This window comes from Gymnoscopelus microlampas (genome assembly GCF_963454915.1).
Source record: "Gymnoscopelus microlampas genome assembly, chromosome: 24".
NCBI classification, from domain to species: Eukaryota; Metazoa; Chordata; class Actinopteri; order Myctophiformes; family Myctophidae; genus Gymnoscopelus; species Gymnoscopelus microlampas.
In genome coordinates, this window is record NC_139961.1 from 16,544,500 (window position 1) to 16,610,268 (window position 65,769).

The window sequence follows — 65,769 nt, forward strand, 5'->3', positions numbered from 1 at the left end:
GTGTCATGTTTAGAAAGTGAAAACGCAGTGATAACAATACTCTCCTGGCGGAGAGTAATAATAACCCATGGAAGATAATGACAACAATGAAATTAAATGAAATAACAATGTGTGAATCTCACATCTAACAAAGCCTACCTGGTAGTATATAAACACAGACACAGTGGTCAGCAGTGCAGCAGCAGCATACAGTGTACAAATCTGTGTAACAAAGATTTGAAATGATTAATATAAAAACCCAAAATGTATATTTATTGATGCACCGGAGCATTCGTGCCCCTTACCTGCAGCATGGAAACATTTCCTCTGCTGAGGCAAACTACGGTGCGCGAAAAGGGACACTGTGACTGCACGCATCTGCGCTGCCACCAGGTGGCTTTAGAACACAATACAGTGAAAGGCAAGTGTCTAGATTTTGTAGAAATTAATACACAGGTATTTCTAACTCTGTTACATGTACAAATGGAAGCATTTGTACAGTTTTACTAGTTTATCCAATGTATTAGGTCCAGAGCTGCAGGTGCGACAATAATGTTAACTCTATCCACTTTGACATGACTGGAACTATGAAATGAGTGCAATAAAAATAGACAGATTACGGACCAAAGCTCGGGTGATTTTATTATTATTACTAGACCATACCCGTAGGGGAATATGAGCACCCAAAGTGTGCAGTTTGGCTTAAATAGACAGGGATTAACAGGACACAGGTGAACTCAACTGACAATCAACACTGGGATAGGCTCGGGGACTAGGAGGACACAGGTGGAAACACTGACAAAATCACAAGACTGGTTAGACAAGGCAGGTAAAAGTAACTAGGCAGACAGGAAACACTGGGAGCAATACAACAAAATAAGGGTGACAAATGAGTTGACCTTTAAATTCACCTCAAGCAACTAACCTTTCTATCTTTGCATACAGAATACTATTTTATGTTAGGCTAATAGAGCTGATTTATTTTTGGTTCATTATGAAAATGTGATGGGATGAACTGGACACCATATTCTCAGTAGCCTACCCTATTTAATGGGAAACCGCAAATCAGCAACTGCTGTTTACACACAAACATTGACTTTATTGACCTCAGAGATTACTTCTGTGTACTTATACTGTATATTATTCAACTCATCATGAGCAGAGCTTTCATTTGAGCCTAATATGAAGGCCCTGTGACGATTTTGAAAAAACTCCCTTTTGGAGCTCATAATTGGCAGCCATCTTGCATTTGAAGGTCGACAATAGGTCAAATCATTATATAAACACCATATATGTATTCCTTGACCCAAATAAGCTCTGAAACCATGTATTGTGCATCATTGTAGGTCAAACCATTAAAAAGTTCATTTTCACGGCAGCCATTTTGGATTTTGGTCTCCCACAAATTTTCCCCGCCGTTTAAAAAAATACACCCCGGCTAAATTTGTTTAATAACCCTCCTAGATGACAAATCCATTGAGAAACGGACCTTCGCTCTCCATGGTCACGGAAGTGCCATAAATGACCCAACTAGTGGGCACTATGCGAAATGTCCCATTTCACAAGTTTTCAAATATGTAAAATGTCTAAAAATCTTTTCGTGTTAGGAAAACGTTTATGGGCCCTTGTGGATGTAGCTTTGTCAGCCCCACCCACACTTCTAATTACCCCCCCAAAGGTCCATTTGGTTACAATTTCTCACTCTCAAATAGACCCTTGTATTGGTACACTGGTCTAAAAGGAACCAAATGGACCCAACCCTAACGGGTCCATTTGGTTCCAGGTCAGAGTTGATGTTAATGTTAAAGTTTAAGAACCATTGGTTTAGATGACACCATGAGCCATTGGAACAGAGTGTAGATTGAAAGAGTTTCCTTCACTCTGTTAAATATAATGCCTCATTTTGTCCATTTCAATGTCATTAATTCACAGACTAGTTCCCCAAACTCAATGATTTTAAACAAAGCTGTTAAATGTAGGTGGTTAATAACAATGTTTAGTTACCTGCTTGCAAGTGTGGAGAGCTGGAGTTTCATCTGAACTGAACCAAACCTACACCTAGAGCCTGTCTCACACCTGAGCTCTATCTATACCTAATTAGTCACTGCTCACCACGCCTAGAGCACGCACACACATTTTTTTACCTTGAGCTCAAAGCCGAAAAATAGCAGATCCACAAGCTCACAACAAGCTTACAGATCTAAGTGTAAATCATGCTGTTTAACTCTAATTCCCATACCTACACCTAACCTCTAAAAGTCTGATCCTAATCCTAACAGGAATGTTTACAGGGTGAAAAGAAAGTCTGGTCACTTCCTGTAGCACATCAGCTGCTCAACAACGAAACTTCAACAATGAAACGAAACTTGATCATACGATAGATGATACTGATATTGAGAATGAAAACTACAAACTTTTCAGAAAAGATAGGAACAGAAACGGGGGCGGTGTATGCATGTATGTACATAAAGACAATGTCTGCATCCTTCGCGAAGACCTGAATGATGCAGACATTGAAGCTGTGTGGGTCGAGATCATTTTTGAAAATGCTAAACCTGTGCTAGTCGGTACCATATACAGACCTCCTAACCAGACTGATTTCTATGATAGACTTGATGAATGTTTAGCTAAAGTGGACAATGAGGAGACAGTACTTCTTGGTGACTTTAACACTGACATGCTCCGTAAGGAAGCGTCAGTGTTTAAGTCATTCAGGGGGTTTTGTAATCGGCACTCACTCCACCAGCTGATCACTCAGCCCACAAGGCTGTGTGTTTCCACTCAAACTATCATAGATCTCATTCTAACAACGGACAAGGACAAAATCCTCAATAGTGGTGTTTCTACCTGTGGCATATCTGATCATAACATGATCTTCTGCACCAGAAAGAAACGTAAACCTAAGACCGGTTACCACCAAACAGTCACGATCAGAGACCTCAAAAACTACAAGAGTGAGGACTTAGATCACAGACTGGAGGAACAGGATTGGTCCGACGTACTAAACAGCACACAGGTAGACGAATCTTGGCTTGGTTTCAAAACCAAATTCATTCAAATTTTGGACAGTGTGGCTCCCATGAAAACCATCAGGGTCAAAACCCGCTCGGTTCCATGGATGAATTCGGATATCCTTACTACCATGAAAGTCAGAGACAAAAAGTGTTCTGACTATCATAAAAGTAGGATCAAACTTGCCAAAAGCTTCAATAAAGGTCTCGAATCCCACGTAGCGAAACTCAAAAAAGAGAAAAACATGCTAAGAAACAAGGTCAATGGCATGCTGTTGTTAGCAGAAAAAAGCTACCTCGATGGCAAAATTGAGGAAAATCAAAACAAACCACGTGAGCTCTGGAAGCTATTCAACAACCTACTAGGCTGCAGCAAGAAATTGAAAACCAGGTTTACAAACATAAACCTCAAGGTGAATGACACTCTCATTTCATCCAAACGGGAAGTGAGTAAAATCCTCAACATATTCTTCACGACCGTGGCCTCAGAGTTAGTTGAAAAACTACCCCCTCACTCTGGGAGTCATGGTGGAGAGTATGTTGATTCATTTTACGATAAACAGGGTGTACGCAAAGATGATTTTAAACTCTCCCCTGTGTCAACAGATGAGGTGTTTAAAAAATTGATTGCACTCCAACAACACAGAGCCACAGGTCCCGACAACATCCCCGCTAAATTTCTAAAAGACTCAGCCGCCTCCATTGCCCCAATCATTACCCACATAATAAACCTCTCCATCATACAGGGACGGGTCCCTAACGACTTCAAAAAAGCAAGAGTGACCCCTCTGTACAAAAAAGGAAACCAATTAGACCCTGGCAACTACCGCCCTATTTCTATTCTTAGCTCCATCTCGAAAGTCATGGAAAAAATAGTCTATGAACAGGTTGATAAGTACCTTGCCGAAAAAAATCTAATTTACGAATTCCAATCTGGTTTCAGAACAAACCACTCCACTGACACATGCCTTCTCTATTTGAACGACTCTATCAAACAAGATGTCGACAAGGGCAAATATTGCGGCATGGTCATGCTGGACCTCCAGAAGGCTTTTGACACCGTTAATCACCCAATTATGATCAATAAGCTCAAAGCAATAGGCTTTGATGACACGTCGGTGAACTGGATGAGATCCTACCTGGAAGGGAGGGAGCAAGTGGTGGAAGTAAACGGCACCCAGTCCCCTCCCCTCCCAGTGACTTGTGGTGTTCCTCAAGGAAGCATACTAGGACCACTACTGTTCCTGATATATGTGAATGATATGTCTTCAGCTTGCGACTGCAAACTGTTCCTGTTCGCAGATGACTCGGCTCTGCTGGTCTCGGACAGGGACAGGCTGCAGGTTGAGAAAACTCTCAGCACTGAACTCAACAAGATCTGCATCTGGCTCTCCGACAACAAACTCTCATTACACCTGGGTAAAACCGAATCCATCCTCTTTGGGTCCAACCCTAACCTTAGAAAGGCTGAGAGTTTCACGATCAAAGTGGGTGAAAATGTTATCACAAGAAAGGAGGAAATTACCTACCTGGGTTCCATCTTGGAGGCAAACCTCTCAGGTGACAAAAACGCTGAAAAGACGATCAAAAAGGTCCACAAAATAACACGGAGGATGTGGAGACTTGTTCGTAAAGTCAGTAAGAATACTCTGAAGATTCTTGTAGGGGCCCTCATACAAGGTCATTATGATTATGCATGTACTTCATGGTATCACAACACCTCCAAGGCCCTAAAAACAAGGCTCCAAACATCCCAAAACAAACTTGTAAGGCTACTTCTTGGCCTCAATTACAAAACCCATCTAACCCCTGATCATTTTACTAGGCTTGGATGGCTTAGGGTTGAGGACAGAGTACAGCAACTTGCTATGGGCCTGGTCTTCAAGATACACCACAACATTGGGATCCCCCTGTATTTGTCAAAATACTTCCAAAATGTTAATCAAGTCCATGATCATAACACCAGAGGCAGCTCCACAAACCATGTTCAACCCAGATTTGGCACAACAAAGGGAATGAACTCTTTCTCATGCTATTCATCTAAAATGTGGAATGCCCTACCAAAAAGAGTAAAGGAGTGTAAAACCCTACTCACTTTCAAAAATGCCCTAAAGATACACCTTCAGGAGGCTGCAATTAAAAAATGGCCCCTGTCCAAGTCCTAACTTACCCCATGTCCTAACCTAACCTACCCCCCCCCCCCTCTCTTTCTTTTTTGTACATATTTTTCACCCTTCATACCAGTAACCTGTAAACTGATTGTATGACATTCTGTATAGTAGTGTGTATATCTGTCTGTCTCTTATATGTCAACATGATTTGTGTGCATGGGGATCTCATCTTAAACAAGCGTGCTTAATGAGCTATCCAGTTTAGTAGACCTTGTATTGCGAATTTGTACTTCCATGTACTGTTATGTACTGTCATGTACTGTTCTCATGTCTTACTAAATAAAGTACATCAATCAATCAATCAACAACATAAACAGCGCCCCCTGGAGACAGGGAGGTACTAAATTAAAGATAAAGGAGGAACCATGCCTCCTTTTTTTTAAATAAATTTACAAAAAAAAAGTCACTACAAAGTACTACCAATCAACTCTAAATTGCCTGAAACGTACTCCTAACAGGTTTTTGGGGGGACGATTTTGGCCTCCACACTTGGTGATTTTTTCGGATTTAACGTTCGTTTCGGTAGTGACCAACTTTCGTTTCGGTAGTGACCACGCAATGGTGAAAAAAATAAATTTACTAAGTCCAGAGCTCGATGAATGTTAGGGACCAAAAAAAGTCACTACAAAGTACTACCAATCAACTCTAAATTGCCTGAAACGTACTCCTAACAGGTTTTTGGGGGGACGATTTTGGCCTCCACACTTAGTGATTTTTTCGGATTTAACTTTCGTTTCGGTAGTGACAAACTTTCGTTTCGGTAGTGACACAATGGTGATTTTTTTTTTTACTAAGTCCAGAGCTCGATGAATGTTAGGGACCAAAAAAAGTCACTACAAAGTACTACCAATCAACTCTAAAAAAAAACTTTAGTTTCGGTAGTGACACAATGGTGAAAAAATACATTTACTAAGTCCAGAGCTCGATGAATGTTAGGGACCAAAAAAAGTCACTACAAAGTACTACCAATCAACTCTATAAAGATTTTTTCGGATTTAACTTTCGTTTCGGTAGTGACAAACTTTCGTTTCGGTAGTGACACAATGGTAAAAAAATAAATTTACTAAGTCCAGAGCTCGATGAATGTTAGGGACCAAAAAATGTCACTACAAAGTACTACCAATCAACTCTAAATTGCCTGAAACGTACTCCTAACAGGTTTTTGGGGGGACGATTTTGGCCTCCACACTTAGTGATTTTTTCGGATTTAACTTTCGTTTCGGTAGTGACACAATGGTGAAAAAATAAATTTACTAAGTCCAGAGCTCGATGAATGTTAGGGACCAAAAAAAGTCACTACAAAGGGGGGGCCGCCAAATATTTGTGTGAAACAACCCTTTTTGTCTTTCTTTTTTACATTAACCACTTCAAACCTAGCATCCCTACTCTGAGGGAACATTAGCCGAAAATAGCCAATCTACAAGCTCACAACTCCTCGCAGCAGTTGTGAGCTTGTAGATCGGCTATTTTCAGCAAAGAGTTTGGGATGTAGAGGGGGGAAAAGTGCCACAGTCATTTTAACTTCATCGATATTTTATACGTTGGCTATTCAAAAATAGCAGAGGTAGGAGAAACTTAGCGACATAATACTGACCATGATACTGACATGATGACCATGATACTGCTGACATGACACTGACAGGATACCGACCAACATTATACTGTCTTGATACTGACCATGATATTGGTGCTTATTTTGATTATTACAAAACATGCATTAACCACTTCAGCCCTATGCATACTTGGGCTATTTGAAAATAGCCATTCTACAAGCTTGAGAGCTTGTAGATCGGCTATTTTCGGCACACTGCTCCACTAGTCCCTCGCTGATATTCAATTTGTATTTTATTTGTTGATGAATTGTTCAGTATATTTAGTCATAGTCATCAGTGGCGCCGGAGCCTGTTTAATTAAAGGACACTGTGTCCCCCCACTATTCAGTCCAGCCAAAAAGAAAAAAAAAGAAAAAGTTATATATATATTTTTTTAATAAATAATAAAATCTGTCCAGTCCCCCACACCTCGCGACCACCGCGAGCGCGAGGCGAACCGAATTAACCGCATTATCCCCCCCAAAAATCAACAAACCCACCCGAAATAACCACGTGCGCGCTTCGCGTTATTTATTTTTCGTCATAGTTTCAGTCGACAAAATGAACACTGCACACAGAGACAAGTTTGATATAAAACCCTTTTTTTATTTTATTATCATTGATCATATCATTCAAACAAACCTCTCAGCAATGCAATCACGCTTGTCGAAAAAACAGACACTCCATTGGACACACAACAGTAGCATACCAAATATAAAGACAAGAAACAATTAAGGCAGATCCTTTTACATAAAAAAGACTGTTCCACAGATATAACTCTGATGGACAAAATGAAAAAGGCACAAGGTATATAAAAAAGATTTCCCATGCAGGCACATTAGGGCGGAACGGGGGGGGGGGGGGGGGGGGGGGGGAGGTGCGGGTTGGTCTCAAATCGGTCAGAGTGGCTCCCTTATCTACAGCAGTGGTTCTCAACCTTTGGGTCGGGCCCCCAGGAGGGTCCTGACATGATTATTATTATTTTATTTTTTTGGGGGGGTGGGGGGGTCCCCAGATGACATTGAAGTGACAATTTAGGGACTTTTAAGACCTTTTTAATACCTCAAAAAAGAGGAAAAAAAGACAAGAAAGAAGACCATTACTGCATCAAAAGTAATCAACAAACTATACTATAAAAACTGGTCAAACATTGGCCAAATTGTCAAATAATATAAGAAAGAGGCAACATTTTTGAAAATAGCCGATCTGCAAGCTCACAACGCCTCGCGAGCTTGTAGATTGGCTATTTTCACAACATTTATCTGTGGAACCGAGTCAAACTAAATTGAATGCCTCAACTCTTACATTACAAGTGCTTGTCAGGGTGGGGGGTGGGGGGGGGGGGGGGGGGGTCCAGTTCAAATATGATTATTTTGGTGAGGATCACAGCCTGAAAAGGTTGAGAACCACCGACCACTGTACAGAAAACATTGCATTAGGCTCAGTGTTGAGATATGTACTGCATTGTGTGTGTGTGTGTGTGTGTGTGTGTGTGTGTGTGTGTGTGTGTGTGTGTGTGTGTGTGTGTGTGTGTGTGTGTGTGTGTGTGTGTGAAGTGAACACAGCTTGGGGGAATGCTAATAGATGTAAAGAAAAACAACAACAACAAACAAAAACAAAAAAAACGGCATATTGTATTAGTCAATATAGCGTTTTACATACATTTGCAGGGTTGTTGATTTGTAAAACAAAGAAACAAAAAAACGGGGGGAGGGGTTCTTTTACTATTAACTATTATTCTTCTTTGTACGCGGAATTGTGAAAGTAGACAATCTACAAAGTCACAACGCAACTCACGATGCGACGCATTCACTTTGCCGGTTGTCTATTTTCTTTTTTGATTCATTTTGACAAATTGACACATTTTTTAAATGTACCCCAAAATACCAGGGTTAACATGATTAACATATGTTTTTTTCCCCTTTACTTAAACAGTTAAATTGTGATATTATCAAACATAAATAAACATATCAGACGGTCCACATTTCCCAAGAGGAAATGCATGTATTTAATGTAAGTCTGATCAGAAGCAGGGATAAAAACATATTCCCCAACCGGACATAAAAAAAAAAAGAAAAAAAAAGAAAAGAAAGAGCAGAGGGTAGGGATATCAAAAGCAGAGGCATAAATCCTGCCCCCAATAACCCCCAGCAAATCAAACCCTGCATATTTACAATACATTGTGCAGCCCTACAAAATACTGTCAGATTGCTTATCATTGATGTCGGGCAGAAACCTTGTACCTCCAGATTTCAACTTTAATATGTTTTTTTGTGTAAATTAATGCCCTTCTTCGTCATGCTACTGTGTCACCCAAAAGTAGCAAAAATAGCCGATTTACAAGCTATTTTTGAAAATCATTTGAATTGAAAGTGGTGAAGTGTGTCTGTGAGTTTTATAAATATCGAACCAATTATTCTTATTATTATCAAGAGCTTGTGACTAAATAATAACTACATTGGATCCATGGAACACAGGTTCCAATTTGATGGTTTTCATTTCCTGAACGGTAACAGTTATGGACATACAAGGTTTCCACCAAACAGCGACATCACAATGAGGTAAATGACACTTGTATACTGACTGGCAAGAAGTGGGAACGACTGCATAATTGAGATTGAGATGTTGTTCCCTATGGCTTTTAAGTCAATGATGAAAATCGCGTTCCCTCGAGTCTCTAGTGTAATACTGTAGGTAAAGAATTTCCTCGATAAAAAAAGAAACAGTCTTTGGTAAAGGAACACGTAGGTAGTTCATAATTTTGGCCTGCAGAGGGGGTAAATAAAATGGACACGGGAAGAGTGGGCACCTGGTCTCGCGAGCCAATCTGTTGCCTCCCACAATTTTCAAAATAATTCCGTCATACAGTCTCACGGAATCTCTGTATAGCATACAGAGATTGTGGAATAATAGTCTGGCTATGCAAGACTATTGGGCACCTAAACATTGTGGGCATCTCAATGTTTAATTGTCCATTTCCCCCCCGAAATGTAACAAAATTAAGAACTTGGAAAATGGTGTGAGGTAATGTAAATTATACATGATTTGAACATGCTTACATTTCTACAAATTGTAATACATTGCTACAAAACCTGTGGCTAGCCAGTTATTTTGGGCATAAACAATAAGTTGAAGGGAAAATGTAACTCTGATAATGATGTACCGTGCGTGTTCAAATCATGTATACAGTACTTTCCATGACTTCAGAACATTTTCGAAATTCTTAATATTTTTACATTTAGGAAAACATTGCCAATTTAACAATGAGGTGGCCAGACTTCCCCACTGGGCCCAGACTCAGGCCACTCAGGCCACCCACTCTTCCGGTCACCAATAAAATAAATCTCCAGTCACCACCAGCTCATAGGCTCTATGCACAGCAGCCATATTATCACTTCCTTCCCAGGTGTTACCAATGATACTAATGAAGGCTCTGTTCCATTTAGTGTAGCACAGTGGTTTCCACGACCCCCATAACTCTGAGAGTGTACAAATGGAACCATTTGTACACTCTCAGAGTTACACACATGTAAGGGGCCATTTGGAAGCCCATGAGGGTCCCTGGACCCCAACTGTAGACCCACTGGTGTAGCAGAGTGTTTCCAGTGAGCCAACATGCACAATACCAGCACCCTGACTCTGTTTGACCAGAATGGAACAGAGCCTTCATTAGTATCATTGGTAACACCTGTGAATGTCTTCATAATATGGCTGCTGTGAATAGAGCCTATTGAGGGGGAAAAAAAACCACACACACTTTCGTTTGAACACTAGGTGGAGGCACTGTGCCATGTAAGTGTAGTAAACCTCATAGGCCCACTTCAAGGACAACAAGATAGCCACACATCAACACAACAGGATAAATTGTTTAAAAAAAAAGCCTTGCTAACGTGTTTGTCCCTCGTCGCTACCCGTCCACAAGAGTGTTTCTCAAAAGTTGGGGTCCGGAGACCCCCTCAGTGTTCCTTGAGGGCATTCCAAATGGACCCTTACAGGTCTGTAACTCTGAGAGTGTACACATGGAACCAAATGGACCCTTACGGGTCTGTAACTCTTGAGAGTGCACACATCGAACCAAATGGACCCTTACAGGTCTGTAACTCTGAGAGTGTACAAATGGACCCTTACAGGTCTGTAACTCTGAGAGTGTACAAATGGACCCTTACAGGTCTGTAACTCTTGAGAGTGTACACATGAACCCTTACAGGTCTGTAACTCTTGAGAGTGTACAAATGGAACCAAATGGAGCCTTATGGGCCCATTTGGTTCAGTTTGCACGCTCTCAGAGTTATGGGGGTACTTGAAATAATAATAAAAAAGTTTTGTAGTTAAAAGATTGAGAACAGAATCGTGTCTGCGAGGCGAAGAGCTCCTTCTTTTGAGTCCAAAAATAGAAAAATAAAAGTGAATAAAAATAAATCCAGTGTTGGCACATTAAAGCAAAAAAAAAAAAAAAAAAAAAGGGGGGGGGGGGGGGTGTATTTACTAAGAAGACCTGCTTCTCACAGCATGAACGATTGGGTGTGTTTGAAGTCCTGGGGCTGTGGAGAGAGAGAGAGAGAGAGAGAGAGAGAGAGAGAGAGAGAGAGAGAGAGAGAGAGAGAGAGAGAGAGAGAGAGAGAGAATATTAGATTGCAATGTGTGTTTAATTGTATTTGCGCTGCAAAAATGTTTGACTCACTTCTACAGAACAACAGCTAATGGTCTTAGCAATTCATTACGGAGCAAAAATGCTTGGGTAAAGGTGGCCATGATAGCGCCACCGTCGGGTGAAAACCTTATGTGTGCAAAACCGTTACGTTTCAGGAAATGGATAAAAAAAAGAACCTGTGTTCCACTGGATACAATGCAGTGGTGTAAAGTAACTAAGTACTTTTACTAAAGTACTGTAATTAAGTACAATTTTGAGTTATTTTTACTTTACTGGAATATTTTACATTTTTAGTACTTTTATTCCACTACATCTCAGAGGCAAATAGTGTACTCCACTACAATTATTTGAATATCTGATCAACAAGCTTGTGACGCGTTGTGAGCTTGTAGATCGGCTGGATTCCCTATTTTGGGCATGTCATAATAAAGATTTAAATAGTCAAAATAGCTAATCTACAAGCTCATAACATGTCACAAGCTTGTAGAGCGGCAATTTTTGCTAGTTTTGCATGACACTGTCATGCAACAAAGTATAAAATGGGGCATTAATTTATGAATAACCCATTTAGACCTGAGGCTGTTTGTAAAAATCACACCCTGTGTGAAGGAAGCGGTGCCTTTGGGGCGGGGCTTCACTCATTTCAGTTCGTCCCTATTGGTGGTCTGAGTCCACTTACCAAATTTGTACTTGGTAGCATGCTGCAAACTGGAATAATGGCTGTTTAAAGCCCAGCCAATGGGCAGACAGAGGGGGCGGGGCTTAAGTAATTACAGTTTGTCCCTATTGGTGGTTTTAGTCCATGTCCAAAATGTGTACTCCGTAGCACGCTGCGAACTTGAGTTATGGCTGTTTAAAGGCCAGCCAATGGGAAGACAGAGGGGGCGGGGCCTGAGCAATTCATGCTCGGCCCGTATTGGTGGTCTAAGTCCACATACCAAATTTGGACTTGGTGGCATGCTGCAAACTGGAGTTATAGCTGTTTAAAATCCCGTGCTCATCCCGTGCTCATACGGGCGGACGTCCCTGGGGGTCCCTGGACCCCTCTTTGATAACCGGTGGCACGTGTGGCAAATGAGAGGAGAGATGGCATAGGCAATCTCCAAGTCCGTGTGTGTGTGTGTGTGCGTGTGTTTGTATGTGTTGCTTCTTTGCCGTGCTCATCCCGGGCTCATACGGACACACAGACGGACACACAGACGGACACACAGACGGACACACAGACGGACACACAGACGGACACACAGACGGACACACAGACACACAGACACCGAGTCAAAGCCACGTATAGAGCGGTTGGCACCGCTAAAAACGCCTTCTAAATCTGGCTTCTAAGTTTTCTGAAAAACTAAACCTATTTATGAATTACTAATCAGTTGTATTAATTACAACAAATGGATGTTGCTATATACTGTACATCAACAAGAACCCCAAAAGGGGTTCCCGTCCTGAAAGGTATAGTTACAAATAGGTGTTCCCGCCCAAAATGGTATAAACATTACAAAATGAAACATGGAGATACAAGGCGACGATATACATACGTATGTACACACATTATCAATAATCTTCATCTTTAGAGAGAGAGAGAGAGAGAGAGAGAGAGAGAGATAGAGAGACACACACAAGAAAGAGAGAGAGAAAGAGAGAGAGAGAGAGAGAGAGAGAGAGAGACAGAGAGAGAGACACACAGAGAAAGAGAGAGAAAGACAGACAGACAGACAGACAGACAGACAGACAGACAGACAGACAGAGAGAGAGGGGAGAAAGACAGAGAGAGAGAGAGAGAGAGAGAGAGAGAGAGAGAGAGAGTCAGACAGACAGACCGACCGACCGACCGACCGATAGACAGACAGACAGAGACAAACAAACAGACAGACACAGAGACAAACAGACAGAGACAAACAAACAGACAGACAGACACAGAGACAAACAAACAGATAGATAGAGAGACAGAGATAGAGAGAAAGGGAGAGAGACAGACAGATAGGAGATAGAGAGAGAGACAGAGAGAGAGTACTCACGCTCACTTCTTGCGGTGGAGGAACGTAGTTGACATTGGATCTGTAAAAAAGAAAAAAAAAGAAACACAAAGGCACCAATGAGCACAGCTTGACAACCCCCCCCCCCCCCTTCACGTAGAGGACACGGTGACACGCCGCACAAGGACAGATGTGCCCTGCATCATATCTGTACCCTGTATAATGAACATATATCACACACACACGCGCGCACACACGCACGCACGCACGCACGCACACACACACACACACACACACACACACACACACACACACACACACACACACACACACACACACACACACACACACACACACACACACACACACACACACACACACACACACACACACACTAACACACACACACACCTCCCCACTGGGTGAAGACAAACGACCCTCCCCCAAGCCACAATGGACTGAACAGCATTTAACCACTATGAACTCTATAGCGTTCCTATTTCCGGGGGGGGGGGGATACATTCACCGAAAATAGCCGATCTACAAGCTCACAACCACTCGCAGAGAGAGCCGCTGTGAGCTTGTACATCGGCTATTTTCGAGATTAGGCCTAGAGGGGGGGGGGGGGGGGGGCTTGAATAGACCCCTGGGGAACCCCGGTCAACGGAGTGTAATGGGGTTTAAGTGGTGACACAGTACCGCGACCGAACGGAGTGACATACAGCAGTGCGCGCACATGCAAACACTCGCACACCACACACTCGCACACCACACCACGCACACACACACACACACACACACACACACACACACACACACACACACACACACACACACACACACACACACACACACACACACACACACACACACACACACACACACACACACACACACACACACACACACACACACACACACGTTTGAATGCCTGCGAGGACGTCAGCATTTTATGGTGATATTACGAACGGCCTTTTTATTACTATTCTTTGCCATTTAAATATAGCAGATCTACAAGCTCACAAGGTCATTTTGATTTAGTTTTAGTCATAGTCTTTTGAATAAAATTCCATTTAGTAATTCTAGTCATCTGAAATGCTTTAGTTTTTGTCTAGTTTTAGTTGACTAAATATCATAAGATTTTAGTCAACTAAATCTAGTTAATTTTTTAATTGGCGGTGCCTTGATGGCGTTTTAATGGCTGATTTTACACTTGGTTGCACATTGAAAATAGCCGATCTACAAGCTCACAACGCGTTGCTGTGCGACGCGTTGTGAGCTTGTAGATCTGCTATTTTCAGAGTGCAACACCCGAGCGCAACCAAACATAAAATGACTTGTCTTTTAGTTCTACTGGATCTCTTTTCCACTAATCCCTCCCTAACAAGTTTTTATTTGTTTAGTCTTTGGTTTTAGTCATCGTAGCTTTTTTATTTCGTTTTCGTCAGTGAAAAAAGGTAGTCGACAAACATTTTTCGGCATAGTTTTATTCGACGAAATCAACGCTGACGCACACACGTATTACTATACTTGTGAGGACATCAACACTTTAGGGATGTGATTTTAATAATGCCATTTTGGGGCATTTGCACAGTGCGATGCGTTGTGAGCTTGCAGATCGGTTACTACAATTTAGTATGACTCAGGCATAATTCTAATCCCCTAAAACTACCGTAACCTCTAAATGTCTGGTCCTAACACTAACCCCAACCTGAATCTTTTCCTAATTGTAAACGTATCTCTAAAAAAAACTTTAAAGACGGGGTGCCGTGATTTTCAGTGATTCCCCCCCCCTACAACATAATCATCAGGTATTATGGTTATACTAGGAGGAAGATTCTTTTCAAAAAAGTGTACAGAAATTGTTAAAATTATGTTTTTATGTGGACACGCCTCCAGTTCATTAAGTGGTCTGGTTCTCACCTTAGCACCTCCTCCACCACCTTAGCACCACCCACCTGTCCTAGTCTCTCCTCCTCCTCATGCCCACACCTGTTGTGTTATGATAATGAGGGGGAGGGTATGTTTTTAATATGTCACTAAAGCGCTGTTTTTCTATTGGCACGTTTGACCCTCAAGGTTTCAGCCTCCAGGTAGAAACTCAAAATAGTCAAAACACCATAAAAACACCACCAGGGGGCTTAATGAAGTTCTATAAACCTCATAGACACATGAAAAACAGAAAAAGTGCAAAACCATGGCACCACCTCTTTAACCCAAAAAACAAGCATTTCTCTTGTGAGGACCAGGAAAACAGTCAGACACACACGCGCGCGCGCACACACACACACACACACACACACACACACACACACACACACACACACACACACACACACACACACACACACACACACACACACACACACACACACACACACACACACACACACACACACACACACACACACACACACACACACACACACACACACACACACACACACCTCCCCACTGGGTGAAGACAAAGGACACCCTCCAAGCCACAATGGACTGAACAGCATTTAACCACTTAGTGTTCTTATTTCCAGGGGGGGGGCGAAACATTCACAGAAAATAGCCGATCTACAAGCTCACAAGATCGTCTATTTTCGAGATTTGGCCTAGAGGGGGGGAAAAGGAGGGGGGCCTTGAATAGACCCCTGGGGAACCCCGGTCAACGGAGTGTAATTGGGTTTAAGACGGTGACGTGGTTCTGCGACACACAGCAGTGCACACACGCATACACACGCACGCACACACACACGTTTGTAAACTTGTGAGGACATGAACATTTTAGGAAGGCGATTTTAGGAATTCCGGCATATGGTGCCTGCAGCCTGGTTGTGCTGGTGAAAACAACTTCACGACAGCTCGGCTCTGAAAACTTAACCAGGGGGGCTGGTACATGGATCGTGTTTGTTTATACACACGGCCAGATGATGGATTATTATGGATATACACAAAATAAAACACAAAAATTGCTGGCACTGGGTGAGTATATTATGAAAATACTCTGGCAGTCAAAGAGTTAAGTACAATTTTGAGGTATTTGCACTTGAGTATTCACAATTTCCAACACCTTTACTTCTACTCCACTACATCTCAGAGGAAAATAATGCACTTTTACTCCACTACAATTATTTGAAAACTTTAGTTACTAGTTAATTTGTAGATTTAGATTATTATTACAAAACATCCATTACCCACTTCAGCCCAATATACATTTCGGCCATTTGAAAATAGCCGATCTACAAGCTCACAATGCGTTCGCGATGTGACGCATTGTGAGCTTGTAGATCTGCTATGTTCAAAGATTTGTATTCATTTTATACATTTGAAAACTTGTGAAATGGGACGTGCTGCATAATGACTACTTTCTACTTTTGGTACTTTAAGTACATTTTGATACTAATACGTTTGTACTTTTACTCAAGTACATTTTGTGTTCCGGTCTTTTACTTGTAACAGAGTACTTCTACATTGCAGTATTGATACTTTTACTTAATAAAAAAATGTGAGTACTTTTCCCACCACTGCTTGTGGGGACATTTGGCCCTCACAACTTAAGCATAGCAATACAAGTACACACACACGCACGCAAACTCACACGCACACATTTTTCTCAAGGCAGTACTAATGATTATCTGCTTGTTTGCTTTGTTTTGTCTGCTCGTCCTGTCCTGTCCGCAAACAGCGTTTTCCCAGTGACTTGCAGGCAAGGGGGCAAGTCAAGCTTGCTACAAAAGTAGCAGTAGTAGTAAATTAGCAAACTGGACATTTAGACTGAATGTTTCCTTTATCCTCATCTTGCGCTGATACACGCAACTGTTTCGCCAGGTTTTATTTTTGTTGTTTCCAGTGGTGGAAAGTAACTAAGTACATGTACTCAAGTACTGTACTTAAGTACAATTTTGAGGTATTTGTACTTTACTTGAGTATTTCCAATTTCCAAAACTTTTACTTCTACTCCATCTCAGAGGCAAATATTATACTTTTACTCCACTACAATTATTTGAAAACTTTAATTACTAGTCACTTTTCAGATGTAAATAATTATATTATAAAACATACATTAACCACTTCAGCCCTATATTATACATAGGCCATTAGAAAATAGCCGATCTACAAGCTCACAACACGTCGCATCGTGACGCGTTGTGAGCTTGTAGATCTGCTATTTTCAAATACTTTAGTACTTTTACTTTTGGTACTTTAAGCACATTTTGATGCCAATACTTTTGCACTTTTACTCAAGTCCATTTTTTTTATCTGGACTTTTACTTGTAACAGAGTATTTCTATATTGCAGTATTGGTACTTTTACTTAACCTTTACTTATTTTCTATCAATTACACACCCCATGAAGCCTTGATTTCATGGATTTATTTTTGTTTTTGTGGCATTCCTAAAACAATAATTTGATGACCGTGTGTATTTCTGGTAGGAGACACAAATAATCTACTTCGTGTCTCCTACCGGATACATTAGCCGGTAGGAGACGGGAATCCAATTATTAGCTTAGGAATGCGACAAAATCAAAAAAGAATCCATGGATTCAAGGCTTCATAGGGTGTGCAATTGATAGAAAATAAGTCATCTTTTGGGTGAACTCCTCCTTTAAGTCAAGAATTTGAGTACTTTTTCCACCACTGGTTGTTTCTCATAAGCGTGCATCCGTTGTCCGTCAACGACACAGCCGTCTGTGCCTTGACTTCTGTGCCCTGACTGCATGCGCTCCCCGCCCCCTCGCCCCCTCGCCTGCAAGTCACTGGGAAATGGGAATACGCCGTTCGCGTCCTGTCCTATGTCTCGTCTCGTCCCCCTGTCACTCTTTCACTCACATGTCGTCTGTTCTGGCGGTGGTGTGCAGGCTTTGACTGCTGATGTGGGACACCCCGTGACACTGGGAGATCCAGAAGGACCTGCAATGGTGGGGGTGGTGGTGGTGGTGGTGGGGGGGGTCAGTGGCCAAATAGGCTCTATGCACAGCAGCCATATTGGACAGAAATTGGGCCCCTTCCTTGCTTCCTTCACAGGTGTTACCAATGACACTAATTAAGGCTCTGTTCTATTTAGTGTAGCACAGTGGTTCTCAAACCTTTTAATTTCAAGGACCCCCATAACTCTGAGAGTGTACAATTGGAACCAAATGGACCCTCCCGGGTCCATTTGGTTCCATTTGTACACTCTCAGAGTTACACCCTCTCAAGGAACCATGAGGGTTCCTGGACCACACTGTGAGACCCACTAGTATTTCTAGTGAGCCAACATGCACAATATCAGCACCCTGACTCTGTTTGACCAGAATGGAACAGAGCCTTCATTAGTATCATTGGTAACACCTGTGAAGGAAGTAAGAAGAGGCCCAAAATTGCTGCTGTGCATAGAGCCTATTGGAGGGCTTCAACAAGTCAGAGTTGAATACCGTTGCTGTCGGGCAGAAACCTTGTATTTCAACGTTTTATGTTTTTTTTTTTTTTTTTAATAATGCCCTACTTTGTAATACTACAGTGTCACACAAAAGCAACATAATTAGAAGATCTACAAGCTCACGACGCGTTGATTGGCAATTTCGTTGAAGTGGTTAAAGGGCTAGACCACTTTGGTAGAGGTGTGGGTTGTGTAGTTACTTTGCCATGATGCAACTCCAAAAGTGAACAAGAAATCACAAATAATTGCTCCATTGATTAGAAATTGATCGTTAAAAAAATACCCCAAACCTGGTAATATTTATTTATTTTTAAATGTTTACTTCCAAGTTTCCGACCCTATAAAAAATAGCAAAATCAACAGGAAGTAACATTTTTTCTTTAAAAAAATAAAATAGTACCAGGTTTGGTGATGTTCTATATTGTCAGAATCAGCTTTGTTTACGTTTGTTTACGGGCTAAAAGAGTTCCTCCTTGAGTCTCTTCACTGTGCAATGTAAGTCAATGAGGAGCATAAATTGAATGATCAATTTCTAATCAATGGAGCAATTATTGTTGATTTCTTGCCCACCTTTGGAGTTACATCATGTCAAGGTAAGTGGGTTTTATCAATATTTAACCAATGAAAAGTATTAACCCATTAAGAGCAGATATACAAGCTCATATATAGCCTACGAGCTTGTAGATCTGCTATTTTTGAAAAATCGTGAACATTTCTGCAAATCTTTTAACATATGTATTTTTTTAAGCGAACATTTTGTAACTCAAATCTTATTGCTTCTTATTGCTTTTTTATTTATTTTATTTTTTACTTATGTTGCTAAATATTAGTGGTTCTTAAACTTTTTCATGTCAAGGACCTCCCAAAATGATATGCATTTGGCCTCGGACACCCATCTGAAAATATTCTGTTCCAGGGACCCCCAGAAGCAAAGATTTGAGTTAGAAATGTATATATTCAAAGATTTGCACACATTTTCATGATTTTTCATAGCGCGGCACTCGGTACAGCTTGTATATCTGCTATTTTTGAATAGCCCAAAGAAATCTCAAAATGACAGAGATGCGTTCCCGGTCTTAATGGGTTAACAAGAGCTTGTGACAACACAGGTAAAAAAAAAAGGTCTTCCATTTCCTGAAAAGTAGCCGCTTTGGACGCACAAGGTTTCCACCCGACAGCAACGATATATGGGTGACGTTAGGATTTACACTGCACACCATGCTTTGATTTTAGGGGTGTGTGTGTGTGGGGGGGGGGGGGGGGGTCTTGTCGCTGGTAACTGTGCGTTCACACAGCCAATCAGGATGCTCGGGCGGGGGAGGTCAGTAGTGAGCCAGTCACATGCAGCGGTTAAAGGGACATGAAACCCTAGGCTGGTTTGCAGCGGTGTAAAGTAGCTAAGTACATTTACTCAAGTACCGTACTTAAGTACAATTTGGAGGTACTTTACTGGAGTATTTCCAATTGTCGATACTTTTACTTCTACTCCACTACATCTCGGAGGCAAATATTGTACTTATACTCCACTACAATTATGTGAAAACTTTAGTTACTAGTTACTTTGCAGATATAAATAATTACATTATAAAACATATTAACCATTTCAGCCCTATTTCATACCTAAGCTACTTGAAAATAGCCGATCTACAAGCTCACAACGCGTCGCATCATGGCGCGTTGTGAGCTTGTAGATCGGCTATTTTCAGACTTTTTAGTACTTTTACTTTTGGTACTTTAAGTACATTTTGATACCAATACTTGTGTACTATTACTCAAGTAAAATTTTCTGGTTTGGCAGTTTTATTTTCCAGTTCAGGTTAAAAACTACAGCAGATTCAAAACATGGCAGGCTGTATGAGGCTGACCTTAGAGTACATAGTGATGTAAGCAACACAGCTGCGGCTAATCAAATTAAGGATGTGTCGTGAGCTTGTACAGTAGATTGTCGGCTATTTTTGAAAATAATCGAAGTAGCCTATAAAGGTAGGGCAAGTGATATTCCTTTGTTGAAATAAGTGTTAAAGGAGTAGTTCACCCAAAAAATTACTTATTTTCTATTAATAACATGAATTCATGGAGATTCAAGCCAATAATTTGATGACCGGCGGAAAGATGCTATTGTATCTGGTAGGAGACTCAAGAGTCTCCTACCAGGGAGTTCTCAAATTCTACCCGAACCCGACCGGGCCCGACCCGACCCCACATTTTCGGGCCGAGCCGGGCCTCAAAAGTATGCTAATTGGTCGGGCCGAGCCGAGCCTCGGGCTCCATGAATTTTTTTTTTTTTTTTTTTTTAAATGATTTTTTTAAATAATAATAATAATAGATAATTCTGGCAGCGGTGGCCTAGTGGTTAGAGGGGCGGCCTTGATACCGGAAGGTCCCTAGTTCGATTCCCCAATTCATCACATCAATCATGAATCACCGCTGAATAGCCCTTGAGCAAGGCTTCCATGCAGGGTCCGGCTGGAAACAAGCTTCGTGCTTAGTCCGACACCCTGGGTAAACAACAAACTTTGCTTTATAAATACACATTCAGAACAGAAAAAAAAAATCTTATTTTTCCCCCCCTCGGGTTTTTTCGGGCTTTCGGGCCTAACATGATGATAATAGTCGGGTTCGGGCCAAGCCTCGGGCCGGCCCAGTCGGGCCCAGTTAGGGCCGAGCCTTAATTTTCAGGCCCGTAATTTTCAGGCCCATTGGCTCAGGAATGCGACAAAAACAAATAAATCTCCATGTATTCAAGGCTTCATGGGGTGTGTAATTGATAGAAAATAAGTCATGTTTTGGGTGAACTAATCCTTTAAATAACTACATAATCGGATAGTACTCATGGCTATAGAGTGTTTGTTCAGTAACAGGAGTCTCCATGTCTCTCCAGCTCTTTAATAAACAGAAAATGCATTTCAATTTGTATCCAATCAGGATACAGATTAAACAAGATACATTGTAAGTGATGACACAAAGAAATGAGCAAACTGGAACACCATAACACTATAAACGTGAAGCTGATAAATGGGTACTCTCTCCTGATTGGTTGAAAATGTGCAACCCACCTGAAAGTACAATTTCTGTTGACTAAAGAGCTCGAGAGACAGGGAGACTCCTGTTACCGAACAAACACTATAGCAATGGTTACTATCACAATATAGTGTTATACTCCAAATCTAAACCCTGCTCTTTCTTTGCACCTGCTGGCTTGGCAGTGTTTCTTCTGCAGGTCTCACGCTGTATAAACCTCAAACATCAGATCCCAGGAGAATGATCATGGCCAAACACCACACCATAGCCACGTGATGCTGGATCACACACACACTCGTGGCTCAGCCCCACTGTTGCCAGATGTTGAGAAAGAAATAAGCAACGAGGTCTATGAAAACAAGCCCAAAAGAAGCGACACAAGTCACACGAGCACTTTAAACATACGGTACGTTGGCTATTTGAAAATAGCAGATCTACAAGCTCACAACGTGTCGCGATGCGACACGTTCTGAGCTTGTAGATCTGCTACTTTCAAAAGAAACACAAATCTGGTAGGGGGGTGCCTGGCACAAAATGTTTTCAGATGGGGATACGTGGACAATGACATATTCATTTGACATGAAAGTGTTTTAAACCACTGGTTTAAACAACGTTGGGAAGCAAGCCCAAAATAAGCAACTACACTTTAGAAACAAGCCTAAAAAAACGCAAACCACAATTACCAATTATTTTCAAGCGACTTCATAGAAAACAAGCCCAAAGTTGCTTATAATAAGCAGCAGATATGGCAACAATGCTCAGCACTGGGGGGCCTCTCTCTGTCATTCTCGCCTCTCTGACACGCAGTCTCTCTACTTTGTCTCTTTTTTCACTTGAACTAAAGTTCTCAATGAATTGTAGCGGAGTAAAAAGTGCAATATTTGCCTCTGAGGTGTAGTGGAGTACAGATAAGCTAGGGCTGTCAATTATGGAATTTGACTTGATGATTAATTGTCGCAAATAATTGCGATCACGATTTCATTGCGTTTCTGTCGTTGAACATTGGAACATTATGAATAGAAATTGCATTTCTGTTTGGCTTTTAGGCTTCTCAAACAAAAGGTGCACGGGGCAGAGATGACAAATAACTTACATAATAGGCTCTATGCACAGCAGCCATATTGGAAAGAAATTGGCCCTCTTCTTACTTCCTTCACAGGTGTAACCAATGATACTAATGAAGGCTCTGTTCCATTCTGGTCAGGGTGCTGATATGTGCATGTTGGCTCACTAGAAACACTCCATTTTGGTTCCCAAATGGCCCCTTATGGTGGGTGTGTAACTCTGAGAGTGTACAAATGGAACCAAATGGACCCATAAGGGTCCATTTGGTTCCATTTGTACACTCTCAGAGTTATGGGGGTCCTTGAAAATAAGACAACCACTATGCCACACTAAATGGAACAGAGCCTTAATTAGTATCATTGGTAACACCTGTGAAGGAAGTAAGGCAGGGGCCCAATTCATTCCCAATATGGCAGCTGTGCATAGAGCCTATTATGAATATATTTAGTCACAGTTTTAGTCACCATAGCCTAGTTTTTACTTAGTTTTTTATTTAGTTTTAGTCAGTGAAAAAAGGTGGTCGACGGACATTTTCCGTCATAGTTTTTAGTCGACAAAATTAACACCGGCGCTGTGTGGGGGGGCTCTTCCTGCCTCGGGGTTGAGCTGTGTGTCGTTACCGTTAGTTAGCGCATCAGAATTCATGTCACATCGCCTCACACTCTGTTTCTATAAATAGGAACGTCTACTCTGACAGGTCCGCGTTAGCTCAGCGGGGATGAGCATCATATCCTTACAAGAGACAAAGATGAGGTTAGCACAGCGGGGAGGAGCATCATATCCGTACACGAGACAAAGGCGAGAGTTGCAGAATGGCCGCACATCTGAAGGCACCCAGCTGAGAACTACAGCCCTGATTCAGATCTATTAGTTTTGGCCGATATAATGGGCTATTATTTGCCTTTTTTTTTAAAGACATCGGTATTGGCAATTATGCTGATTTTTAGACTCAATTTTTATGATCGCTGAAAAATAGGCTTCATTTACAGTCCATAGAAACCAATGGCGCAACGTTGTCCATATTTTTTTTACGGCCTAAGTCATACTAACCTCTTTACAGTGTCATGTTGTCCCCTTATCAACAACGACTGACAATAAGAAAGCGTTCTGTCCTTACACTTACCTCTACCCTCTATACTTAAAAAGTAAAACGGACCTCAGTTGCACTGTACTTGGGTGCGTCCTTTTTCCGATCTACACCAAATCTCTTATGGCCCGAAAAAATATGCCGATATATAAGATCTTGTAGATCCGCTATTTTTTTAGCGAACGCCCTCTGTCTTGTACGGTTTGTGTGAGTGTGACTGAAGTGGGTTTAGCAGCACGTCAAAAACTATGCCCACTCTTTGTGCACATGCTGTTGTCTGTCATGATGGATGAGTAGAAAACCCACACATGCACGCACGCACGCACACACGCACACACGCACACACGCACAGACACACAGACAGACACGTTTGTATAACTATAGTTGCGAGGACATCCTGAGCCTCAAGCTTGAGCGTAATAGTGTGCCAGTGTCATGCAAAATAGCAGATCTACAAGCTCACAACAGGTCACACTGCGACGTGTTGTGAGCATGTGGATCTGCTGTTTTGGGGCGGGCAGACACACACACACACACACACACACACACACACACACACACACACACACACACACACACACACACACACAGCTGTCACTGGGCACAATCCTGACTCACTATGCGCGCATGAGCGCACATGCACGCACAGGGGCACACACACACACACTGCAAGACACTCACAGGCACACGCCGTGCAAACCGTTAGTCCCACTAGACCAATGGTTCTCAAAATGTGGCCCGAGGACCCCTAGGGGTTCCGATTGGTCCCAGGCAAAATTAGCTAATACAATGTAACCACTTTAACCCCTATATATACATCATTTATATAGTGAGCTTGTAGAGCTTCTATTTTCAAAAATATCTTAAACAAATTTGGGATATTTTTGGAAACATTTTAACTACACAAATCTTGTATGGGGGTCACTGGCACTGGCTAAATATTTTCAGATGGGGGCCCGTGGCCAGATACATGTTACTTTGGGGGTCCTTGACATGAAAATGTTTGGGAACCTCAATCTTTTCAGGCCACGTTTGAGAACCACTGCACTAGACAGTAAAGACGTCAGTTTTCACACCAATTAATTTAGATACTTAAAAAACAATGTCCTTACCTTCCTCTGTGTCCTGGATGGATGGATGGGTGGATGAAGGGGAGGACGGACGGGAAGGAAGAATAGAAGACAGAAAGAAAAGTCACTTTTTTTTGCAGGACAAAGACATCCGATCCAACAGAATCAATCCACAGAGGTCGTCTGTGAACGAGACCCGCCTACCTGATGAATGAGGCACACATGATGCTACCAAACCATGAAAACTAAAACTACCACACCGCAGAGCAGTGGTGGAAAGTAACTAAGTACATTTACTTAAGTACTGTACTTAAGTACAATTCTGAGGTATTTGTACTTTACTGGAGTCTTTCCAATTTCCAATACTTTCACTTCTACTCCACTACGTCTCAGCAAATATTGTACTTTTACTCCACTACATTTACTTGAAAACTTTAGTTACAGAGTTAGTTTAGTTTCAGATATAATTTATGATATTATAAAACATACAGCTTGTAGATCGGCTATTTTCAAATATTTAGTACTTTTACTTAAGTACATTTTGATGCCAATACTTTTGTACTTTTACTCAAGTACATTTTTTATTCTGGACGTTTACATGTAACAGAGTATTTTTTATATAGCAGTATTGGTACTTTTACTTAGTAAAGAATTTGAGTACTTTTTCCACCACTGCTGCAGAGAGAGAGAGAGAGAGAGAGAGAGAGAGAGAGAGAGAGAGAGAGAGAGAGAGAGAGAGACAGAGAGACAGAGAGACAGAGAGAGACACACGCACGCACGCACGCACGCACGCACGCACGCACGCACGCACGCACGCACGCACGCACGCACGCACGCAGAGAGATCTGCAAAATCTTGAAGTACTACTATTTGTTTCAAAAGCATTATACCAAGCTGTGTACTGTACTGTATATATAACTAAATCTAACAGCAAATGCATATGTGTGGTTCTGTAAGCTAGCTTCTATAAGTTAAAATGTGACACAGCCAGGTTTACACATTTCTTTCTTGCCATTTAATTGCACATACATTTGACTGTTGACATTTGCTTTGGTAAGGCAAACGTATGTTTTCTCATGCCAATAAAGGTACTTTGAATTGAATTGAAAAATTGAGAGACAGACAGACAGACAGACAGACAGACACCACTTTCCATGAAGCCCATGTCTATAATGCATTATAAACATAATTATAATGCATTATAATCTGCTTATAACACTGTATAATCATAGTTGTAAACAATTACTTTAAGTAAAGTGAAAAAGGTGAAAGAAATTGCATTCGTTCTATGAAATAACAGCACACACAGTGAGGAATGGCAGTACTTTACTTTATCCACTATAGTGACTTATAATCACACTTTATTAAAGGGCTTGGTTGAAGGATTGATTCTGATCGGTCTGTTATTTTTCAATAATAACTGCTGCTATCAATGATAGACCGCCCAAGGCAACGCACCTGAATCAACTAATTAATTAGCCAATGCGCGGCGCTGGGTCACACAATGAGTGAATCATTAAATGACTATTGACTACATTTTTGTGGGTCGCGAGTGAATATTCCTAAATTTAGATTTCCACAAAAACAGTTCAGTTGAAAACAAATTAAAAAAAGGATCTCATGAATGCAATAAAAAGAATCAAAGAAATTCCCTAAATTAGAAAACAAATGTTTAAGAAGTACCGAAAATAGCAGATCCACAAGCTCACAACGCGTCGCGAAGCGACGCGTTGTGAGCTTGTGGATCTGCTATTTTCACTCATTTGGGACCTGGGCAAACATCTAATTTCTCTTGTGGGTCTTCTTGAGCTAAAAAGTTTGGGAACCACTGTTATAACGCATTATAATGTTTATAATTACAATTATAATGCTTCAGAGAAAGTGCTACTGACAGATCAAGCAGATATACAGACAGACTTAGATCATATAGAGAGCAGACACTCACGGCTGAAGAATCCATTGCGGTGCAGGATGTAGCCCCCACACCCGCAGATGATCACCACCAAACAGATGACCACTACCACCGCCACCACCGCCGCCACGTTGACGTCCTCTGGAGAGGGGAGGGGGACGAGGATGCAGGGGGGACGGACGGGGTCATAGGACAAGAAGAGGAGACAATTACAATTTAGGCATTTAGCAGACGCTCTCATCCAGAGCGAGTTAGAAAAATCAAGGTAACACACATACATCAAATGCAGAGAGACAGTGTAGCGCCTCAGTAAACTAGGATCCCAGGTAAACCAAGAACCTAGCATCAGTCTAAACCAGTGGTTTTCAACCTTTTTCATGCCAAGGACCCCTAAATTGATACACATTTGGCCGCGGACCCCCATCTGAAAATGTTTTGTGCCAGGGACCCCCCAGAGGCAAAAATTTGAGTTAAAAATGTTCGCTTATATATAAATATATATTCAAAGATATGCACACGTTTTCAAGATAAAAAAAAATAGCAGATCTACAAGCCATGAGCTTGTATATCTGCTATTTTTGAATAGCCAAAGCTAAGTGGTTAAAATGATTGTGACGCTATGTTAATTAATTTAGCTGGGGACCCCCTGGTACCCCCCCCTGGTTGAGAACCACTGGTCTAAACGATATACTATTGCGATAACAATCTTTACATTGAAACTATGAAACTATAGGATACCAGGTAAACAATTAACCTATCATCAGTCTGAATAACATGCTATATAACTTACATTCTTAACATTTGTGGTCAAGAAAACCAAACAAACATGAGAACGACCGACCAAGATATGTCTGCATGGTAGACATATCTTGGTCAGTCACTAGCATCAGCAGAGAGAGAGAGAGGTGGAGAGACTGTAAGTCAGTAATTCCCAACCTTTTTTTAAATTGCAAGTGCCCCCAGTTCAATAGGTATTAGATTACACCACAGACCCTTAATTTGATACCATTGTTTTCTAGGACCCCAATCTTAGGCTGTAAAATATGCTGTGTCAATTTAACTCTGAGAGTGTACACATGGATGTGCACGCTCTCAGAGTTACAGACCCATAAGGTTCCATTTGTGCACTCTCAGAGTTACAGACCCATAAGGTTCCATTTGTACACTCTCAGAGTTACAGACCTGTAAAGGTCCATTTGGTTCCATTTGTACACTCTCAGAGTTACAGACCTGTAAAGGTCCATTTGGTTCCATTTGTACACTCTCAGAGTTACAGACCCGTAAAGGTCCATTTGGTTAACTAACTATCCATCATTATTATTTAGCTGGTGACCCTCTGGAACCCCCTCCAGGGACCCCTGTCCCCACTTTGAGAAACCAACGCTTTGAGTTATCATCCGTGCCACCGAACAGGCAGCAAGACAAATGGCAGAGGAGCGAGCCTTCTCCGCGCCTCATTAGCCTGCATTTGTGCATCGTTTCATGTGTAAATATGACAGAGCACACCGACCCAGCGCGCGGGGGACGGCGAGGATGAAAAGGCAAAAAAAAAAACGTTCCTGCGCGGGGAAAAAAGCAATAACGTTTTCAGGAATAGACTCAAAACATATCGATTGTCACGCAGGTGTCTGAACGTCGTTGGCCACGGTTGGTTGCAGAGGCCGACGATGGATGCTTGTGGTTTTCAAACTTGTTTTTGTGTCCAAGGCACAGCAAAGAGCAACAATCGCCTGTATTCGTTCCGTGCAAAAGCCGGTGTGTCCTGATTTTTAACCTTTTAAATTATTATTATTTAAACTTTTAAATTATTTCAAAAATAGCCAATCTACTTTTTCTCTCTGCTATTTTTGAATGGTTAAAAAAAAGCATTTTATATATTTTTTATATAACTAGAGTTAAATACTCTTTACATATAGTATATTGAAATTATGAAAAGAACGTTTAATACTTAATGATAGGATAACATGATACGTACTTCATTTATGCTGTGTGTAATAGATTTTTCTATTTATCAAAAAGTTTTGTGTTTGTTTTCTTATAATATGTGCTTAAATAGAAACTTTAATGAAACTTTTAGTGTCCAAGGCACAGCAAAGGGCAAGTCAAAGTCACCTGTATTCAAATCCGTAAAATCAGCAAAATGTTTGGGGTATAGAATTTGCCTCTGTATGGGTGAATGAGTACAAGGTACTGATATAGTCAATTTAAAAATAATTCATAGTTTGCATATCATGTATGTTTAAATTACACCAGCGGCAGTGGCTCAGGAGAAAGAGCGGCAGCTTGGAAAATGGAAGGTTCTCTGCGGAAATGGAGGGTTATCGGGTTAGCGTAGAAGTGTCCTTGAGCACGACACTGAGCCTCCTAACTGCTCCCGATAAGCAGGTTGGTGCCTTGTATGGTTTCCTCTGCCATCGGTGTGTGAATGTAATGCACTTCGGATAAAGGCACTATATGAACTCACTTTTTACCATTTTTGTATATTGTATACAGCTGGGGTCTTCAACAGGGGGGCCGCCAAATCTTTGTATGATTGGATATATTTCTTTACATTAACCACTTAAACCCTATTATTCCTATTCTGAAGAGAACATAAGCCATAAATAGCAGATCTACAAGCTCACGACGCCTCGCAGCGCGAGGCGTTGAGAGCTTGTAGATCGGCTATTTTCTGCAAAGTGGTTTGGTGCTGGTCTATATGAAATCTATGAAAATACACTTTTATACGGTACGTAGTGGGGGTCCCTGCTTCATCTCTCTTTCAGCTAGGCCACGTCCTTGGGCTGAAAAACGTTTAAGACCCCTGGTCTACAGTGTATTGCAATAATCATAAAATCCCAAGGCACACCTCGAGCCCAAACACACGTACCCATAACTACTATGTTTAGCCACGCGAGAGAATAGCATTTCGGCCATGTTTGACGCGCTGACATCCTTCCACAGTGGAGGTCACTCACAGTGACAGCTCAGCACGCAGTGCCATTTATTTAAGCATCGCTGCCTTATCAGCCCTAGGGCTGGTAACAGTTATCACCCAGGGGGCCGGGGCAAAAAAAAAAGAATGCTGGGTAATGTGATGAATGGCTCTAACTGGTGCGGTTCTCATAATTCACGTCATGACACGGCTGGGTTTGCTTTAAACGTTTTCCATCAACGTTAGCTGAAAGTGAGGCAATGAGATCAAAGTGTGACACAACTAACAACTGGATCAGAGCTCAAGTCAGAACGCACACAACATTCGGCCCCGCTTTTGCCAATTTGCGAAAGTTCTTCATGGACAACAGAAAACAGCAGCAGACATAGTTGGAGACCCATTGAATTTCAACTCAGTTTCAACGAGTTTAAGCTTCGATTGAGGAAGATACTTCAGTGGCACAGAAGCCGCGCAATATCAGCAATCCAACAGAACATTTAGGACCATGTGAGGATAAAGACTGGGAATGCATAATAAAAAATATTCTTTTGAATAAAATTCCATTTAGTTTTTGTCATATTTTGGTCATCTGAAATGTTTTACTGTTAGTCTAGTTCTAGTCGACTAAATATCATAAGATTTTAGTCGGCTAAATCTACAGTTGTTTTAGTCGACTAAAATGTATGTTGGCGGTGCCTTGATGGCATCCTAATGCCTGATTTTACACTTGGTTGCATGCTGAAAATAGCAGATCTACAAGCTCACAACGCGTCGCAGCGCGACGCGTTGTGAGCTTGTAGATCTGTTATTTTCAGATCCATCACCATCCTATGTCTTCTTCCTCATCCTCTCTCTCCTGCTCCCTTCTCCTCCACTCCCTCTCCATCTCATGCTCTGTCATACTCCCTATGTCCCCATCAATCCATGTCACTAACTCAACGTCTGGGACCTCTTCCCCTGAGTGGTGGTGCTTTCTAGTTGCACAGGTTCTCATGGATCATGATTGTCATCATCACTCTGTAGGGTTAGCTGTTGCCGTAGATCCAGGGTTTCCGTGGAATACAACTATAGACTGTTATAGGCTCTATGCACAGCAGCCCTATTATCACTTCCTTCCCAGGTGTTACCAATGATAGTAATTAAGGCTCTGTTCCATTTAGTGTAGCACAGTGGTTTCCACGACCCCCATAACTCTGAGTGTACAAATGGAACCAAATGGACCCGTAAAGGGTCCATTTGGTTCCATTTGCACACTCTCAGAGTTACACACCTGTAAGGGGCCATTTGGAAGCCCATGAGGGTCCCTAGACCCCAACTGTAGACCCACTGGTGTAGCAGAGTGTTCCCAGTGAGCCAACATGCACAATATCAGCACCCTGACTCTGTTTGACCAGAATGGAACAGAGCCTTCATTAGTATCATTGGTAACACCTGTCTTCATAATATGGCTGCTGTGAATAGAGCCTATTAGGTGTTGTTATTATTATTATGATTATGGTCGTTGCTGTCCAACTTGCTGTCTCAACCTCTCCCTATCTTTCTGTGTGTGTGTATGTGTGTGTCTCTCTCTCTCGTTCTCGTTCTCTCGCTCTCTATCTCTCTCTCTCTGTCAGGGCAGATGGCGGCCCACCCAGAGACTGGTTCTGCTCGCGGTCTCTTCCTGTTAAAGGGGAGTTTTCCCCCTTCACCGTCGCCAGAAGCTTCACAACGTGTTGTGATTTGGCGCGCTAACATAATTGAATTGAACTGACTTGAACTGAATCAAACCAAGTTGAAGCATGCACACGCGAGCACACGTGCGCGCACACACACACACACACACACACACACACACAGGTTTGTATTACAATACATGTGAGGACATCAAACTTTTAGGACGCCGATTTTAGGAATGCCATTTTATTATTCTTTTTTACGGTAAGCCTAAAGCCAAACAATTGCACATCTACAAGCTTATAGATTGGCTATTTTTTGGTGCACGACACTGGCAACTAACTAAGTATAAATCATGTTTAACTCTAATTCCAACCCCTAAACCTAAACTCTGAATGTCTAATCCTAATCCCGACCTGAACAACAACAATTACTCTTGTGAGGACCAGGAAAATGGTCACGCGCACACGCACACGAACACACACACACACACACACACACACACACACACACACACACACACACACACACACACACACACACACACACACACACACACACACACCTATGGTCAGGTGGTTTCCCTCACACATCTTGGGGGGACCCACGTCGTTGGAGGACTGACACCGATACTGACCGCTGTCATCCTTTGACACCGACTTGAACTCCTGAGAGAGAGAGAGAGAGAGAGAGAGAGAGAGAGAGAGAGAGAGAGAGAGAGAGAGAGTGAGAGTGTGAATGGTGATTGAAAGAAGACTTTAAACAAGCGACTGGAAGCATATAGTATTTATGACAATTCTTATTAAGGTAAAATAAAATAAAAAATCAAGTCTAAAGTTTGACAAAAAAACAGCCACTTGAATGGAGAGTTATTTCTTCTGACACCAGCAGGGGTAAAACAGCAAAACGACAGGCCATTCTTATGAACTGTCACTTCCTATATAGACTAAATTTCAGAGGCGGATGCTGGGCCCTTGGTCCAAGACCGTTCCTTTTTTTTAATCATTATTAGCTTTTTTTTTTTAAATAATAGTGAAAACAGCCGATCTACAAGCTCACAACGCGCCACACCGCAGCGCAATGCTATTTTCACTACTTTTGTGCGACTCTCTCGCATGATGAAGTAGCCTACAGCAGTGGTTCTCAAACTTTTTCATGTCAAGGACCCCCACATTGACACTTATTAGCCCGCGGACCCCCATTTGAAAAGATATGCCAGGGACCCCCATAAGAGAGGGTTTTTACGGCTCTAGCAGTGATTCTCGACCGTTTTAATTTCAACGACCCCCACTTTGACATGCATTAGGGCTACAGACCCCCATTTAATGGCATTTCTATCTCTGGGACCCCAATTTAAATAGTAAAATCAATGTTAATTTAACTCTGAGAGGGGTCCATTTGGTTCCATTTGTACACTCTCAGAGTTACAGACCCATAAGGGTCCATTTGGTTCCAATAAATCATTTAGCTGGGGACCCCCTGGAACCCCCTCAAATACCCCTGGGGGTCCCCGGACCCCACTTTGAGAACCAGGGCCTACAGCATTCATTCATGAAAAAAAAGCATAAACGACACGAAATACGGAGATGCAAGCGACGAAGCGTTCCGCCCGAACAGACACGATACAGTGCATGGATGGCAGTGACAGTGACAGTGACGTTGACTCACCAGCACGCCGGTGTGTGCGTTGATGACGTACGTGGCGTTGGGCTGGCCTTGGCGCGGCGGTTTCAGCTGCTTGTTGTCCTTGAACCACACGTACGTGGCAGGGGGCACGCTCTGGCGGTCCCTGCAGCGCAGCTGCACCAGGGAGCCCGTCACCGCGGTGGTGGGGATCTCACACTGCGGGGTGTGAGGGGGCACTGCAGGAGAGAGAGAGAGAGAGAGACTGATTTGTACCTATATGACTGATTTGGCTGATTTTGCACGGACGAAAACAGCCAATCTACAAGCTCAAGGAGCACTTATAGGGGAATTCTGTATTTATAAAACTGTATGTAACTTAAAGGAGCACTTCACCCATTTTCAACCTTATCTTCGTGTAATTTGTCCTCACTAAAGCTCATTATAAGATGGCATCGTTTCCGTCTACATGGTCTGTGTCTCAGTCAGAGGAGGCCTGTGGACAGTACGCGCCTACCAGTGACACCATTGACGGGGAATCCAAGATAATAGAAATGACTTGGAATGATTGTTCTTGCATTAATAATAATACAAATAAAAACAAACATCTTTGAAATCTTGTTTGAAACGACCAAACCTGCCTGTCGATGATGTCACTGGTAGGCGGTACTGTCCACAGCCCTCCTCTGAGACACAGAGTGAGTATAGACAGAAATGCTACATTCTCCAGTTTGTCCTTTTTTCTATACCTTTACTTCTACTCCGCTACTAATTTAATATATATATATATTTTTTTAAGTCCGTTGAGGAATATGTTTTTATCTCTGCTTCTGGTCAGCCTGAATTTAAATACATGCATTTCCTTTTGAGGAAATGTAGACTGTCTGCTATGTTTAATGTTTATGTTTGAGAGTGTAAAAATGGAACCAAATGGACCCTTACAGGTCTGTAACTGTAACCTAAATGTCCTAAGACAGTGGCTCTCAAACCTTGTCATGTCAAGGACCCCCAAAATGATGTTTTTTTTTGGCTGCGGACCCTGTCTCAAAAAATATTTTTGTGCCAGGATTTTTCAAAAATAGCAGATCTACAAGCTCATAGCGCGGCACTCTGTGCCGTGCTATGAACTGTTGTGAATATTATACCTAACTTTTCTTTTCCTAACTCCTCGTATGCAGTTTCACATCACTGACATAATGAAAAAGTAATTGGCTTTCTTTATGTTAGGGGTGCAACCTGTCCTGGATGGAAGTGCTGAGGTGCAGTGCTTCTTAACCTTATTTCCTGTCCCCTTTGTCACCCTAACGTTTCTTGGTAAAATGCTAGCCTAGAACTGTTTACATGTTTGCAGAAATGACAGTTATCTACAGAATACATCTACAAGACTTCCTGTAAATCGGGGAGGCTGTAGCGCCCCGTGCGGGAGGCCATATTGCACCCGTGGTGAAAACCTGCTGATGTTGCTCAACATCGGGTCCCTGTTAGCCACAGCACATCCTCCCATCAGCATCTGTCTGACAATCCAGGATGTGGCAAAGGGGCCCTGCCGATGTCTTCGCTTATCTCACCTGATGAACTTTTGCACTTCACTCACTTACACATATAGGCATAATTTATTTGTGTAATAGCTACGCCCATACGAGACCGCCTCGGTGGGCTGTCCAACACTAATTCTGTTAATGTATATAATGTGACTGCTTGTCTTTCAATAAATTAGAACATGTTAACTTGGACGCTTGTTTGAAACTTAATGTGTTCCCGATGCATCGCTCTTCTTCTATGCTGCTATAACTGAGACAGTTATATGTATTTTCCTATGAACTTCTCTCATCCACATCATCTGACCAGACTTTGAATGACCTAGAGAATAAAATCATTACAAGCTTGTAGATCTGCTATTGGACCCTTACAGGTCTGTAACTCTGAGAGTGTAACAAATGGAACCAAATGGACCCTTACAGGTCCGTAACTCTGAGAGCATACAAATGGAACCAAATGGACCCGTAAGGGTCCATTTGGTTCCATTTGTACGCTCTCAGAGTTAAATTAAGGTGTAGATTGGGGTCCCAGAGATAATAACATTTGTATAAAATGGGGGTCCGTAGCCAAATGCATATCAAACTGGGGGTCCTTGAAAATATGTTTTGGGTTGAAAACCACTGCGCTAGACATTGTCTCCGGGGGTTATAAGACGTACCCAGGACCCTGAGCGTGACGTTGGTCTCCCCCAGGCTGACCGAGTCCAGGGGGGCGCTGATCTCACAGCGGTACTCCCCGGCGTCCTTCTGGGTCACCCTGTGCAGGGTCACCGTGGCCCCTTCGATGGACGCCCGGTCTTCAAAGGAGCCTGAGCGAGGACGGACAAGAGGGTCACAGGTTAGAGAGGGACATAATGTTGTCACTGTAGGGCGGTGGTGGAAAGTAACGGAGTACATTTACTTAAGTACAATTTTGAGGTATTTGTACTTTACTTGAGTATTTCCAATTTCCAATATTTTTACTTCTACTCCACTACATCTCAGAGGCAAATATTGTACTTTTACTCCACTACAATTATTTGAAAACTTTAGTTACTAGTTACTTTTCAGATATAAAGTATTATATTATATAATTTACATTAACCACTTTAACCCTATTTTATACCTAGGCTATTTGAAAATAGCCGATCTACAAGCTCACAACGCGTCGCATTGCGACGCGTTGTGAGCTTGTAGATCTGCTATTTTCAAACATTTTAGTACTTTTACTTTTGGTACTTTAAGTACATTTTAATACTTTTGTACTCAAGTACATTTTGAATTCCGGACTTTTACATGTAACAGAGTACTCCTCCATTGCAGTATCGATACTTTTACTTAAGTAAAACATTTGAGTACTTTTTTCCACCACTGCTGTAGGGTGGAAACCTTGTACTGTATGTCCAAAACCGTTACTTTTCAGGAAATGGAAAAAAGTACCTTGTGTTCCTGTGCCTCTAATGTAGTTATTATTTAGTCACACGTTCGATGCTTTTCATTGGTTCAGAGTTTATAAAACCCACAGACACACTTAGCCTCTTTCAACCTGGCATCCCTATTTAGCTTAAGTTAAAATGTCCTAAATGTCCTAAGACAGTGGCTCTCAAGCCTTTTTCATGTCAAGGACCCCCAAAATGTTGTTTGTTTTGGGCTGCGGACCCCCTGTCTCAAAATATATTTTTGTCCCAGGATTTTTCAAAAAGAGCAGATCTACAAGCTGCTCTCGTGCCGCGCTAGAGCTTGTATATCTGCTGTTTTTCAATAGCCGAAGTATAAAATATGGTTAAAGTGCTTAAAATGTGTGACTCCATATTACGTAGTTTTGCTGAGCCCCCTGGTACGGCCCCCAAGGATCCCTGGGGGTCCCCGGACCCCACTTTGAGAACCAATGTCCTAAGATTTTCTATAATGTTCAAAATGTCGGCAATTGTTCTACGAGCTCACAACACATCACATGGTGATGCTTTCTGAGCTTGTAGATGTGCTATTTTAAGAACTTCTGTGTGACACTGTCATATGAAAAAAGCATAGAATAGGGCATTGATGTATGGAAAAGACATGTCTTTAACATTAAATATAGGGATAGAAAGTTTTCTGTCTACAAGCCACGATATGACATATCGTTGCCGTCAGGTAGAAACCTCATACGTCCATATTTCAAATGTTCGGTGTTGTTTTTTCTTCCCATAAATTAATGCCCTAGTTCATTATACTACAGTGTCACACAAAGTAGCAAAAATAGCCGATCTACAAGCTCACAATGCATCACATTGCGACACGTTGTGAGCTGGTAGATCGGCTATTTCTGAAAAAAATAAATGAAAGATTACGTCAAAGTGAAAGTGCTTAAAGGTATGGTAAGTGATTTACTTTAAAATAAGTGTTAAATAGCTCTATATTCTGATAGTACTCATTGGTATAGAGTGTTTGTTCAGTAAAAGGAGTCTCCCATGTCTCTCCAGCTCTTTATTAAACAGAAAATGCATTTTCAGTGCTCTCTCCTGATTGGCTTAAATGTTGTCACCTACCTGAAAATGTACTATTATTCTGTTTACTAAAGAGCTGGAGAGACCCCTGTGACCGAACAAACGCTCTGTAGCAATGATTACTATCAGAATATAGTACTTTAACCTTTTTAACCAAACAAAATAAATTACCAAAAAATATCACTTAATCTACCTTTAAGTTTGTCTGTGGGTTTTATAAATATTGAACCAATGAAAAGTCTTATCAAGAGCTTATGAATAAATAATAACTACATTGGATCCATTGGAACACAGGTTATTTTTTCTTAGTTTTTTACATTTCCTGAAAAGTAACTGTTTTGGTTTCCAACCCGACAAGGAACCAGAGTTGTGTGTTTTGCAGCAGAGTGTCATTCTAAACCGCGGAATCATTCATGTGTGACAAAGCCTGCTGCTCTTTCATTGATGTCACGCCGTCTAAAAGCTACTTCTGTTACAGAGTGGCTTTATGAAAGGTCAAAGGTCAAAGGTGAAAGGACAAGCGACGCCGTGACCAATTAAACGGCGGGTGTATCGTGTGACGTTGGTGGACAACATGAGAACACGCTCACACTGAGTGTGTGTGTGTGCGTGTGCGTGCGTGTGTGCGTGTGTGCGTGCGTGCGTGTGCGCGTGTGTGTGAGTAGGAGAAAGAGAGCGGGAAAGAGAGAGCGAGAGAGTGTGTCCAATTCACACAGATCTTTTTGTTTTAGTTAAAAAGCTCTATATTGTGATAGTAATCGTTGCTATAGTGTTTGTTCAGTAACAGGAGTCTCCCTGTCTCTCCAGCTCTTAAATAAACAGAAAATGCATGTTCAGGTGTGGGTTACAAACTTCATCCTATCACGAGAGAGAACCCCACAAAGATCATTTATCAGCTTAAAACTGATAGTGTTCCAGTTGCAGTTTTTGTCTGCTCATGTTTTTGTGTCATCACTTCCAATGTCACGTTTATCCTATATCCTGAATGTGTTATCTCTCTCTATTTGGAAGAAACTGGTATCCTGATCAAAACATGTATTTTCTGTCAGATAGAGAGCTGGAGAGACAGGAAGACCCTGGTTACTGAAAAAACACTCTATAGCAATGATTACTATCAGAATATAGAGCTATTTAAAATACATCACTTACAGCATCTTTAACCCTTTAAGACCGGGAATGGATCTGTGTCATTTTAGATTTCTTTGGCTATTCAAAAATAGCAGATGCAATGTGCAATTTTTGGAAAAATCTTGACATTTTTTGCAAATCTTTCAATATACTATATATATATTTTAAAGCGAACACTTGTAACTCAAATCTTTGCTTCTGGGGGTCCCTGGAACAACATATTTTGAGATGGGGGTCCACGGACCAAAAATATATATATTCATTTGCACACATTTTCAAGATAAAAAAAAAAAAAGCAGATCTACGAGCTCATAGCGGGGCACTCGGTGCCGCGCTATGAGCTTGTAGATCTTCTACTTTTGAATAGCCCAAACAAATATTAAAATGACACTGACGCGTTCCCGCCGGTCTTAATGGGTTAAATGGACAGAAAGAGCTAAACGGAGAGAAGGAGAGTGTTCCTCACCTCTAAACTGTCCATCAAAGTAGATAAAGGACACGTCTTTTCCCTTCTTCTTCCATTCGATGCGAGGGTTTTGGTCCCTCTCTGTGTGGAAGACGCACGACAGCACCGCGTCTGGACACGACCGGAAAGATTATATGACTTTTTATTACCGTTATTATGATGGAACATAAAAAGGCATCTCACACACGTTTGTTTTCATTTATCGTCAAGATATTTATCCTTGAATTACAAAGTCACAAAGAATCAAGGTACACTGCAAAATCCTCAGTGTTCATTTGACTGTTGAGAGAGGAATATAATGGCTCTTGAGTAGTTCAGTTTTCTACTAATTTATTCGTCTCCACTACATTTTGGAGGCAAATTTTGTACTTTTTACCTTACTATAATACAATAATGCTGACATTGACCATTCTACAACTTTTGGTGCTGTACAGTATTTTACTTTTGGTTAAAGGGATAGTTCACCCACAAAATTACTTTTTTCTATCAATTACACACCCCATGGAGACTTGAATTCATGGAGATGTGTCGCATTCCTAAGCCAATAATTTGATGACCGGCGGCGGCTCCAGTAGGAGACTCAAAAGTGTCAACTTTGAGTCTCCTACCGGAGACATTAGCTACTTTCCGCCGGTCATCAAATTATTGTCTTAAGAATGCGACAAAAACAAAAAATAATCCATGAATTCAAGGCTTGGTGTGTAATTGATAGAAAATAAGTAATTCTTTGGGTGAACTATACATTTAAGCCATGACCTGAGGCCTAAATGCCTTCTAAATCAGTAATTCTCAAACCTTTTCGTGCCAAGGACCCCCAATTGGCCCCAAAATGATATGTGTATTAAAAAAAAATCATAATTATTCAAACACTTTCAAGATTTTTCTAAAATGTTCAAAAATAGCAGATGTACAAGCTCGCAGCTTGTGGTATTTTTGAGAACCACTGTTCTAAATCCTAAAAGGGTTTTTCTGAAAAAATGTCTGTTGCTATATATATATATATATATATATATACACACTGTAGCTAAAATCTAAAATGGCACAGATGCGGTTAACCCATTAAAACCGGGAACCACCGGCAACCACTTAAAGCATTATTTTATACTTTGGTTATCCAAAAATAGCAGATATACAAGCTCATAGTGCGGCACCGAGTGCCGCGCTATGAACTTGTAGATCTGCTATTTTAGAAATGTTTTGAAAATGTGTACAAATCTTTGAATATATATATTTTTTAAAGAGAACATTTGTAACTCAAATCTTTGCCTCTCTGGGGGTCCCTGGAACAACATATTTTCCTTGACATGAAAAGGTTTGAGAACCACTGATAGAGCAAGAAGACATTTTGTAGAATTGGAACCTCGGAACTTAATGTGTTCATTTAGAATGCAGGAGTTGTACACGGTGGTAGAAATCAAGAGTACTTTCTCCATCACGGGTGAAATCACTGGTACCTGTGTTCTCCCGGGCCTCCACCTTGTGTGTTTTGGACGTCACGGTGACAGACACAGAGAGACCACCTGGAGTGAGGGGGGAGGGGGAGAGGGGACGAGGAGATAAGAGAGGGGGAGGGGAGAGAGAGAGAGAGAGAGAGAGAGAGAGAGAGAGAGAGAGAGAGAGAGAGAGAGAGACAGACAGAGACATTTTAATAAATTGCTGCTGTTTTTCGCAAAGGTTTTAAACCAAGTGAATGCAAAACATTGAAATACTGCTGTTAACCGTCTCAAAGGTTTATACCAAGCTGCTAACCTTTCCTATGCGGATGTATTACTATTTCTGACAGAAAATGCATTTTTTTAAAGAGTTTTGTAAGATAGTCTTCCCTCTAAGTTGCAATGTAAAACAGCTCTGTTTACACATTTCTTTATTCCCATTTATATTTCGTATTTAATTGTGCATACATTGCTTTGTTTTGATTGTTTTGTTCCACTTTTGCTTTGGCAATGTAAACGTATGTTTTCTCCTGCCGATAGAGCTCCTTTGAATTCAATTTGAATTGACAGAGAGAGAGAGAGAGAGAGAGAGAGAGAGAGAGAGAGAGAGAGAGAGAGAGAGAGAGAGAGAGAGAGAGAGAGAGAGAGAGAGAGAGAGAGAGGGGGTAGGGGGGTTGGTGAGCACGGTAATATGTCTTATCGTGCATTACAGGAGGACAAGGTGAACTGGTAAACGGGTATGTGTGAGAGGAGTCAGCTGTGAGAGGAGAATGCTTAATGTCCCACCTTCCTTCACGCCATAGCAGGCCTTGAAACCTGCCATTATTCTCCTAATCCACTCATCTATTGATTATTAGCATTTTAGGGTTATTAGATTAACCACTTAAACCCTTGGCTATACTTCGTTCCTAATGAGGAACAGCAGAAAAAGACAGTACAAGCTGCTATAGTAAATCTACGCTATTTTAGCTATTTTTGACTACCGTTATGTATTTGATTTTTAGCTATTTTTGACATTATTTGCTGATATTGGAAAATTCTTCACGTTTTGAAAATCTTGGAATATGTTTGTCTATGACAGGCTGATAGAGGTTAATCCTCTATCAGTGATATACACTTCTTAGACCATTAAAATACGAAGGTAATAGGTAGTACATCTATTGCCTTATTCTATGTCACTTTAGATTTCTTTGGCTATTCAAAAATAGCAGATATACAAGCTCATAGTGCGGCACCGAGTGCCACGCTATGAGCTTGTAGATCTGCTATTTTTGAAAAATCGTAAACATTTGTGCAAATCTTTGAATATATATATATTTTCAAAGCAAACATTTGTAACTCAAATCTTTGCTTCTGCTGGGGGTCCATGGAACCAAATATTTTGAGATGGGGGTCCGTGGCCAAATACATATCATTTTGGCTGGTCCTTGACATGGAAAAGTTTGAGAACCACTATATTATAGCAACATAAGAAAAAAAACATATATATTGAAAGATGTGCACACATTTTCACGATTTTTCAAAAATGGCAGATCTACAAGCTCATAGCTTGTAGATCTGCTATTTTTGAATAGCCAAAGAAAGTCTCATTGTGTTAAAAACAGACCAAAAACATACATCAAAGACAAACATTGTCATTTTGGTTAAAGTTCCATTAGACACGCTGTAATACATGACGCAATCACTTAAGCGACTACTCAATTAGTGTGAGTGAGTTAGATTGACGTGGCGCTGATGGATCAAGGGGGGTCTCAGTCTGGCCCACCGGGATCAAGATGGGATTACTGTTCGTTGACATAATCCCGAGGGTTTAAGGAACAGGTAAACACAAGGGCACACGCAGCCTGTCGCCCATTAAGACCCAAATGCCTAGAAACCAGGAGGTCTTTCACAATCTTTCAAAAAAAATGTTCAAAAATAGCATATCTCTGCTGTCCGGCAGAAACCAGCTAACTCCAAAACGTTCATCTTTTTCAGGAAATGACAAAAAGCTCATGGACCTCCAAGCTCACAATGAGGTTGGAGGTCAAAAGGGGGTGGAGCCTGGAGTCAGCTAAACCAGCTAACTCCACCCCCCTTTGGTGGAGTTAGCTGGTTTAGCAGAAAGTTTGAGGATCCAATGGAGTTAGCTGCTTTTGTTAGAAGCGCTTTTTAAGGCTTTTCATTGGTTCAATATTTTTTTTTACCAACACACAGGCGTAAAGGGTGTTCAATAGTACTAATTTATGGGGAAAAAATGCAAAAGCGTCAAAATGGAGTTAGCTGGTTTCTGCCGGAGAGCAACGATATGAACAAGCTCGCGGCTGTTCATATCTTGAGCTTGTAGATTGATTATTCGAATATTTGATTATTCTGACCCATCCCTAATTTAAGATGGATGATAGATGGTGATGATGATGATGGTGGTGATTATTAGGGGTACTACAGTAAATTAAACAAAACAATAATAATCGATAGTCAATTCTAATAAAGAATATCGATTTTTTATTCATCTTTTTTTCCTTCGAAATGTATAACAAATAGCGGATCTACAAGCTCACTAGGGTTGCCAACATCCAGAACTGGAGAAACGGGACCCATGCATGGGTCCCTCGTGCGCACGACTTTGCACACAACTTTATCCACGGGTTTCCCGCGGATAAAGTTACTTTTTTTGTTACTTTATTTCGGTTTTAGGGTTAGGGTTAGGGTTGGGAACAGGCTGACATGCAACACAAACAATGATGCCGTTCCCACCGGAGAAAATCTCACACACACACACACACAAGCACGCGTGCGAGCACTGTGCCTGCCTAGCGCCCTTCGCATACAGCACACAAACACGCAGCCAGACACACTGCATTGTGCGCAAACAGAAATATATTTTTTATTTTTCCCTTTACACCGGAGTCCGGGACAAACAAAGTCCCGTACGGGACACGCCCCTTTTGGCTCAAATACGGGGCGTCCCGGCTAATACGGGACGGTTGGCAACCCTAAAGCTCACAGCGTGTCGGTATGTGACACCTTGTGAGCTTATAGATCGGCTATTTTAGCTAATTTCGTGCGACGCGTATTCAATAGGGAGCCTAGTCAATTGGTCAAATATAAAAATGTATTCGATTTTTGCTTGCATTGATTCGTTATTATTATCATTATAAAACAACTTGTGAAAAAGACACTTCTCTATTATTTGATTCATCGAAAAAGTAATCGATAAAATATTTTTTAAGAAGATAATCGATGGTTCAGCCCTAATGATGATGATGTGAATTGGACTGGCAGTTGTCTGTCTGTCTGTCTGTCTGTCTGTCTGTCTGCATGGTCTGAGGGCCACTGATAACCTCTGCCCAAACAGGAACAGGAAATAGGATCTGCCTTTCCGGAGAGGTGATTGGGTCAGAAGGCACGGCCTGTTTACTCATCCTGTTGTTTGTATGTGTGTGTGTGTCTCATCGATTAAAAACGCATGGCAGGATAAAGCCTGACTTCATTGAACAACGCGGTGCCACGCACCGAAAATAGGGGGTCTTCAAAGAAAATGTGGTGAGAGAGAGATGAAAGGCAGCAGGGATGAAGCAGGGACCCCCTACTACATATCGTGCACAACTGAGTTGCAGATTAAACTTTTTCATAGATTCCATAAATAGTTTCATAGACTTGCTTGAAGGCGCTGCCATCATTATTGTGAACATTTAAATGTTTTTTGTTCATTTGTTCACACATGATCTTTTCTGTTACTATGTCGGATTCACGTTCGCGTGGATTTTCAGACATTTAACCGCTTATTTGCTTGTTTGCTTCATTGTTAAATTGGTTGTAACTGTAACTGTATTCTTGCTCTGTAAAGCACTTCGCGCTGCATTTCATGTCATGAAAGGTGCTATACAAATAAAGTTTATTATTATTATTATTATTATTATTATTATTATTATTAAACCCTCCGTACTTAGCTAACTTGACCTTTGGCTCTGTACTTGGTCCGCTCTTTTTCCCCCTCCTCCACACCAAACCCGTTTGCCGAAAACAGCAGATCTACAAGCGCTGTGAGCTTGTAGTTCTGCTACTTTCGGCTACTCCCCTCAGAATAGGGATGCTGGGGTTCAAGTGGTTAATGTAAATAAAAGAAGAGAAACTTTCCTATCACAACCCCCAACCCCCTAGGGGTCCTGGACCCCCTGTTGAAGACCAATGGAATATACAGCAAAATGAAATGTCATGACTGAGCCATTTTGTCAGGCCAAGGCCCAATCCGTGACTTGTGACACAGCATGAAAATTATTTTCTATCAATTACACACCCAATGAAGCCCTGAATTCAAGGATTTATTTTTGTTTTTGTCCCATTCCTAAGCCAATACTTTGATGACCGGGTGTATTTCCGGTAGGAGAAACAAAGAGTCTACTTTGTGTACACACATCGGTGTGGAATCCGATTTGTCGTTAAGCTTGGAGATCGGCTATTTTCAGCGTGCGACGGAAGTACAAATCACACTTTAACTTTGTTCATGTAATTACGTGATGAATGTGGTATGAGGGTCTCGTAGGGTTAGGAAGCCCCCACCACACACACACACACACACACACACACACACACACACACCCACACCCACACACACACACACACACACACACACACACACACACACAAACTGAGTCACATTGCTTTTCCTGCCATTGTTCCTGAAAATACCTTTGCGCACAAACATAGATCCAAATCTCGCCAAACGTAAACGTATAAATTGCTCCCAGCGTTATCTAAACATGCAATTTTGGTGGATTTTACCCCGCCGTTAGTTCCACAATATTTACTGATAAACTTCCAAGCTTTCAGCCACGGGCCATTAGCGCCAGCGACCAAACAAACAAATGGCGGCCTGTTTGCGCGGGTTGTGCCGTCAGCTAGCTAACTTCCTAGCTTCCTGTGTGTGCTTCCTGTGTGGCTGTGTTCTTATTGTTTGGACCGCACACAGAAAATGTTAAGTTCTGGAACTGAAACTTGTTCTTTAGAGTGATGCCATATGAGAAGAATCTGTTCCAATAAGAACATTTCCGACCCAAGGACCACTCCCATCTGAAAATGTTTTGTGCCAGGGACCCCCAGAAGACACGATTTCAGTAAAAAAGATTTTTCAAAAATGTTTAAAAATAGCAGATGTACAAGCCTGCAGCGCGACACCAAGTGACGCGCTGTGAGCTTGTATATCTGCTATTTTTGAGCAAAACCACTGTTCTAAATCCTAAGAGTTTTCTGAAAAACGTATGTTTCTATATAAATAGATATAGCTCAAATTTTAAATGACATTGGTTCTAATGGGCTAAATAACCCACGACTTCTTAAACCCTATACTTTATTCTCCCAGGGGTCTGTATTTGGTCCACCCCTTTTCCCCCTCTACACCAAACCTGCAAAAGCCTTTTGGCAAATGTTTGCGTATCAAGTGTAAACAAGAAATACTGCATACATTAGGAGAATTCAGTAAACTGACAGGAGAAATGTTCTTCATACACAAGAGTACACTCAAAAACAGGTTCTCTAGAACCCATGTGAGGAACACGAAGAACCATTCGCTGAACAAAATAGTTCTTTAGGTGAACCGTGGTAACCACGGTAACCTTTTTAAACATTAATTTAAGAGCCATTCTTATTGTTTTCTGTGTGTAGGAGGCAGTAGGAATTCAAGCATCTCTGACCCTTGTGAAGGGCAGGGCTACATGGAGCTTGAGACAATGGCCTTGCAGGAAGCGTGGATGGATTTGCAACAGGAAGGGAATTGGCGGCCATTTTGGATGGCCATGGAAACACAAAGTCCCCGTCAGTGGTGGAAAGTATCTAAGTACATTTACTTAAGTACTGTACTTAAGTGCAATTTTGAGGTGTTTGTACTTTACTTGAGTAAATCCAATTTCCAATACTTTTACTCCTACTCCACTACATCTCAGATCCAAATATTGTACTTTTACTCCATTACTATTTATTTGAAAACTTTAGTTACTGGTTGATTAATATCACAAAACATATATTAACCACTTCAACCCTGTATACATTTCGGCAATTTGAAAATAGCCGATCTACAAGCTCACAATGCTTGATCTGCTATTTTCAAAAACATTTTTATACATTTGAAAACTTGAAAAGGGACATTCTACATAATGAGTACTTTTACTTCTGGTACTTTAAGTACATTTTGATGCCAATACTTTTGTACTTTTACTGAAGTACATTTTGAATTCCAGACCTTTACCCTTGTAACAGAGTATTTCTATATTGCGGTATTGATACTTTTACCTAAGTAAAACAGTTGAGTACTTTCCCCGCCACTGGTCCCAGTTCACCGAAGCCCTGGGAGCCAACGTAACAATGACGGAAAAGTATTCAATGTGACCAACCTTGGGCTGGAAAAAAATGAGCAATACTGCAATAGTGCAACTTAAGACATATTTCACAAGGCAGTCGTTCTCAAGGACAACCCAGGACCAGCTTGATATGCGTTAAGCCACGGACCTCTGGGTCTGCAATCTATACCATAAAACCCTAACTCTGAGAGCGTACAAAATGGAACCAAATGGACCCGTACATCTTATTTTTGCTATTTCTGAAATCTTTGAGGCCTTGTAGATCTTAATTTTTTTTTTTTTACAATTTCTTGCAATTTTGGAAAAAAAATGTTTTGACCTACGGTACAATGACATGCCCAAAATAGAGCCGCCACAGGGCTGACGGCGTTTCAAATAAAGATACATCTAAAACAATGGGCTACACTCATGTTCTTTGCCAAAAAAACAAAGCATTGTGCGTTCAAGTTAATTTCTTGAAGCAAAACAATGGAGCTTTTAACAAAAGGACTGACGGTGACAAATGCTCGCTCGCTCAGACATTTTGGCTTGGTGGAAATGAGAGTGCAGACTGGCTGCCCTCCTCTCTCTATCCCTCTGCGCGTGTGCGTGTGTGTGTGTGTGTGTGTGTGTGTGTGTCGTGTTAATTTGTACCAGTGTAACAGGATTTACAGTATCAGTCGGTGGCCTTGAAGCCTGTATACCTAAACACTCTCTGAAGGAGCTTTGTCTATCTGTCTGTCTGTCTGTCAGCTTGTCTGTCTGCCTGTCTGTCAGCTTGTCTGTCTGCCTGTCTGTCAGCTTGTCTGTCTGTCTGTCTGTCTGTCTGTCTGTCTGTCAGTCTCTGATGACTAATTTATGCGTGTACCGTACATAAAATCCTTTATTGATTTGATTCCTTAGCCTTAGCCTTTTCTTAAGTGTTTTTCCTAATAAAGTTGTGTTTCTTTTGTTGTTTTCTCCTTCCCCCCATGTACAGCGTCTTTGGGTACTTAGAAAAGCACTGTATACATTTTTGATATTATCATGTTATTATACATACACGTACGTATGTACGTATGTACATATGTATACCTCGGTACAACGGAAAACAGCCAATCTATAAGACGACTGGCTATTTTACGCCACACCGCCCTACGGCGAACTATAACTCGGGCTTGGGGGAATGATTAGGTAAAGTGGGCGAGAGATACAGAGACAGACAGACAGAGAGAGAGTGTGTCTGTGTGTGGGGGGGGGGGGGAGAGGTGAAGGGAGGGAGGGAGAGAGAGAGAGAGACAGATGTGACAGGCATAAAAAAAGGGGCGAGCGGAACGAACAACAAAAGAGTTTGAGGAGCCTAAGAATAGAATACAAATGACGGGCCCGGACCGGAAGAGAATGAGACACAGAGGAAGAAAGAATGACATGAGTGAGGAAAGAATTACGGAGAGAGAGAGAGGTAGAGAGAGGTAGAGAGAGATAGAGAGAGAGACAGAGAGGGGGGAAGGGTACACATCACAACATAAATAAAAGAGAGAGAGAGGGGGAGTGCATAGGATTGACAGCTAGGGAGACAGATTCACAGTAAAAATCCTCCGTGTTCATGTATGTGTTAAACTCTGAGAGTGTATAACAAATGGAACCAAATGGACCCGCAAGGGTCCATTTGGTTCCATTTGGTTATACACGCTCAGAGTTACATATACATTATATGTAATAAAGGGTTCGTTTTGATTCAGTTTTTTCAGTTCAATTAATATCCAAGGATTTTTACTGCGTTGTCACACAACGCGTGACAAGGGGCTTGCACCAAAGGGCGTCCCTTTGTCTGTCTGTCTGTCTGTCTGTCTGTCTGTCTGTCTGTCTGTTTATAGGACCACAATGGAAACAAGGCCTCAAGGAGGTTCGTTTGTGTTATCCTATGCTATATTTTAGCATTGCACTTGCTGTGTACTGTTTGCAATTTGCTAATGTTCCCGGGGACATTAGCAATCCATACAACAAGCCAGCGCTCGTACCACTCGGAAGAGTGTGTGTGCATTTCTGTCTGTGGGGGTGACGATATGGAATGGCTTGACTGAGGATGTTAAACACAGCATTAATGTCACACAATTAAAAGAACTGTTTAAACGTATCATCTTGGCTAAATACAGTATAATACAGAATAATACATATATGGTGGCGATGATGGCAGAGATGGTAATATTGGGAATGGTTGTGATATAATATAATATGATCAAAATGCTGATGATGATAATGGTATTAATTATAACAGTAATACTAATTAGTATACTGCTTATTAATTGTTCTGTAGTGTATAATGGCATATATGGATCCAGGTAGATCTATATAATGACGCTCGTATTGATGGATGGGTGTGGGGTTGTTTTGTTTTTGTTATATGTATTTAGATCTGGAATTTATTTTTGATTGTTTGGCTTGGTAACTGTAGACTTTTCGATCAATGTAACTATTTTTAGGAACTAAAACTAAGGCTATGTACGTTATAGGATAGGCACTCATAAGCTTTTAGCTTCAGCCTATGCCTTTTGACCACCTTTAGCTATGTAACAGTTTGCTTATGTTGATGTATGATTGTATCGATACTGGTGAAGATGATCAAATAAACTTAACTAAACTAAAAAACTGACAATATATCTGACCAAATTCCTCCATAATCCATAGTGTGACGATACTGTCACCCATTAACCCTTCACTGCCTGAATTATTTTCACTGCCTATTATTATTCATGCCAGGGATTTTTCAATGAAAAAAAAAAAGTACTCAGGAGCCGAGATACAAAATGTTAAAGTTTTAAGTTAACAAGGACGTTGTTTTTTTTTTTACTAAAAACGAGTTAACTCTTTCTTGGCAATCAATGTGTTAAGACCTGAGGCCAATTCTACAAATGCCTTCTAAATCCGTGGTTCTCAAACTTTTTCGTGCCAAGGACCCCCAAATTGATATGTATTTGGTCGCGGACCACCCCATCTGAAAATGTTTTGTGCCAGGGACCCCCCAGAAGAGAAGATTTGTGTTAAAACATTCTAAATTCAAGATAAAAAATAAAAAAAAAGTTCGGCGAATTTATCTGAGAGCTTGTAGATCTGCTACTTTTGCTATTTTAGAATTTGAATCCTGAATAGTAACAGTTATGGACATATGAGGTTTCCAACCGACAGAGACGTTATGCTTATGGACCTGTGTCTTTGCTAGTCTCATACTTGCCCTGATGAAGACCAGCTCGCTCAAAACATGTTGGATTTCCATCTTTAAAGTAGGCTACGCCGATTGTTTTTGATTCAAGTATACGCATATTTTATGTCCTCTCGTTTGAGTCCCTGGATCTTTCCTCCTTTTACCGTCAGGAGGATCTCAAAATAGTCACACAATGAGATTCTTTTATGAATAATCAGTGCATCAGTAATGTTTCTATAATAAATAAGTGAGTAAAAGGTTAATAATAGAACAGCCAGAACAGTCAGGTAAGTTCAGAAAACGTCTAATGCAGCCTTTGAAACCAGTAAAAGACAGCACTTAAAGGAGTAGTTCACCCCCAAAAAGATCAAATTGTTTTCTACAAATTACACACACCATGAAGCCTTGAATTCATGGAGATTTGGGGTTTTTTTTGTCGCATTTCTAAGCCAATAATGTGATGAGTCTCCTACTGACAGATGACCCAGGTCATCAAATTATTGACTCAGGAATGCGCCAAAAACAAAAAAATAAGTCATTTTTTTACTAACTAACTAACTAACTAACTACTCCTTTTGGCTCCACCCCCTCAGCCAAAAGTACACCCTGCGTATGTCACTGATCACATGACCTCAATCAATTATCCAGTTCTAGGCAACATAAAAGGGGGGGGGGGACTTTTTTTTCTTCCCCCCCACAACAGCTCTAAGGTGTATTAAAGACCTGTTCAATGTTGAAAATGAGTGGTATTCCCCTTTAATATCATATCACCATACTACGACGTCCAAACGTCCAGACGACATCAAGTCTCTATACACAATATCAATATAATGTTGAAATATTATCCAGCACCAAAATAAGAGGCTGTGTTGTCATCGTATCCGGTGCAAGTCGTCGATACGCCACGGAGGGAATGAGATCTGTCCCGCTGTGTTTTGGAACGTTACATAATTCTGATCCAGGCCTGTACGCGTGCATAAAAGCATAATTAAACAACATACATGTGCTGTTTAATTTTAAATAAAAAAGTTAAATATGTCTCTTTTAGACACACACACTCACACGCACGTTTGTATTACTATACTTGTGAGGACATCAACGCTTTAGGAAAGCGATTTTATGAATGTCATTTAAAAATACATATATTTTGGCAGTTTTAACCGTAAGCCTAAAGCCGAAAAACAGCAGATCTACAAGCCCACAACGCGTCGCGCTGCGACGCGTTGTGAGCTTATAGATCGGCTATTTTTCGGTGCATGACACTGGCGCGCAACTAAGTATAAATCATGTTTAAAGGGCAAGACCACTTTGGTAGAGGTTTGGGTTGTGTAGTTACCTCGCCATGATGTAACTCCAAAGGTGGGCAAGAAATAAAAAATAATTGCTCCATTGATTAGAAATTGATAATTCAAAATATGCTCCTCATTGACTTACATTGTACAGTAAAACTGCTCTCAAAGTCACTCTTTTAGCACAAAGACGAACGCAAACAAAGTTGATTCAGACAATATAGAACATCACCAAACCCAGTACTGTTTTTTTTTTAAATAAAAATGTCAACTTCCTGTTGATTTTGCCATTTTTAATAAGTAGAAAAACCGGACTGGATCGGAGGATCCGGATCCAGATCTTCAAATAGTAAAATCAAGAGATTGGTTGAATAGTTTAATTGATATTGATTTATTAGTGCATTAAATGTCCCCCATCCACTTTAATGTAAAAGTGAAAAAACTCAAATTCAAGTATTTTTTTCTCAGAAACCTTAAGAGCTAGAGTTATCAGATTTAGAGGGAAAATTCATAATTAAGTCCAAAATTATAAAAAAAAATATCACACCATTCGGCCTCATGGTGGCGCTATAACAGCCCCCTTTACGTTTTGGCCCGTAACTCTTGAACCGTAGGTCCTAAAATCAAAATTTCTTTTCACCTGGATTCCTTGGGTCACGACGCATCTCCCCATATAGGCCACGCCCATTTGCGTCAGGATAGATTTTTTGATATTGATTTATTAGTGCATTAAATTTCCCCATCCACTTTAATGGGAATTGCAAAAACTCCCATTCAAGTATTTTTTTTTTCTCGGAAACCGTAAAGGCTACAGTTACAAAACTTGGAGGGGAGGTTAATAGTTTTTGGAAAAATTATTAAGAAAATAATCACACCAGTCGGCCACATGGTGGCGCTATAACAGCCCCCTTTACCTTTTGGCCTATAACTCTTGAACCGTAGGTCGTAAAATCAAAATTTCCCTGGATTCCTTGGGTCACGACGCATCTTCCCATATAGGCCACGCCCATTTGCGTCAGGATAGATTTTCCGCCATTTTGAATTTTCTTCAAAACACACTTTTTGCTCCTTTTCCTTCAATTTCTTTCCAAATCTCACACAAATCGGTACACGTGATCTATGGACCCATGCGATAAACCTATCCAAGCGGAATTTTGATAGTCCGTACCGTCCGTCCGTAAATCGTTTCCAAAGTTAGCGGGAGGGGCCCGTTTTACCAAAAATGTCAAAAATCACGAACGAAACGTCCAATCGATCCCAAATTTGAATCACATGTCGAGGGTGATTTACTCAACGAGTCCCCAAAGCATTTCCACTTTGACCCATAGGGGGCGCCACCAATGCGCAAAATGTCACCGTTTGATGCAAAAACATGATTTTTGGGGGGGTCAGTCCCTTCAAAATGAAACGCAAGCGATCTCAGGAGTGACGCGACGATGTGATTGGCGCAGTCTCCGACGGTATTCCTCCCGGCGTATTACTCGAGTCCCGACCCGCGTCGGCGCAACCACACTTTGCAATTGCAAATTGCGACGCGTCTAGTTGTAAACGTATCTAAATAAAATATAAAACAACCAGGAGAACGGTCCTCATAATGTATATTTCTTCAAATTCTACTATACTTGGTCCTCGCAAGTATAGTAATACACACACACACACACACACACACACACACACACACACACAGGATGGAGTTACTGTACCATTGATATCATAACATCATAGAAAAGGTAAGAAAACCGTGGGGCAAAATTCCCCTTTAACTGGCAGAGGAGTAAAGCAGAAATAGAAAGACGGCACATGAGAGTCATAACTTGGCACAGCGCTTGGCGTGCCGAGGCCCCCCCCGCGATGAGGTGAGTACACGGCGGTACCGATGGAACTAGGTGTTCCCGGAGCCGTGCCCGGGTCACAGTCTACTCATTAACCACATGAACCCTATCGGCGGGCGCTATAGGCGGCGCGGAGGTAAAAAAGTACCTAGTGCCCACCACCACCACAGCGGAGGCATGGGGGTTCGAATGCACCCGCGGTGCCTCCGGCTTTTGTCGAGCGTCTATACCGGTGGTTCTCAACCGGTGGTCCTTGAGGGGGTTCCAGGTGGTCCCCAGCTAAATGATGGAGAGTTGGTAACCAAATGGACCCTTATATATCTTTAAAGGAGTAGTTCACCCCCCAATTTTTTTTTTTTTTTTATCAATTACACACCCCATGAAGCCTTGAATTCATGGATTTGTTGTCAATAATTTGATGACCAGGTGTATTTCCGGTAGGAGACACAAATAATCTACTTTGTCTCCTACCGTATACATTAGGAGACGGGAATCAAATTAGTGGCTTAGGAACGCGACAAAAACGAAAACATCTCCATGAATTCAAGGCTTCATGGGGTGTGCATTTGGTAGAAAATAAGTCATTTTTTTGGGTGAACTACTCCTTTAACTCTTGAGAGCGTAAAAATGAAACCAAATGGACCCGGTCCATTTGGTTTCATGTTTACGCTCTCAAGAGTTACGTTATTGTTAAACATCTGCATTATTTAACATAAAAAAATGTTATTTTGATCAACGTTGGCCTCTCTGCTATGGTACCAACATCAAAACAGCATGGAATTGTGGACAAAAATCGTATCCAACGACAACAAAATATTCAAAGTTTTGGGTCTGAGAGTCTCATCAAACGGTGGTCCGCGGCTCAAATGCCGAATAAACAATGGACCTCGATATGAAAAGGGTTGAAAAAACCTTTGGTCTATACGAACACAATTGGCCCGTGTTCAGGGGGGTGTGGGGGGGGAGCCGGGCGGGGAGGGTGATAATTGTCCCGGCACAACTCCTACGGGCTGGGGGCGGAGCCTGTCAGCAGGGAGTGTTGGGCGGGAGGAGTATAGGACGAAGGCTCTGCGTCCTCCCGGTGGGGGCTCCTTGCTGGCAGGTGAGTCAGTTAGGATGCGACAGCAGTGACAACACAGAAACGTGTGTGGGGAGGAATTCATTTGAATAACGACTAAATTGGGTAAACAAAAAGCACACACAGACACAGACACACACACACAGACACACACACACACACACACACACACACACACACACGCACACACACACACACACACACACACACACACACACCCTAGCATCCCTATTCTGGACAGGTCATAGGTGAACATTTGGCAAAAAGGGAAGAAAATGGGGCAAAGAAATCATGAATATTTGGCATAACATGGAAGAACCTTCTGCAAAAACACGGGGCACGAATGAATGCACAATCGGCGACAATAGCTGATCTACAAGCTCACTAGGGCTCCGTGCCAAACTATTTAATCTGCCCAGTTGGCCTGCGCCTTCTTCAGCCAGACTGTGGGCATGTGTGCGCCGGCCCGCGAGGCGCCACGCTGCGCTCCCTGGCGCAATGGGTGGCGTTCACACAAAAAAAAAAAACAGATGCACAAGCTCATGAGGTTGTTGTACATGGACTATCTTAGCTATTTAGCGTAGAACAAAGTACGATCTTATAGGGATTAAGAGATAACTAAGTTACAAAGCCACGGTGAAACGTGAAGGGAGATTCTATGCAGTAGCTTAAGACTGATGGACGAAAACAACACACACACACACACACGCTCACTTCAAGACAGTCCAGGGACCCAGCACAACAGGACGAGGACAATTAGAGGGTGTGTGAGAGCGTGTGTGTGCGGGCGTGCGCGTGCGCGCGTGTGCGTTCTCCTCGAGAACAAAGCCCCTCTGTGCAACTGTAATCCTGCACTTCTCTCCGCAAGCAACAGCTGCCTCCGTCAGCTATGGTGTGTCAGGGTGGGGAGAGAGAGAGAGAGAGAGAGAGAGAGAGAGATAAGGGTGATGGATACCCACAGCTCCACCCCAACCACACACTTGATATGTGACTCATATTTCCGCGATACAACGCGCACCGCCTGTAGTGGGGGAGCGCGGCTCGCTCCCATAGTCCTTCACCTTGAAACTTCACAACACGCTATTAATCACACGGATGTTTTTTTACACATAAGTAGCAAATGGGGTGCGTTTACAGCATGTAGCGCCTTTATCCAAAGCGCTTTAACAATGTGCATTTCATTCACCCATTCATTCACACACCGACCCATGTAAGACACCTGCACGCCAGGAGCAGTATGGGGTTCCGTGTCTTGATCAAGGACACTTCGACACTAACTCAGGCGGGAACCGGGGGGATCGAACAGGGAACCTTATGTTTCCCAAGCGGGGAAAATACCCCCCCCCCCCCCCCCGCCCCCCACGCCAAATCTCCTCGCCCGAAAATAGCCGATCTACAAGCTCACAGCATGTCGCGTTATCGGCTATTTTCGCCCAATGTTCGCCACACAGAATAGGGACGCTAGGATTCAATGTGCAAAAAGGAGTTGATGCCAACTCTCTTGCTTGGAAAACGTACGGCCTGATAGATCGATTGATTGAATTGTTTAGTCAGAAATGTAAACAGCACAGAGGTACAGTAAGGCATTAATGTTGTGATTTCGGTTGACCAACATATGGTCCCTAAGAGTCTCCATCTAACTGCTGTAAGGGTGGTGGTGAGTGATGGTTTCTGTTGAGTCGCACGCGCGGAGAACCAGACGACACCAGGCAGTATCACACGACAAGCTCTGAAGTTTAATACACACATAGAGCATACTGTATATACAGTATTGTACAGCGGACACGTGACGTGACCAGAAGATAATGGAACAAGGACAAGAACAGAACGGATAGGAATAGAACATGCGTCTGGTATCATTGTGCACAGACCTCAGTCGCTCTGATAAAGTAGTTGATGGTCATCGTATCACGGATATCGATATGCTTACGTAGATGCACATGTGTGTACTGGGTCAAGCAGATGAAGTCATACATCATGACAGTTAAGGCTGAAAGGATAACACAAAAAAAAGTCTTGGATTTGTCTAGCCCATTAAGACCTGAGGCAATTCTTAATTTTTTTTTCTAAATCCTAACAGTTTTTTGAAAAAAAAAAATAATAATGTTTTAAAGATTTTTCAAAAATAGCAGATCTACAAGCTCATAGCGCGGCACCAATAGCCAAAGAAATCTAAAGTGACACAGATGCGTTCCAGGTCCTAATGGGCTAGGACGTGTTTCCATTGCGGTCCTATGCATTCAATTCCTCAACATAGCATGAATAGATGAACGCAATAATACATGTGTCGTCAACAAATACAAACGCTACACAAAGGAGATGGGAAATGACATGTACCTCTCCTTGTATATGATTCATCTTCCAAAAGGGGACACACAAAAGACTTAGACAGTCTTTTGTGCCTGTAGCAATGAAGATGTATAATGAGTCGCACAATGGTCGCTCGGCTCGTTTGATAGACTAATTGCTCGGAGATAACGTTCTCCTATTATTTCTTTTCTGCACAATGAAAGCACTGTTGAGGGTGTATATACTTAAGTATAAGCCTTTCCCAAACCATGTGGCCCACAGGGGAGGAACATGTCTCCTGTTTCCGTAGCGTGAGGCGACTTGATTGATTAATTGATTTATCAATTGATTGATTGATTGATTGATTGGTTCATAAAGGGAAAGTACAATAACATTCACTTAACCACTTAAACCCCAGAATCGTTATTGTGGGGAAGGCTTTCGACGAAAATTGCAGATCGACAAGCTCACAACGCGACACGCTGCGTCGTGTTGTGAGCTTGTCGATCTGCCATTTTCGGCGAAAGCTTTCCCCACGATAACTGAAAACAGAAGAGACACCAGTATTGAGCCCTGAGGGACTCCGGTTACCCATATGGGGTTTGAGTGGTCAAATAACACAATAAAGTCAGAGACTTATTTCCATTGCGGTCCTTGGTCTTGGACAAACGGACATAACAACAAAGAACAGACATCCCTAAGCCCACTCGAAAAACTATACACTAAACTCTGTGACCTATAAAACCAAGACCTTATTAAAAGGGATAGTTCACCCCCAAAATGACTTTTGTTCACCCCATGGAGACTTGAATTCATGAATATTGTTTTTGTTTTTGTCGGCATTCCTAGGCCAATAATTTGATGACCGGCAGCGGTTCCGGTATTTGTGTCTCCTACCGGAAACCGCTGCCCACCGTCCGCTGGACATCAAATTATTGCATGAATTCAAGTCTCAATGGGATGATTAATAACGATAGAAAAAAAGTGTTTTTTTGGGTGAACTATCCTTTTAACAGCATAGATATTAAAGGGATATTTCACTTTAGAATGTCCTTCTAACGCGTGAGGGGGCCGTGATTTTTCCATTACTCTTTTCATTCATTTTTTTAATATATATTTTTTAATGTTTATCTTATTTGAAATTGAAATATCCCTTTAACAGCATGTGATGACTTGATGTACGGGTACATCCCCTGGACATGACGCTAGTATGTCACAGGGACTTATACCCCCAATCCAACACTTGATGCCGAGTGCCAAGCAAAGAGGCATTGGGCCGCATTTGTTTTTCTTTTTTTAAGTCTTTGGAATGATCCGACCTCCCAATCTCAAGGCGGACACTCTAACCACAAGCAGGCCAGTTGAGGGTGTGTATAGCAATAAAGGTTATAGCTTACTTTGGCTATTGAAAAATAGCAGATCTACAAGCTTGGCTACGGCTAACTTTGGCTATTGAAAAAAATAGCAGATCTACAAGCTCGTAGCGCGGCACCGAGTGCCGCGCTGCGAGCTTGTAGATCGGCTATTTTTTTTTTTTATCTTGAAAATGTTGTGCAGATCTTTGAATGCTTCTTTACCTCGCGGCTTAACAGGTGACCAGTGTTGTTGACAAACTAAACTAACCCCCCCCCCCCCGCGCGTTCATGTCCGCATGAGTGTGTTTTGTGGCCTGTCTCCCCCGGTCTGTCTGGATGCTGTGTGTGTGTGTGTGACAATGACAGTGACACAGTTCTGGAGGTGTCAGAAAGAATCCATCCAAACCATCGGGGCGTCACGTCACGCAAGGAGCTGGTACCTCTCTGCTTGCCCAGTGCCCAGTGGTGTAAAAGTAACTAAGTGCATTTACTCAAGAGTACAGTACTTAAGTTCACTTTGGAGGATTTTTTACTTAAGTGGAGTGTTTCCAATGTTCAATACTTTTACTTCTACTCCACTACATCTCAGAGGCAAATGTTGTATTTTTGAATCCATTACAGTTATTTGAAAACTTTAGTTGCAAGTTACTTTGGAGATTTGGATTATTATTACAAAACATACATTAACCACTTAAGCCCTATGTATACTTAGGCTGTTTGAAAATAGCTGATCTACAAGCTCGCAAAGCGACCCGTTGTGAGCTTGTAGATTTGCTATTTTTTTTGTACTTTTACTCAAGTAAAAGTGAATACCGGACTTTTTTTTGTAACAGAGTATGTCTACATTTCTACATTGATACTTTTACTTAACCCATTAAGAACTGGAACGTATCCGTGTCATTTTAGATTCCTTTGGCTATTCAAAAATAGCAGATCTACAAGCTCATAGCGCGGCAAATCATGACAATTTAAAAAAGAAAATATATATATATATTATATATATATATATATATATACCAGTGGTTCTCAAACGTTTTCATGTCAAAATGATGTGTATTTGGCCGCGGACCCCCATCTCAAAATATGTTGTTCCAGGGACCCCCAGAAGCAAAGATTTGAATTAAAAATGTTCACTTTAAAAAAATATATATGTATAGATTTGCCAAATAAAAACACAATTTTTCAAACAAATAGCAGATCTACAAGCTTGCATATCTGCTATTTTTTAATAGAGAAAAGGTATCAAATAATGGTGGTTTAAGTACAAAATGTGAGTACTTCTTCCACCAGTGCCAGTTGCCCAGTGCCCACCCACGCACCGCCCAGGGCTGGTGCCCACACACACACCCCTGGGTGGCACACACCCGCCTAGACAAACACAACTCCAGGCCAACTGGTGCAGGAACCCAGCCAGGATCCACTGGCGTCACTTCCCACTTGCGTAATTTGTTGGATTCTAACGGAAAGTCAGGGAATTCGGGGATCAAGTTATTCTGTTGCCAGTGAGAATGTTCCTACCTCTCCCACGATGCTACAAAACATCCATTAATACATCACTGTATGGATATAAAAAATATTTATTTTATATATATATATATATATGTCCACAGATATGGTATAGACAAATGCATTGAAACATCCACAAATAGTTGTATGCCTATATTTTAAAAAAACTAAAAAACTGCTTTGAAATATTCACAAACAGGCTAGTTATGCCTATGTAAAAAAGAAAAATGCTTTGCAATGTCCACAAATGTATGCCTATAAAATAACAAATGCTTTGAAAAACTTCCATGATTAGTAGCCATGCAGTAAATGCTTTGAAAACATCCACATTTTGGGCTACTGCATACATGTCATGTACAAGATAAACTGTTATTTTAAACAACTACGGTATTGAAAAGTGTTGACAAACACTGGCCATGGAACAGCTATATGCTAATAATGGTACTAAACCCTATTTACTAGGTATTAAATGCAGTATCCTGTGCCAATCATCTGTATTTTAAGCGCACACACACACACACACACACACACACACACACACACACACACACACACACACACACACACACACACACACACACACACACACACACACACACACACACACACACACACACACACACACACACACACACAAATATGAATGACCCATTCCCATCCAGCCAGTGAAGGTAAAAGTACTCACATTTTTAGTAAAAGTATCAATATTGCAATGTAGAAAACTCAAGTACAAATTCAAAATGTACTTGAGTAAAAGTGCAAACGTATTTGCTTTAAAATATAAGTACTGAAAGTAAAAGTACTCATTATGCACAAAATCACATGTTTCCAAAATACAAATCCTTTGAAAATAGCAGATCTGCAACGCGTTGTGAGCTTGTAGATCTGCTATTTTCAAATAACCATGACTGAAGCGGTTAACAAAGTATTTTACAGGTTTTACAAAGTAACTAGTAACAAATAATTGAGTAAAAGTACAATAGTTGCCTCTGAGATGTAAGTGGAGTAGCAGCAAAAGTAATTAAAAAAAATGGAAATACTCCAGTAGAGTAAAAAACATCAAATTGTATTTAAGTACAGTAGCCTACTTGAGTAGATGTACTTAGTTACTTCACATCACTGGTAGTATGAATTTCCCATTCCCACCCATCCCTCCATATTAACACCATGCAGTGAGGTACAGTACAGATGTGACTTACACTGCATCAGTAGAATCAGCACAGTGGGGTACAGTAGCGAGAGTGACTTACATTGCATCAGTAGAATCAGCACAGTGGGGTACAGTAGAGTCCTCCTCTCCATCCTCCTCCACCGAAGACAAGGAGTCAAACACGTCCTCCTGCTAGGGGCTCCTCAGATTCAAGAGCCACTTGTTCCACAACTCCTCTACAAATTAGTATTAAGGATCCCACACACACACACACACACACACACACACACACACGCACACACACACGGCAAGATACCATACAAATCACTGCTGCACCGGTCCGGATCAGCCCTGGGTCTACTCAGTGGCTGGTGATCAAGCCGGGCCAGGGACTGGAGGGGGGTTGGATCAGATCAAACGATCGAGGCGATCGATCGGTAAACACACACGCAACGATCGGGACTCCCAGCTCTCACAGGACGGACGTTTTACTATCTCCGACCCGCCGATTGATGCGTTCGGTTCATCCGTCCTGAGCTCCTCCTACGAGAGAGCTAGAGAGAGAGAGAGAGAGAGAGAGAGAGAGAGAGAGAGAGAGAGAGAGAGAGAGAGAGAGAGGGAGGAGGGACTTCCATAATAGCTAGCTAAAAAAAAGAGCAGATCTACAAGCCCACAACGCGTAGCGAATCTACAGGCCAATCGGCTTGTAGATCTTCCCTTTTTGAGGGGGTAGGGATAGCGTAGCCATGGTTCACACACGACGCTCGTCCGTCACAAGCGTCATGGCGCAACTCGTTCCTGGCTTTTGCGTTATCTCCGTTTACAACCCGTACATCTACACACACGTTCAGATTTCAAATATAAAGTGCTGACCCCACGGCCACGGATGTAACAAGTTAAAACGCCCGGGTCTAAGTCCCCGTATCTTCCGTATTGTTCAATAAAAAAATATTTACTTCTATTGGTGGCCATTTGTTCATAGCGTTATAATGTATCAGAGTGCAGTACACTTCCCAACCGATAGAGTCGCATAGTTTAAAGCGTATGGAGGAAATTCGGAAAAATGGCCACCGATCGGATTAAAATGCTTTTTATTGAACAATACGGAAAATACGGGTACTTAGACCTGGGCGTTTTAACTTTTTACATCCGTGGCCGGGGGGGTCAACACTTTATATTTGAAATCTGAACGTTTATGTAGATGTACGGGTTGTAAATGGAGAAAATTCAAAAACCAGGAACAAGTTGCGCCATGACTGTCATGATATTACAGTCATGTTTCAGGGCTAGGGAGAGCGACACCTAGCTCTGGTTCAAAGCGTTAGAAGGAGTTCTCCTTTAACGCTATGTTCTTTTCGAGCCGTTGCCCGCACAGCCCCGGCAGTGCAGCCTCTCGTCTCTAGTGAAAAATAAAACATACACTTTCGCTATTCACCAAAACAAAGACGGTGTTATGATGTTGAAAGCCTACCTTCCATAGTGGGAGCACTCGGAAAACCCCACCTCACGTCTAAAACACACTTTTTGGGGCAAAATGTAAAATATTTCACTGGAAGAAAAAATGTTTTTGTTGCTCCACTGCGTGCCCTACAGATTGGGTCAATGGCATTTTCTATTGACAACATCTTTAGGGGGCGCAGTGGAGCAACTAAAACATGTTTCCATTCGGTGGAATATTCTCTTTGTTGGTCAAAAAGTGTATTTTAGACGTGAGGTGGGGGGCTATGAGTGTTCCCACTAAGGAAAGTAGGCTTTTAACATCATAAAACCGTCTTTGTTTTGGTGAATAGCGAAAGTGTATGTTTTATTTTTTACGCTACTACCGGGGGTGTTCAGACAACGGTTCTAAAGTAACAACACATCGTTAAGGAGAACTCCTTCTTAACGCTATGAAGCAGAGCTATACGGGTAGAGCGACACCCACTGCGCCAGGGAGCGAAGCGACGCGCCGCGCCACAGCGTGGCCGGAGAAGGCGCACGCAACTGGGCAGATTAAATGGCTTTGGCCCGGGAGGTTGGATGCTTTGGCACGGAGCTCTCTAGTGCAGTGGTTCTCAAACTTTTTCATGTCAAGGACCCCCAAATTGACACTTATTAGCCCGCGGACCCCCATTTCAAAAGATATACCAGGGACCCCCATAAGAGAAGATATTGACGGCTCTCTAGCAGTGATTTTCAACCATTTTAATTTCAAGGAACCCCAGTTTGACATGCATTAGGGCTAGACCCCCATTAAATGGCATTTCTATCACTTGGACCGCAATTTATATTGTAAAATCTATGTCAATTTAACTCTGAGAGTGTACAAATGGAACCAAATGGACTCGGAGGGCAGCAACCAGCTAAGCTATTTCTTTAAAAAGGAGTAGCTCACCCAAAACAGTTCTTATTTTCTATCAAGTACACTTACACACCCCATGCAGTGGTGGAAAAAGTACTAAATTTACTTAAGTAAAAGTATCAATACTGCAATGTAGAAATACTCTGTTACAAGTAAAAGTTCGGAACTTAACATTTACTTGAGTAAAAGTACCAAAGTAAAAGTACTTAAATGTTTGAGAATAGCAGATCTACAAGCTCACACCTCGTTGTGAGCTTGTAGATCATCTATTTTCAAATAGCCTAGTTTTAAAATAGGGCTAAAGTGGTTAATGCATGTTTTATAATGTAATCATTTATATCTGCAAAGTAACTAGTACGTTTTCAAATAAATGTAGTGGAGTAAAAGTACAATATTTGCCTCTGAGATGTAGTGGAGTAGAAGTAAAATTAGAGACAATTGGAAATACTCCAGTAAAGTAAAAGTACCTCAAAATTGGACTTAAGTACAGTACTTGAGTAAATGTACTTAGTTACTTTACACCACTGGGAGTAGTTCAAACATATGAAAGTACAGAGTATTTCCATATTGCAGTATTGGTACATTTACTTAAGTAAAGAATGAGTAGCCTACTTGAGTACTTTTTCCACCACTGGTGATTTGGAACAAAATGGAGATTCTTCGGTGTAAAGAAAAGAGGATAGATGAGGTTATATACCTCTTATTAGTTTAGGACCCTCTTCCTAACCCTGTAAACAAATAAACAATAGGGGCCATTGTTTTAATGTTTCCTGTACTAGTGAATAGGTGACATGCAATGAAGGCCACCCATGTTGCATTTATAGGGCTATTGTTTGACGGCGGTGTAAAGTAAAGTACATCTACTCAAGTACTGTACTTAAGTACAATTTTGAGGATTTTTTTAATTTACTGGAGTATTTCAAAATGTCATTACTTTTACTTCTACTACACTACATCTCAGAAGCAATTAAGCATATATACTACTTTTATAATATTATACAATTATTTGAAAACTTGAGTTACTAGTAACTTTGTAGATTTAGATTAAATTACAAAAATGCTAAGCCCTATATATAGGCGTATACAAGGCGTTGCCTTGTGAGCCTGTAGATCATCTATTTTCAAAGGATTTGTATACATTTTATACAATTCAAAACTTGTGAAATGGGACATTCTGCATAACAAGTAATTTTAATTGTGGTACTTTAAATACATTTTGATGCTGATACTCTTATACTTTTACTCAAGTACATTTTGAATACCGGACTTGTACTTGTAACAGACTTCTACAATAGGCTATTGATACTTTTACTTAAGTAAAACATGTGAGTACTTCTTCCATCACTGTTGTTTCATTGTTCATTGTTGTATTATTTTGTTTCAAAATAATACAAATGTAAACATGTTTTATTGGTGGATCATTTCAATGCCTTGGTGGTCTGCACTTGGGAGTATCAAGGATTCCCCCCGTTCTTGTTGTGCAAAAAAAACACACAAGGGAATCACTGTATTCCTTGGCTGAGGTCTTATTACAGTCAATGGTCGTCATTGTTAAGACAAAGACCCCCCAAATTGATGCGTATTAGGTCGCAGACCCCCATTTGAAAGGATTTTGTGACCCCAATAATGGAGGATGTTTTTGTTGTTGGGTTAGATTAGGTAGGGAATTATACATCTGGAGAGAACAGCGATGGAGTGAAGAATCATTCTCTCTATATAGGGCTAACTTCTAATGGTGAAATTAAACTCGTCTACATTTAGCTGGGGACCCCCTGGGTTAGCAGGGAGTGTTTGGCGGGAGGAGTAGGCCGAAGGCTCTATGTCTTCCCGTCGGGGGCTCCTCACGGGCAGGTGAGTCAGTAGGTATACAGTACAACAGCAGCGACAACACATATAAATATGTGTGGAGGAATTAATAGGCTCTATATATGCACAGCAGCCCTATTATCACTTCCTTCCCAGGTGTTACCAATGATACTAATGAAGGCTCTGTTCCATTTTGTGTAGCACAGTGGTTTCCACGACCCCCATAACTCTGAGTGTACAAATGGAACCAAATGGACCTTTACGGGTCCATTTGGACCCTTACGGTTCCATTTGTACACTCTCAGAGTTACACACCTGTAAGGGGCCATTTGGAAGCCCATGAGGGTCCCTGGACCCCAACTGTAGACCCACTGGTGTAACAGAGTGTCTCCAGTGAGCCAACATGCAACAATATCAGCACCCTGACTCTGTTTGACCAGAATGGAACAGAGCCTTCATTAGTATCATTGGTAACACCTGTGAATGTCTTCATAATATGGCTGCTGTGAATAGAGCCTATCGGCACAATGACTAAAATTGGGGAGAAAAGAGGCAAAAAGCAAAAACATATTTCAACAAAATAATAAAAAAAATGCCTGTTGTTTTGTTTTTGAAAATAGCAGCATATAGGTCTAAATTGCTGAAACAGATTTTTGCAGCTATATTAACTCATTCCAATCCAATTTCCCTGGGGACCCCCCCTGGAACCCCACCAAGGACCCCTGCACTGCACCTCACTTTGAGAGCCACTGGCATACATGTGGTGTGTTGTTATTGAGAAAGTGGAATTCATGGCTCTGGGTCAAACATCTCAATATGTGCGCCCGGTGGTGTGACTGTCACAGGGGGGGCCACATGTGTCCCTGGGTGTGTCTCACACATTGTCACTGCTACAGTATGTGGTGTGTGTGGCGTGTGTTTGTGTGTGTGTAGGGGGGGGGTGTCAGAGGGGTGAATGAGGGCAACAGCTGCGGAGTGGCTAACTTTTTCTTCTCCGAGGGTATGATATGGTCGTGGTCGGAAAGAAACATCGTATCTCCATATTGCAGCCTTTTGTTTTGGTAAGTGAACGCCCTACTTTACGCGTTAAGAGTGTCGTGCAAAAGTATAGCACAAATAGCCGATCTACAAGCTTACAACCAGTCACATCGTGATGCATTGAGAGCTTGTAGATCTGCTATGTTGGCTAGATTTGGAAAACGTTTGAAAGTGACAAACACACAGTGTGTCTGTGGGTTTTATAAATACTGAACAAATGTAAGGTATTCACTATGTAACTTTTTTTTTAAATGAATAAAATGTAATTTTGTCTGTATGGTAGAGTATGTTAATACAATATAACTTCTACAATTGGGGTGGTTGTATTTGGTCTCCCTGCCCTTCTATTGAAGTTAGATCATTGGTTCTCAAAGTGGGGTCCAGGGACCCCCAGGGGTCCTTGGGGGGTTCCAGGGGGTCC

At 41.6% G+C, this 65,769-nt stretch overlaps 1 protein-coding gene across 1 annotated transcript; it reads right to left on the minus strand.

Moving 5' to 3' along the window:
* Positions 1 to 10,900: 10,900 nt before the first annotated feature.
* On the minus strand, positions 10,901 to 60,696 carry jam2a (junctional adhesion molecule 2a). The gene is made up of 11 exons (XM_084050897.1): positions 60,264 to 60,696; positions 40,191 to 40,256; positions 38,737 to 38,847; positions 35,337 to 35,486; positions 33,185 to 33,378; positions 32,082 to 32,184; positions 26,983 to 27,090; positions 25,080 to 25,092; positions 18,206 to 18,286; positions 13,426 to 13,465; positions 10,901 to 11,294 (listed from the first exon to the last, which is right to left on the minus strand). Exons 1-11 carry the CDS (start codon positions 60,313 to 60,315, stop codon positions 11,256 to 11,258), a joined length of 957 nt encoding a protein of 318 aa, XP_083907023.1. The 5' UTR covers positions 60,316 to 60,696; the 3' UTR covers positions 10,901 to 11,255.
* Positions 60,697 to 65,769: the final 5,073 nt, after the last annotated feature.

What these genes read in the sequence shown, in the direction of transcription:
- jam2a (XM_084050897.1), bottom strand. Translation starts at nt 60,315, where the DNA reads ATGGAGAGGAGGACTCTACTGTACCCCACTGTGCTGATTCTACTGATG. An exon ending in GGAGGCCCGGGAGAACACAG is followed by an intron (nt 38,848 to 40,190) that starts GTACCAGTGATT and finishes GGTCGTGTCCAG; the next exon opens with ACGCGGTGCTGTCGTGCGTC. An exon ending in ACGCACACACCGGCGTGCTG is followed by an intron (nt 32,185 to 33,184) that starts GTGAGTCAACGT and finishes TCTCTCTCTCAG; the next exon opens with GAGTTCAAGTCGGTGTCAAA.